The sequence below is a fragment of the Camelina sativa genome, chromosome 11, assembly GCF_030686135.1.
Source record: "Camelina sativa cultivar CO46 ecotype springtype chromosome 11, ASM3068613v1".
Lineage (NCBI taxonomy): Eukaryota > Viridiplantae > Streptophyta > Magnoliopsida > Brassicales > Brassicaceae > Camelina > Camelina sativa.
The window spans coordinates 18,542,078-18,596,664 of NC_141890.1; the positions used below are offsets into that span (position 1 = coordinate 18,542,078).

Genomic DNA, 54,587 nt, shown 5'->3' on the forward strand with positions numbered 1-54,587 from the left:
CAAATCTCATCATCATCACCACCATCTGGTTTATTGGATTTCGAAGGAAGAAGATCGGAGCATATTCGTCGTCGTTGGATGTCGAAGCGTCTTCAATGGAAGGTGAAAAAGCAAACAGTCGTAAAAAAAAAATGAAAATAATTGTAATTGCTCTGCAGTATTAGAGGGTTGGTGATGTAATTTGACAAAGACAAGAAATACCTATATCTAGAAGCACAAATAGAAATACCTAAATAGACAATACTCTTAGAAAAAAATACTTATCTCGTAGATAACTCTTGGATATTATTTTTTGGTTTATATTGTGTTAGTTAATTTTCTTTTTTTGGTTTGTTGTGTTGTTTCTATAAAATGTTGATTTTTAGTTTTTGGTGTTTTGTTGTTTTCGTTGCAATTTTGGTCCATGGAGCAATCTGATCGGGAAAAAGGTCATTTCATACCCGTACACCCTCCCCCCCCCCCCCCCCAAAGTGCGAATTTCTTCTTGTACAAACAAGGAGTGCTAATTTAGACATGTACCCCAACACATTTCAAATTTCATACCTGTACTCGCAAAATTGAGTCAATTGCTAAGTCCACGTTAACGGATTTAAGTCAACCGTTAGAGATGCTGACTCAAAATCCACGTGTGTATTGACGTGCCATCGAAATCGCAAAACGGCGTCGTTTTGTTACGTTTTCTTTCCAAAAAATTGTTGAAAATCCACACACATCCGTGGTTCGAACCTGCTATCTCCCATGGACGTAACCAATTGATCCCACAACATTACTCGATATTATGATACAAATTTATGGTTATAAACCTATCGTGGCATCAAAATCGAAAAAAATGTGGGAAATCCACACTCCCGTGGGTCGAACCCGCGATCTTAGACAAATTCAGCGTAGGACATCACCAGTTGATCCCACAACAATATTCGTTAGGATCACACAAATTTATGCTTATAATCCTAAAAAAGTTCTTAATCCCAATTAATTCAAACGTCGTCGTTTTGAATTGGGGAAAATTTTGAAACCCTTGGGTTCTTCTTCTTCTCTCAAATCCCGATTGTAGTACATCTTTTTAAAAAAGTTATAAAGTTCTATTCGATGTAATCAGTCATTTATATTCTACACTTCATTCGAAATGTTATAGTTGGTATGTTAACAATGTTTTATAGTGTGGTTAACTTTCCTCTATAATAACGTCACATGTGATAAGTGTAAAGGTGAGAGAATCAAAAGCAACACATGCGATAAATTTTCTAGCTCAAGTCCAATGTTATTATTGTCATACAAGTCCCCTGTTTTATAAATCTCACTAACGCTTAGTTAAAAAAACTAAAAACAAACATTGCAACAAACCAAAAGAGAAGAAAATGAAAATGCAGAGTGCTTGGAACGTTTTCAAGGGCTTAGGTGCTCATTGCCTCTCCATCTTTTGATGATTCCTTCTGCAAATTCCCACCAATACAAGATTTGGTTATCATAATAACAATCCCACAATCTACTTTCATCTTTATATAATCATATGATCAAACCATTTGGATTAATTAGAGATACTTATAGTTAACTCTACAAACATGTTTCCATAAAACTTGGCTTCTTTTTTGTTGAACTCCTTCATTTTTTCCTTCAACCTTCTCTATTTCGGCTTCACTTAGCTTCCATGTCATTTGAAAATAAAATAGAAAATACAATGTTGACTTTAGTGTATGAGAAGACATTACAAAAAACTATCCACCTACTCAAAGCTAAATCGGATATAGATAAAAAAGAGTATAAGACTAAGAGAGAGAACCTGTTGTTGGGATCGATTTCAAGGGCCTTCTTGACATCAAACTCAGCCAAGTCTAAATCAGCCAACTCCATGTATGCTTGCGCTCTCCTATAAAACTCACATATCAACGGGCAGTTCATATTATTATATACCTTCTCGTATCTCTTGGACGCCAGGGCATATTTGCCTGCTTTAAACTTGGAGCTTCCTTCTTCCTTTTTAGTTTCAGCTTCTATCTTTTCTTCAGTGTTCATGTCCCATGATTCCCTTTCCTACAAACCCAATAACAACCAAGTGTTGGACTCTTATACTTCCTTACTGGCTGAATTGTGAACAACATAAGCATCTAAAACTACACTAACGTTGTCGTAAGTCACAGATCAACCTCAAAGTACATAGTTGAGATTGGCGGCACCACAGCCAATTCCTGTTTTGACTCATTAGAACCAAAGGCATACTCAAGTTCTACTGTCACCAATGCCACTTCACCCTTTTTCATCTTCATGACAGCTCTATCAAGTCCATCGACCACTTGCTCTGTTTAGGCATCCAACGAATGAGTTACAATGACTAAGTAAACCAGGGAATTCCAGGGCATCCAAGTGGACATTTTTAAGAACATTTGGAAGAGAGTAGTTACCTTCATCTGTTTTGAACTCAAACAGTTCCTCATTCTCACCATGACCTTTCTTCAGAAATACAGTTTCATCTTGAAGTTTCCCAATCAATTTCACTACAAGAAAGAAACAAATAAAAGCCTTGTAAGAAACCATTATGTCAGGTTAAAACATCAGTCTAATAAAGTCTGAAATGCAAACCTTTCACAACTGCCCCATCGTTAGGACGCTCATATCCTTCCCATTCCTTTAAGATTTTCTTCGAATCAACCCACCACCCGTTGGTGAAGGCGGCCAGGTTTGAGCTCCGCAAAAGAAACGTATGGAGTTCTCATGGTCGTCACAATGTTTTTTTGGTCAGATTTGGAAGTAGAGAATTGCGTTAGTGAGATGGTAACTTATATAGGGATGTCTGAATTTATACAATAAGAATATGTAGTAGTGCGAAAATATCTAAATAAGAGGGAATCGAAACGAAATCATACCGTTCAGAATCCACGCCGTTACATTTACGATTGGAATCATTGAGAACTCTTACAAAGCTGAAGATGGAGAAGTGTAGCGATTGGAATAACACTTAATGCATCAAAAGGTGAGATGAAAAAACACCATGAAAATGAATATGAAATGGTAGGGAAAAGGAGAGGGAATCGAGCCATCATATGATACGGCATAGAAGTCTAGACTTCGTCAATGATTTTATTAGGGTAGAAAAACATAAACTATATTTAACTCTTCTATAGTCTGTTGGGCCGATAATATTTTTTTTTTGTAATGTTATGGACTTTTTCATTTGAAAATATAATAACAAAATACAGTTCAAAATATAAGGGTTCATGTAATCTCAAATTTTTGAAGCCCATTAGTATATGATTAATTAGAAACTGCTTAGTGGATAAGTGTTAAAGAATAGGCATGGAAAATTAAATAAGGAGCTGCTAACGTGGCAGCACCAGGAGTGAGTAAAGGTAACTTTATATATGTAGATACTAAACGGAAAAAATGTCATTAAAATCTCCAAGTCTACATTTTCGTTGATTTAAAGCCTGAACTCTACTTTTAGAAAGAAAAAACACCAATTATTTGTTGACTTTCAAATAAATCGCAAACTCTCGTTGACTTAGCTTTTTGAGGCACAACGTTAAGTGGTCAAACGGAGAAATTAAACAGGGTTAATTATCCGTTAACGAGATCCGTTAATAGCAAACGACACTGTTTTTAACACCCTAAAATCCCCAAATTGAGAAATCGATTCTCAATTTCCCCAATTCACAAACCCTAATCGATCTAACCCTAATCGAACATGATATCTTTGATGACGAGAAGATTCCAAATCTCTTTTTTTTATACACCGGAAGAAAGGTCGACCATGATTCTCTTCAGTTCTCGATGTAAAGATTGTTACACCGGCTCCACAAACACACTTCAATGGCACTCCACGGTCGAACGAAGCTACCACCGATGTCTTTGAGCTAGAACTCATCTCGTCAACTCGAAGAAGAAGAGAGAAATCGAAAAAGAAAGGAGAAATTAAAGAAGAATAGATAAATTGAGATCGATTAGGGTTTGTGAATTGGGGAAATTGAGAATCGATTTCTTAATTTGGGGGTTTTAGGGTGTTATAAACAGCATCGTTTTGCTATTAACGGATCTCGTTAACGGATAATTAACCTCGTTTAATTTCTCCATTTGACCACTTAATATTATGCCTCAAAAGGCTAGGTCAACGAGAGTTTGCGATTTATTTGGAAGTCAACAAATAATTGGTGTTTTTTTTCTCCAAAAGCAGAGTTCGGGCTTTAAATCAACAAAAATGTAGTCTTGGAGATTTTAATGACATTTTTCCCGATACTAAACCCAATTTATATGAATTAAGTAACGTTGAGGAGAAAGAAAAAAAACATACTTTCTCCGCTTTTTTATTATTTATCGTTCAAGGTTGTTTCACACAAATTAAAAAAAATCATTAAATATACTATTTTCTTTTTAATATATTTTCTAAATTTTTTACTGGTCCATTAGAACAATTGGATAAAAGTAGAATTTTTACCAAATATTTGCATTGGAAATCTAAAACGACGACTATGATGAAACAAAAATTTAACTCTAAGTAATAAAAAAATTGAGGGAGTAATAAATAAGAGGAGCACACAATATATAATTAATCTTGATTAAGAAATGTGTATATATAATGCTTACAAAGAAAAGAATCATGTTTTCACAAAGTATGTAGTCTTCTCATAATTAATTTTATAAATTATTAAGTTCATGGGTAGGTAAGGTTGCTTCAAAGTAAATGACTGTCTTGGTTATTTTTTGGAATCATTAATGTGTGTGGGATCTCATCCTGTTGTATATCATATGAGGACATTTATTATTCACCGAAGTGTATATACTCTCCCACTTTTTTTCAGTTGAACTATGTACATGAAACAAAACAAAAACAAAAAACAAAAAACAAACAAAAAAAAATAATAATAATCAATGAACAAGTTTTTTGTTAGTGTGAATGTCATAGTTGAATTGTTTTCACATTAATCATTGGAACATAACATTGCAAGCTTTTTCTAAGCAAGATACAATGAATTTATATTGATTCGAAAAAAAAGAAAAAGTCAAGTCGACAAAGAAAAATCGATTTCGTGAAAGTCTTACGGTTTTGTTTCTAGTTGTACGGTAACGTATAGCTATTAAATATTAGCCACTAATATTGACTATGTATTTTATTTTCTTTTATTATATAAATATTGTTTTGCCTAATTTTTTGTTTCAGCTCCAAATCTGAAGCAACAATATAGGAATTATGAATATATTATAACAGTTGGAGTGAGTCTCTCTGAATATTATGTTTTTGGTGTTATGTTCTTTACACTAAGAGAATTTGAACATGAGGAGAGGAGCATTGTTGCATCTAGATGCGTTAGGTATTGTTGTTGCTAAATGAAGAGATGCAAAAGTCCAAAGACTTGCACTTTACAGCGTCAAAAACTTGGAAAAATCTCTTCTCGCTAACTTGTATGAAACACCTAAATTAACCCTAACTGTGTCGTGTATGTACGGAGTTGCCATTTATGATACAGACAACGAGATCACGGACTCCAAAGTAAATTGTGATCTCTTTTACGAATCATGTGGTGTGGCAGCAAGGTACGTATCTCCAAAGTTGTTTGTTCGGTTACCTAAATAATGTTGAAATATTAAAAAAGAAAACATTGCATGAGTAGTGAGTAGTGACAATAATAAGATTCCTGATCGGTTGTTCAAAAGTTTATAAAACGCCAAATTCTATTGCAACTTGCCAGGATAAAAAAAAAAGTCCAATAGAATGTGATGTAAGACATAGAATTATTTCTTGAAATGATTTATAATGTGTGTTGGACATGTAAGGGGAAAGAGGAGAAAGAGGGTCGTTGAGGCTCACACATGCATCCTTTATTCCTTTGTCATCTTTGATTATTCTTCAAATATAATAATTTATGAAATAAAAATAATCCTATCAAAAATTGCCAGCTATTTAGAGGAAGTTGATTTTATTTTTGCAGTGCAAAATAAGTAGTTTATTATTATTTTGTTTTACTTTTATTTATTATTAAACAAATAAAACATATTAAACAGTGTGTTTAATACGAAGCGAACCAACTTTTACGAAAAAGTAAGATGAAGAGATTCAAAATTTAGAAACTAATTATCCAAATGAAAAAAAAATCAAAAATAAAATTCCACTGAAAAAATATCCAAATTCAACACGATCAAAGATATTCTTCAAAATGTTGAAATGTATGTACCTACTAATAATGTGAAATCACCGTGCAATTTGTCATCTGGTCAACTTTTTGCATTTTAGTGTGTGTGTCCAACAAAGTGCTGGGCCATCTATTAGTTCCTTAAAACTTGTAAAAAGAGTTTATAATATAAAAAAAATAAAAAATTGAGTGGCTTCTCTTCACCTTTTCATCATTTTAGAGCAAAGACAAAAACTTTGAATGGAGAAAGGATATCGTAAGTAGATCAAGTGGTTTAAACAAATCAACCATAATAAAAGTAAATCAAATATTTAGTTGTTTATATGCAGATCAAAGGTGACCAGATCTGCATATATTTCTCCTGTATTTACTAAAACAAAAAAGTACTATATTTAATTGTGATCTGTTATTTACCATTCAAAACATCTTCGTTTCCAACTTGTAAGAGATCCGGCCTCATCTCATGCTTACATCTTTATTAAATGACCTAATTAACCTTATCATTTCCACTTATGTACGGGGTTTACCATTTAACTGTATCGACAACATGATCACGAGTTCCGACTTCCGAGTAATTTGTGTGGATCTCAACTCCGAATCTTTTAGTTGGCGGTAACAAGAAGTACTACTAAACTCCGAATCTTTTAGTTCTTTATTTTCTTGTAAAAGTTACTATGAAAATAAGAATTTTTACTACTAAACTCTCACCAAATATTTCATTAACTAAGTATATATCTGATCGAAGTGACAGTGGTGAGAGTAACGTTGTGAAAAAAAAAATGGCTTACTACAACAAAAAAAAGTCATGTTTTCACAATGTCTCTTTAGATTTGTAGTATTACCGTGATTAGTTTTATAGGAGTAAATTATTAAGTTCATGGGTAGGTTTGCTTCAAAGTAAATGATGTCTGTTGGTTATTTTTTGTTTGGAGATAATTAATTTTATGTGGGATTATCATGTTGTACCATTAGCTAGTATCATATGAGGACATTTATGATTCACCGAAGAAGTTTAAATACATAGTCCCATTTTTTTTTTTCACCACTACATGAAACAATATTTAGAAAAAAGGGCCAGATATTTTTGCTAATCTAAATACTGGTACTTTGATTCAGTCTTTGTCTATAAAATAAGCCTGAATAGTTAGAATGAATATTTACAATATCTGACGAAGTCGGATTCTATAGGTACGCCAAGTTTTATTTTAGTGTGAAGGTCACAGTTGAATTGTTTTCAAATTAATCATTGGAATATTGCAAGCTATTCAGAGCAAGATTCAATGAATTTATATTGATTGGAAAAAGAAGATATAAAGTCAAATGAACAAAGAAATATCGATTTTGTGAAAGTCTCACGGTTTTGTTTTTAGTTGTACGGTAACGTATATTAATTATTACCGACTAATAATGACTATTTTATTTTATTATAAATATTGCTTTTCCAAATACAGTGAAACCTCTCTATATATATATATTTTTTTTGTCAATAAAAATATCAATTTATATAAATTAATTGGGAGGAAAAGAATCTACAAATAAAGCATGAGATGGATATGTACTCACTTGGCGTACTAGTGAATCTGTATTTACATTTTCATTTCTTGAAATTAGAAACAAAGAAAAAGAAGAAAACTCTTCCTTGTCTGTCATGATATTGTTAAGGTAGGTCTTGAAGGCCGGCCGGTTTTGAAGGCCGGCCGGTCTTGAGGAGAATACACCATCTTCACCAAATCTGAGCAATCTGTATAAAAAGCCACATCCCGATAGTCATGTCCAATCATGCACCGCATCGCCCAGACAAAGGCTTCGACTTCAGCATGTAATGGGGAAAGACTTCGTCGGAAATTGACGGCTCCCCTCGTCGTCACTGCATCCAAAGAGGACGAACACGTCCACCCTGCTTTCCACGAACCATCTACAAAACACCGATACCCAGCAAAGACACAAGGAAGGTGTCTTATGCCCCCCCCAACACCAGCGCTCCAAAGGCACTCGGAATTGTGAAAGATTCCTCATCCACATCCTCGGTCTGTGCCTGTAACCATGTAGACGCCTCTCCTAACGCTACCCTAACGAGATCGTCCGGTTTTTCCATTTGATTCTCAAAAACTCTAGCATTCCTCGCCTTCCATATATACCACATAATCCAAGGGAAAGCTGCTATCTGAGAACCCGGATTTGAAGAACCCAGAAAATGATCCACATTGGCATACAGAAAATCTGTGGGGAAGGATATCGATCCGATAGGCACCTGAGCTAGAGCCCAAGCCTGACGTGCTGGTGGACACCGAAAAATAGCATGATTGATTGTTTCCTCATCATCCCCACATCTTGCACAGCCAGAATCACAATCAATACCTCTCCGTCGCAAATTCGAGGTGACCGAAAGACACCCTGATAAAACTTGCCACATAAAATGCCGAATTTTTGGAGGACAGGACACCCTCCAGACCCCCGCTAGAAGAGGAGTAATATCAGGCCCATACCGAATGACCTGAGAAATCCGTTGTTTCGTTAAGTGTTCCGTATCATACCCTGATTTCACTGTATATTTCCCAGATTTCGTAAAATTCCAACCTAGTGAGTCTTCCGACTGAGAGCTACCCAGCGGTAAAGCCACTATCAATGTAACATCGTCCGGAACAAAATGCTCATGGAGCATATCCATACGCCAAAAATTTGTCTAGCGATCGATTAAATGAGAAATTTTTAAAGAAGGGTCCTTAAAAGGTCCCTTGCACAACGCTGGTCTTGGGGATTGAGCCGGTATCCATGGATCAGTCCATATAGAAATGGATTCTCTATAACCAACCTGTTTAATAAGCCCTTTGTGTACCAAAGATCTAGCTTAAACTATAATCTGCCACCCATAAGATGGAGAGTATGATCGTATCAGATCCATACCATTCGAATTCCGGTAATACCTGCCCTTGAAAACCCGAGCGAAAAGAGACTCTGGTGCATCTATCAGGCGCCACAATTGTTTAGCCAACAAGGCTGAATTAAAATCATCAATATTTCTAAAACCCAATCCACCCATCTGTTTACTACCACATAACTTCTCCCAGGCTAACCAATGTATCTCCCGAGATTGGCCTGAACTCCACCAAAACTTTGCCACTGCACTAGTGAGTTTTTGGCAACCGAAAACATGACATAACAAAAGTCGGTACCACAGTAGCAACGGACTTTAGCATCACTTCTTTTCCTCCTCGGGAAAGCTGTTTTGCTGTCCAACCATTTGTGCGGCTATGAAGTCTATCCCGAATAAAGGAGAAAACTTTAGTCTTTGACCCTCCTAAACTCTCAGGTAACCCTAGATAAGAACCCATCCCTCCCAGACTTGTTATTCCAAGGACCTGCTGCACCTCACTCTTCACCCCTTCATCGATTGTGTGCCCAAACTGAACCGAAGACTTGTAAAAATTTATTTGCTGTCCCAACACCGCCTCATAACGCTTTAAGATGTCCAAGATAACACCACATTGATCCTTATCTGCCTTGTAGAGAAATAAGCTATCATCCGCAAATAGCAAGTGCGTAATCGGCGGACATTTATTCGCGACCTTGATCCCTGCTATCCGCTTATCCCGCTCAGCCTTATGAATATTCGCAATTATCACCTCTGTGCAGAGGATAAACAAATAGGGAGATAGCGGATCCCCCTGCCGCAACCCTTTCTCCGGGACTATCAAACCATTAGGTTAACCATTCAACAAAACTTTATATTCAACTGAAGAAACACAAAACAAGATCCAAGATACCCATTTGTCCGCAAAACCCATCTTCTTGACTAATGCCTTAACAAAACCCCACTTGACCCTATCATACGCCTTGCTCATATCCGTTTTTATAGCCATAAAATTTCCTTTACATGACGGATTTTTCCTGAGGCCATGAAACATCTCTTGCGCAATCAGAATGTTATCAGAAATTAGGCGTCCTCTCACCACCATCCCTATCCCCTTCACTCTCTCTTTAATTATTTATACCCCCCTCCTCACTCTTTCCTCCTACCAACCAAAAATCGATTACTCCTTCATACACACCTCCACTCTCATCTCACTTCACCCTCTCATCTCTCTCTTGTTAAACATCGACGAAGCCACTGTCTCGCCATTCAAGCGGAGTACCATCTCACTATCTTGCTCTACCACTCGACTGACACCAGAACAAACGACTCGACCGGAGATCTCGTCTTTACAAAGTCTAACCAGAACCAACACCCGCTGACTCGATCCGCGTGTTATCATCCCGGAGCTGCCTCCCACTGGATCCGGAAAAGTTCAACACTGTTCACGCTGTGTTCCGTCGAGTTGACCAGTGTAGAAAAACCGACGTCCCTACAAACCGACACGGACCAGCAACGCAAGTTTCTCCACGAGGACGACGAAGTCGTCACGCTCGAGCCAGCAATCGTTGACTCGACCGTATACACCATCTCACTCTCTCTGCTCGAACACATCAACTCACTTCACCCTTCTCTCCTTGCCTTTTTTCACGAAGTCGTTCCCCTCGCGTCACACCGTCGCCACTCGATCGACCTCATCACAGACAACGTTTCTCCACCTGACTCGATCGACAACGAAGCTCACCACTTGAAAGATGCCTCTAGAAGCACTGCCGTGTCGATTTTCTCACGCGAACAAACAAGCTCCGACTCGATCGAAGGCGCTCTCACTTGAAGATAAGCTCAACGTCGTGCGACTCGACGCATCCGACTCGATCGACAACGACTTAGAGCTACTCCTGGAACCAACATTCTCTCTGACTCGATTGACCCCATCTAAGACAATGTTTCTCCACCCGACTCGATCGACAACGAAGAACGTCTCTCGACCTGCTCGACTCGATCTACGTTGCTGTTTCTCCACCACTCGATAGATGTTGCTTGCTTCTCCTCAACGACATAACTCGCCTTCTCCAACTCAACCAACGCTCGACTCGATCGACCGTCCCGGAGCTGCTACCCGAGACGCCTATCATCGATCTTTTGCGTTTGCTTATTCCCAACACCTTAGCTCTCTCATTGATCTTTGTGATTGGTATTATTGCCTGGTCACTAACCTACTAATCTTTGATTTTGAGTTTGAATTGTCTCAGCTTTACAATGTGTGATAATTTTTGGAATGAGATGTATGGGTGTGAGGTACCAGGTCGTATTGTTACTTCTAAGCCGTCTTCTTAGGGCGCTGAGTGAAGCAGAGCAGTAAAACGATCTAGTAAGGACAAGGATTGTGGCAAGAAGCCAGTGCAATAGAGGGATGAAGGTAGCGATTATGAGATTGATCTGGCTCGCGAGAGTGCAGCGTCAAGGAATCTGTTAAAAGAAGTCCGAGTCGAAGCTATCTCCCCAGGAGTATTACGATTTGTTTCAACAACATGAGTTTATGGGAACAAGATATCCCCACAGTTAAACCATAGAGGACCTTGGTATAGCATAGGATGTAGAATATCTTTTCGGCCAATGCAACCTTAGCATGCTTATGAACACGCCGAAGAACGCTTATAGAGAGGAAATCATCCAGCTTTTAAGCTCCTTGCAAGTTCACCTGTTCTCGGATGCGCCTGAGATGTAGTCGGATGGCAGTTTAGGCTATTTCACCTTTATGATACATGGTCAGACAGCCTTACTGTGAGACAACTTAAGGACGTGTTTGGATTCACTAGTGGGACAGGCACTGCACCAGAAATTGACAGGGAAGAAGCATCGTCATTATGGGCGTCGATTAGCACTGAGCAGCGCTTCAACGCATCAAGGTCGAAGGGGTTGCTAATAAGAAGCCCAGTCTTGAGATACTTCCACAGGGCTATTTCTAACGTCTTCTATGCGAAGGAGATCACTGAACTCGTCACCAAGGCAGAGCTCGACATGTTGGATTTGGTACTCAAGGACCTGTTGAAGAAGACTACAGAGGGTGTTATGCTTAGAGGTGACACATCATACACATCATTCGCCTTCTTCTTGTTGAACCATCTGCAGACTTACAAGACGTGGGTGGTGAGACTGAACAAAACTCATTCTCCGGGAGTTATGTGTATGGGAGGGGTTTTGACATGGATCTTAGAAGCAGCAGGCATTCCTCTCTCCTTCGAACTCGTTTCCACCGCGTTGGATAGATATGAACCACCTGAAATATATTCACACTCTGGAGTGGGAGCATAAGCATGGAAAGTTTGTCTATAGATTTGTTCACCCAGTGGTTGATGAAGTCAGGATTCTTCTTCCTTGTGCGAATCTAACAACGATCATGAATGATGAGAACATTGAGTTTATTCCTAATAGAAGCGTTTTGTATGTTGAGGGTGAGGATCAGAGAATGGAGATCTCTGCAGAAGAAGACACTCGGATGGAGGAGGATCAAGAAGACTACCATCTTAAAAGGTATCACTTTGACAAGTACACAACACCCAGACTAGGAAAGGGTGTTAAGGAGGCTCATGAGCGGCTCAACAAGCTCCAACGCTGGACAAGGCAAGGGACAAGGCATAAAAGTCTCTTAAGACAACTATTACACACTTCATGAGTAAGTTCAGTTGCACTTCTCACAACACTGCTATCCCAATGCCCTCCCAGGATGTCATGCCAATACAGGGACGTTTGTCCACACGTCTTAAGCCAACTCGCCAAGCACTTCAACCACCAGCACGCCGGTCTGCTTACACGCCACAGACGCAACAACCCTCTCCAGCTTGTCCACGACATTCTTCTCATGAGCCCCGGGAAAAAGCACGAAGGTCGTTAAAGAAAGCCAAAAAGGGAACTTAATCAAGTCACCCAGTCGAGCTTCAACAAGGAGGTCCTTCTGAGCACCTATTTGAAACAGTGGTTGAGCAGTAGCATGAGTCTCAGATTGAATATCAGACCATACCAGCGACAGAGGAGCAAAATGAGCATCAAGGAGACTATGAGGCTACTGAAGTTGTTGTGGTGGTATAGTACCATGGTGAGTCTAGAGTCGATGACATGCAGTGTGACGAGCAGCCGAACATGTATCAGAACACGCAAGCGGTTGAGCAGCAAGTCGACCAACCAGCTGAGGTCACTCTTGTAGATCCTGTAAATACCATCTCATCTTTGCATTGCATTGCTTTTGTTGTGATTCTCAAATCCTTCTTCAAGTTTTTCTTACACAAAGGACTGTGTAATTTGAGTTTGGGGGAGGGTTTGAGATGAAGTATGTGATGATGTTTTCTGTGATTTTTATTTCAAATTTTTGCATCATATCATGTTTGAGTCTGCATTCATCTATTTGAATAGAAAAACCATAGAAATTTGAAATTTTTTTTTGAAAATTTCTACAAAAACAGAGTGTTCATGTAGTTTGCATTTGGATATTAGGATTGAGTCTAGTGTTATTCAAATAGGGTTGTTGCATTTAGCATAGGGTTTGATGATGATTGTAACCTTGTTAGCATGCTGAATTCAATAGGATAGGATCAAGGCCCTTGTTATTAGTTCTTTGATACATGTTGATTGAACTTGAAATGTAAGACTAAACCAGGTTTTGAATTCTTGAAATTGCATTCTAGTCTTGATTGAAGCATGTTTTGAATTGACATCATTACCTATCTACCTGAACCTAATCCTGACTTGCAATTATCCTGTTATGCATTGAAGTTGAACTCATGGATACCATATAAATACTTGGATTATCTTTCTCCTTTTTACCACCCTTGTTAATCCAAGTAGTTGATTCCCAGATTTGGAACAGCTTCCCACACCCTTAACCAACCATTCTTTCAAGCCAATTGTATTCTTGAGTGTGAGGCCTTTTCCGAGTTGAGCTTGTTAGACAGTGTTAGGTTCTAGCCGACACCGACAAGAGTAGGATCCTGTGTAATTCTAGTTCACATTTTCCAGACTAGTAGGACTAGGGGAGAACCCCATTTTGGGGTTTGGGATTGGATTTGTACTGAAAAGGGTAAAGAGTATTTAGGAGGGGGAATGAGTTTTCAAGGTTTACAAGTCTAGTAAAATATGTGGGTTGTGCAATGTAAAAGAGTTATTGGTTCTGGACATAGAAAGAAAAGTTTAGACAAAGAAGAGAAAGCAAAATGCTTAAGAAGTCTAGAGTTCTAAGAAAGAAAAGAAAGAGAACCATAGTGATAAAAAAATTTCCCATTCGCTAGATTGATATGAAGTTAACTCCTCCTAAGGATAAGTGAAACGATTGAGAGAATGGGTTTAAAAAGAGTTATGGATGACCGGTAAAGATAGGACCAACTTCTGGGTTAGAAAGTTAGAGCTAAGTTTCCTTAGGACCTTTGGGTAGACGGGACACTGCTCTTGTATGTATTAATTGGTTTCAACCTTTAGCCTTCTCTTAAGCTCAACTCATCTTCGCGAGAGAACCCTGTTCTATATTGTTAAAACCACTTGCAAAGGAGACCATTTTTGTCTCTACCCCGGCACTCCAGCCAAATGAGTTTGATGACATTGCATAGTTTGATTCATGGTTCTTTGTTAATGAATGTTAAAGGGAATGATAGAAATGATGACATGTGTAGATAAGGTTCAGAATCGTTTCAGGTTGTGATGAGCTTGTCTAAAGTTTTTAAATAGAGTTCCTTCACCATGCATCATAGAACTAAAAACAAGGACCTTGATTCTAACTACTCTATTCAGCATGTTTTAGGTTCTGAGACCCCATCTTCAAACCTCTCTTCCATACTTTGTTCTTGATTGTTTGCTTGAGGACAAGCAAAGAATCAGTTTGGGGGTGTTGATATGTATATATTTTACACTCTTTCATCATGCATTTGTCATTCATTTTGTTCTCTTAACTCATTGATTTGCATTGTTTTTAGTCTCTTTTGCATAATATGCATGTCTAGGTAGTCTTTGCATTTGTATTGCATGCATCTTGCATTTTGGAGTTGTTTCAGGTGTTTTAGGAGATGTCCAAACCATCAAAAGCAAACAGGGAGCAGGAATGCAGTCCAGCGACTCGATCTACACTACTCAGCGACCCAACCTTACACGTCTTTGATCGAGTCGAGTGAAGATTTTATTTTGAGATTCAGCTTTCGACGTCTTCGTCAAAGTTGTAGAGAATTGAATCATCTTTCCAATATCTTTCCAATGTTGTTATTCAAATAGGGCTGTTGCATTTATCATGAGTTATTGCGGTTTTAGTGGATGCACGTACGTTCTGAATTCCGACTAGACCTGCACGCAAAGGAGAGCTCCCACTCGATCAGATGTTAGCAGCGGCTCGACCAAGACGTCCCATGAGGGCTCCTGAGCACCCTCAAGACGCGACTTGATCAGCAGCTCTCAGACGACACTTTTCAAGCTGCCACTCGATCGACGATTTCAAGCTGCCACTCGATCGACGTTCTCAAGGTGCCACTCGATCTACGATTTCAAGCTACCACTCAATCAACGATCTCAAGCCGCCATTTGATCAAACTTCCTAGACTCCGATTCGATCGGCACTCTCACGATGCGACTCAATCGACGCTCTTAAACCGACGTCCTGGTTTTTTTCTGAAGACGCGTCCGAGAAGAGTTCCCGAACCGACGCTCTATCTTGTCATTTTTTGTTTTAGGGATTTCCATGTTTTACTATAAATACGTTTTGTTAAGTTTTTACTCAGACATCTCATTTTTTGTTCTTTTCCTTAAGGTTTACCTAGCAACCTAAACGTTGTGAGACATTGTAATCTGATATCTTAGAGTTTATTCAGTTTTTGCATTTGATTTCTTTTATAAAGTTGTTCATCCCATTTTTATCTATCTAATAATGCTTGATTCAATATTTTCTGAGTTTGTATCGTTGATGATGATTTCTAGATCCGAGTAGTGTTAGAGTTCTTGAGGATGGGATAAATTAGGTGGAAGATCTTAGTATTTAGGGTGTTTAAGCTTAGATTTGTATAATTCCCTTCTGGACTAGAGTTAAAAATTCTAATTTCTCTCTGATCAATTGGAACTAGCTCTTAGACATTTCCACACCCAAAAGGTGTTTGATGAAATGTCTGACCAACTAGTGCCAGAGACTTATATTCCTAGCCTAAGAGATTAGTTGTCTAGGATGTTTGTTGACATAAATGAACTTGTTTGTCATGCCTGCTTGATCATGTTTCTCTAGTGAGAGATAGGTTTGGAAGTTATTAAGTCTGAGTAGCTTTTGTCAAGAGATTGGATTAGCTAAGTCGTTATGGTCATTGTCTGGGGATAGTTTGCCTGTGGCATGTTAAACACTCTATAGACTAGGAGACTCCACTGACATCAATTACTCTCATCCTTAGGACTCCTATCTTTCTGATTGTATTGCATTCCTGAGACCGTTTCTATTTTTGCTATCTAGTTCATGCTTAGAATCATTTTTGCTCTTACTTATTCATGTTCGCTTCTTGTCATGCATTTTCTTTTCTAGTTATGTAGTTCGTTTTCGTTTTACATTCTATTCATTCTAGGATTGTTAGATATAAACCCACTCTCTGAATTGGCTTGACTTGTGACACGTTGATTGCATCTTGATTGCTAGCAACATCCCATTTGGATTGACACCTTAAGTACTACAACTACATGAGGTTAATTGAACCTGCTAAGATAGACATACAAAAATCCTAGTATCAAGGTACACATGGTGCAATAAGAGGGAGGATGGGGTCATCTGAGATGTCACACTACAAGAAAAAAGGGATTTACGACTGCACTAATAGTCACTAAATAGTCGCTAATTCATTCATAACGACTAAGTTATGACTAATAACCGTTGTCGTAAATGATAGTCGGTAAGGAAATTCAGTCGTAACATAGTCGGTAAATAGCGACAATATTACGACTATGACACGTACTCGTAAAAGTAGTCGTAATTTAGTCTTTAATATTTACGACTATTTAATGACAATGTTACGATTAATAAAATGTGAACACTACTAGTTTGAGAATAGTTGTGATTTATATGTTAAATTATGCGACTCCCATGTTTGAGAATAGTTGTGATTTAGTCTTACCATGTTTTTCATCCGGCGTTGACATATCTCATAGAAAAAATGTTGCACTATCCCTGTTATCAATGGATCCCAAGTGTGTGTTTTCTAGGAAAAAAAAAAGAATTAAGTTAGTGAAAAACAACAATTAAAACCTATCTATGAATGATATATGACAGAAAACTATACCGCAAACTCAAGGAAGTATATTTCTCGTCTCTCCGGAGGCACACATGACCAATTATAGTATGGACCATCAATTTTATTTGTAAAAACCTTACTAATCTTCTGCACCAGTTCTGATTTGACATCACGAGTAAACCTCATAACATAAGAATCAAGTCAGAATCAAGCGTAATCGTAAACCATACCAAAGTCATTTAAAATCAAATAAAAAAACACATGTACTCTTCTACTTACTACTCTTCTAGTTACTACTAACTGATGAGAGACTTGGGAATGACAAAACAATAGTCAATAGTGATGTTTGTCTGCAACCGAGTTGTGTGTCATCTAAAAGGAACGAATCACGACTCTAATCTAGAAGAAAACATATGAAAACATGTACTTTTCTAGTTAGTAAGTATAACTGATGAAACACTTGAGAATGACAAAACATTTTTTTATATGAAATTTAAACGTGTTTACATACCAAGTCGTGTTAGGCTTCGGTTCCGGAGAGAGGACGGTGGTAAAAGTATGACGGTCCGACACCATAAGTATGGCGTTAAGAGCCCTCAACGTGTCCTTTTGGAGTTCCGGCAACAGTGGATCTGACAGGTCGAAGTTGTTACCTTGAGAAGAAGGATGAGTTTGAGCGTGAGAATTCTGAATTGGAGATCTTGCAGAATCATGCAAAGGATTCGATTGAACCGGAGGATTGTTTTGAACTTCTGGTAATGACCAAGTTGGTTGGTCTTCAACGCTTCGATTCCAGGAGTTCTGAAATAGGATCTGTGGTGGTGGATAGTTTCTGACCTGCGGTGCGGCTGACGTCGATAGTTGGGGGGAAACGCGTACTTGTTCTTGAGGCGTCTGAGGCGTAGGATTTTGAGCCGCTGGCGTGAACTTGTATTGAGGCGGTAGAGGGTTGACTTTTCTCACCTTGGACGAAAGGTTAGAGCCACCGGGTCTGAGAGAATCGTTGGGGACAACATTCCTATTTCGTCCAGGCTTCTTAAAAGGAGGCATCGTAAGTATCTTGTTGAGATGGCTTAGGTGAAGAGGAAGACGAAGAAAAGACAGATCGGAGATTGAGAGCCTCGGCGATTGAGAGAATCGGCGATTGAGAAAATCGGCAACGAAGAAGGATGGTGAGAAATGAAAGATTAGGGTTGTAAAATTAGGGTTAGGCCGTTTGTTATGGGCTGGACCGCGTAAATGGATTTCCAGGTTTAATTAACCCAAAATGTTTTAAACTTAGTCGCGGATGAGTTGGTGTGTAATTTTATTTTAGAAAGTTGGGCTTGTTTTGGAGTCCAAAATCTGGTCCAACACGTAATAACCATGTTTAAACCCAATATTTTGAAGTTAGTCACTTGTTTGTCGCCAATCAGTAGCCAAAATTAATTTTATAAAAAAACATATAATTTAATTTAGTTTAAAGTCAATCAAGAGGGAAAACTTATACTATGATTAGGTATTTGATTGGGCCTTCCTATGCTGACGAATGCATCCTTCCTCTTCTCAAGCTATAAGAAGTACGTACTTTAAGATGGAAAGGATTGAACTCTAACTCAGAAGTGGGTAAATTTAGTGAGTTTTGGGAGGTTAGCCTTAACACATCCAAATCTTCCAAAGTCAATGTGGTTAGCAGCCACTGTCCCGACCTTTTCTGTCACTCCTTCGTTTGAAAGGAGCTTCTCGCCGTTATAAACTCAGCTCTTTTTCCGGCTTTACTGATTATATCAGTTTAGACCTTACCTTGGGATTGGTTTTTTTCCTTTAAGGCTGACCCTTCTTATAGAAAATTGGCATCTAGAAAACAACATAAATGGACTTTCCCTGGGATTTATTTACTAAAGGGTAGTTCTTTGAGTTACAAACGCATCAATCAGATTCTGACCTGAAAAGAAATGTGATCGTATTGGAAACGTCTTCGGTTCTTTGATCCATTATGTGGTGCGAAATCTCACATAACATGTCTCATTCATATTCAAAGCAGACTGACTTCATGCTCAATCAGTAGCAAGTTTACTTCATCCCCGGGGACCGGTCCAGTAGAGGAGCGAAAACCAGGCGGCTACTCTACTGGTGCTGCTCTCTCCGTAGCCAAAATGCGCCTTTTTTTAGGGATTTTTCTAAAGATCTTGGCAAATTATTTCAAAAGAATGCAGCCATGGACGAACGAGGCTTTCATGTATCCGTTCTAGTGACAGCATTCCTACTTTTATTATCACTCCCGGTACTGGCAGGGGCAATTACCATGTTATTAACCGATCAAAACTTTAATACAACCTTTTTTGATCCCGCTGGAGGGGGAGACCCAATTTTATACCAGCATCTCTTTTGGCTCTTCGGTCATCCAAAGGTGTATATTCTCATTCTGCCTGGATTCGGTATCATAAGTCATATCGTTTCGACTTGCATGTGTTAAGCATATAGCTAGCGTTCCTTCTGAGCTAGGATCAAACTCTTCTTTTGACTATGATTGGGCCCTGCAGTGGTAGAACCTCGTGAACCGGGCGTACTGCTTCCCAACCTTCTCTTTAGATCCTGATCCTTTATTAGAGGAGATAGCTTTACTTTTTTATAAGAGCCATTTGGTCTTTGTACGTGTTATTTTGCGAGGCTGTCAGGTTGGCTTGTGAGGATGGGGAGAAAGCGGGCCGAGTTCTAAGATCACTGAGGGGAAGGTTGGTCATAAATTTGGTGAGACACGTAAACTCAGACTTTCGAGAACAAATATTGGACCGGAAAGAAACATAGTTATTAAAAGCATACTACTTAATTATATATACACTACATAATATATTGATCACTTAAAATTTACAAAACATTACTTACATATATACTTAATATAGTAAAAATTACATTTTTATTTTTAAATTAAAATTACATTTATGACTTAGCATAAATGAAGATACTAATTTTAAAAATTCAGATCTACTGATTCATATACATTTTCTTGAGCTTCACCTTCATAGGTAATTTTTCACTTTGCAACTAATTCACATATGCAGTTATAGAAAACAAAAGCTCAAGTCGAAACAATTTTCTAAGACAATAAGTATAGATATGGTAAAGCAAGCATTAAAAATTTGACATTATGGGTTAATTTTGTTTGTACCTTTGAAAATGAGAATAATATGAGAATGCCACAACATGATGCTTGTATTTATAGTTTATATGTGAAGAATGCCACAACATTAGTCGCTGTATAGTCGCCAACTTACCGACTCATAGACTGAGTCGCTACGTAGTCGCCAAATTAGCTACTTTGATGCAACTAAATTAAGTTCTTCCCATTTAGTCGTATAATGGTCGATAATCAACGACTACATTACCGACTATTGTATTTGGTCAGCATATAACGTCTGAGTTACGACTAAATTTACGCAGTGTTAACTTGGTAGCTACATCGTCGGCAAGTAGTTGGGAAAATAAGTGACTACGTATTTAGTCACCAATCGTAGTCGTAAATACCCCGTTTTCTTGTAGTGTCACTTTTACATTTCAGAGGAGGAGACGAAGCTTCACAGACCTTTTAAGTTTGTAAATGCAGTAGTGACGCACCCGGAGTACCAAAAAGAACTTGCAGACAAATGGCGAGAGTCTCCACCACTCTTTCATTCTACATCTATGATGCATAGATTCTCTATATCTTTAAAGGGACTTAAACCATTGCTGAGAAATATGGGGAAGTAAGTTGTGGGCACCATCACGAAAAGAACCAAAACGACTTATAATCTTCTCTGTGAACTGCAGCAGGCGACGATGACCAATCCCTTTTCACAAGCTGTGCGTGAGGAGGCATAAGCTTTTGCAAAATGGAGGAATTTATCAGATATTGAGGAACGTTATTTGCAACAAAAGGTCAAACTTCAGTGGCTGAAAGTTGGTGATCAAAATAATAAAGCTTTCTATGCTTCTGCAAGACTTAGAGGGTTGCAAAATAGTATTAAGGAGATCCAATGTGATGATGGGAGTGATGCCAGCTTGCAGGATCAAATCAAGCTTGAAGCAGTAAAATATTCCATATTTCCTTTCTTTTTCGCTAACAGACTATGTGGAATGGTCTCATGAGGAGCTGGAAGACATTCTAGAGTTTAAATGTGATGAGAATGACAAGACTCTACTTACTAGTGAGGTGACTAACGACGAGATTAAGAAGGTGTTATTTGCAATGCCGGTTAATATATCTCCTAGGCATGATGATTTTAATAAGGAGTTTTTTCAAAGAATCATGGTCTGTGGTGGGAGGCGATTGTGTGATTGTTGTCCAATCTTTTTTCCAGACAGTCTTTTTGCCTAAATGGGTCAACTCAACCATCTTAGCTCTAATTTCAAAGAATAAGACAGCACAAGTGATGAAAGATTATAGACTGATATCGTGTTGTAACATTCTCCACAATATCATCTCCAAGATCCTTGCAAATAGACTTAAGATACTTCTCCAAAGTTCATTTCTCCCAACCAATCTGCCTTTGTTAAGGATAGACTGTTTATGGAAAATCTCCTCTTGGCTACAGAAATCGTCAAAGATTATCACAAGGATACATCTCTCCAAGGTGTGTTATGCAAATAGACATTTCCAAAGCCTTTGACTCTGTGCACTGGAAATTCCTCCTCAACACATTGCAAGCTCGGGATTTCCGAGAGAAGTTTGTGCGTTGGATACAAATCTGTGTAACCACTGCCTCCTTCTCTATACAGGTTAATGGAGAGCTTGCCGACTATTTTGATAGCAAGAGAGGACTTCGCCTAGGCTGTTCGCTTAGTCCCTGTCTCTTTGTCATCTGTATGAATGTCCTCCCCCACAAGTTAGACAAGGCTGCAAAGGACAAAAAATTTGGTTTCAACTTGAATTGTAAGTAAATGCAACTCATTCACCTATGTTTTGCAGATGACATGATGGTCTTTGTGGATGGATAACATCGGTCCATTGAGGGTGCATTGGAGGTTTTTGATGATTTTACAATACATTATGGGTTAAGAATCAGCATTGAGAAGTATATTATCTACATGGCGGGTATCCCTCCGTATAAACGAGCAGAGATACTCTAGCTGTCCCATTTACTCATGGTCTCTTATCAGTCTGATACCTTGGTTTTTTCCTCTTAACCAAAATAATATCATCTGAGGATTATCTTCCCCTTCTGGAAAAAATACGCTCGCAAATAAGCTCATGGACTGCAAGGAAACACTCCTTTGCAGGTAGACTGCAACTCATCAGCTTTGTAATCTTTAGTACCACAAATTTCATAAAGCATGAATCACCACAATTGACAAGTTATGCTCTGCTTTCTTGTGGTATGTTCTCTCCTTGAGTTCTAAAAACGCTAAGGTCACTTGGTCCGAGGTTTGTTTGCCCAAAAATGAGGGTGGACTAGGCCTCTGATCGATAGAGGAGGCAAACATAGTCACTGTTTTAAAGTTTATTTGGCGAATCCTCTCAGCTAAAGACTCCTTATGGGTGAAGTGGGTGAAGCGACATCTCATCCGCATTGGCTCCTTGTGGTATGAGAAAGGTGGCTCCTCTTCTGGTTCTTGGATTTGGAGGAAACTCCTCAAATATAGAGACAGAGCAAAACAGTTTTATCGGTTCTAGGTGAAAAATGGAAGTTCCACCACTTTTGGGTTTGATGATTGGAGTCCTTTGGGTTGCATTTATGACAAACTTGGCGATAGAGGTCCTATACATCTCGGAATCCCGCAATCAAGCTTTGTGGCTGATGCGATGAATATGACCAAGCGGAGGATGCATAGACAACATTTGCTTAATCAATTTGAAGAGGGGATACATAATTGTCAACTTTCACGTGTTCCGGGGGAACAAGATGTGGCACTTTGGAAAGGAAAGAATGATTGTTACCTTGGTAAGTTCATGACAAAGGATACCTGGTCTCTAATTCGCGAAGCCAAACCAGTCATGGAGAGTCACAAAGCCATCTAGTTTCCCTTTGTGACGCTGAAGTTTTCTTTCATCACCTGGTTAGTGGTAAAAAACAGAGTATCCACAGGGGAGAGAATGCAGGCCTCGAACCAAAATGTAAACACGAGTTGTATCTTATGTAGTCATCCGCTGAAAACAACAGAGCACTTGTTCTTCCAATGCCCATATTCACAAAAGGTGTGGGACGAGCTAGTTAAGGGGATTCTCACAGACAACAAATTGGCTAGAGGTAGTGACTTTACTCGCTGGCAACGAGTTGGATAAATCTAAAAAGTTCTCATGGGTTACATATTTCAGAATACGATCCACTCTTTGTGGAGGGAGAGAAATGATCGGCGACATGGAGAGAACCCATCTATGATGGATAAGTTTTTTAAACTAATTATAAAAACGTCCACAACCGACTAAGTACAATCGGAAGGGGGTCATAGTATTCAAGCCTGGTTTGGTGCAAGAGATCGGAAGAGGTGTTGCCTTATCAAGAGATCGTTTTCAGTTCATTTTCAAGTATGAAGAAGATACAAACGAGATCTTAAAGACTGGGGTGTGGACTCAAGATGATTGGGGAGTAGTTATGGAAAGATGGGTTGAAGATCCTCCTGCTAATTATCTAATGTTTCTACTGGTGTGGATTAGGCTTCGTAATTTACTATTGAATCATTATACAAAGGATACTATTAGAGAAATTTCTGGATGCGTAGGTGATGTAAGAACCGGAGCTGAATTACCGACTGTAGCAGTGGCTAAAGTACTACGTGACAGACTTCTTGATGTACAACCTAACGAACTTCCTGATAGACTGCCTGAAATACTTTTTGGAGAGAACCAGCGTGTACTAGTTCAGGAGAACTATGATATCCTTCCGATATGTGCAAGAGTCACAAACAAACATACTTTGGAGTTGACCACTGGAACTAGAAGTGATGCGGACCTTCAACGGACTGAAAGATCATATCGTTGGAATGAGACCGTTGCACTCTTTTTCCCTTGTCTAGGGTTTTTCCCACCGGGTTTACGTAGAAAGGTTTTTAATGAGGCAACATCCTTCCATATACCTTCCTACACATATTCTATGGAAGATGATCAAAGAAAGCCACCCTTGTTTCGAGCTAGTTCACGACATGGTTCATGGAGCCTTTCTGCAAGTCAATTATCACTCAAAATGGATCTTTCTATAAATGGCTCAAACCAAAGCATCCCTTGGCGTCCTAGAGAGCTTCTATATCACTTGGAGACTTCACCACACATCTTAGGATGCACCCCACCTCACTTGATTAGGCAGATCAAGTTAAAGTGCAACTTTCCTTATTTGGATATGTTTGTCTTTATGACACAACAGACTTTTCCTTATTCAATGTTGCGCCTTTGTGAGACTCTCAAGACCATCCAGAAGCTTCCTAGAATGTATCTAGATGTCCCAAGAAACCACAACTTCGGCTCCAAGTTATCAAGACTCAAGGTGCATCACAACTTTCCCAATTTGGCCGATCTCATTCAATTCCCAAAGACCATAATTATCATTAATTGTTGAGATTTCTTTCTTTATTTCAGCATATAGATGTTGTACTTGAGCCTCTATATAAGCTCTATCAGCTTTTACTTTTCAAGACATGTTTTTGAATAATAAGAAATTTCAGTTTGCTTCAACACTTTGTGTTCTGAATCAAATCATTGTTCTTGCGAGTTCTAGGTAGTTTGTGGAATCAAACAACTTAGGTTTCGTGTAGAGTCTCTGATCCTTGCGAGGAATAGCCCTTGGATCATATTCTCTAGCCCTCGGTGTTGTGGAATCAGCATCAAACCGGTTACTCTCCATCAGATCGCTTCCGCCAACCTTCTAAGTCTTTGAGTCTGTGAGTCTTGTCTTGGTGGATTTTGAAGCTTGTATCATTGGTATCAGAGCTTAAACGCTCCTATCTTACCAGGTTATTTCGTTCCTTCTTTTGTTTTTATTCTTTTTCAGTTCAGTTTCAAAATTTCTTACAAAAAAAAAAAACCATAAAAAAGTCTGTTTTCGTCTGTTTTATTGTTTGAATTTTATAAAATTGAAAAAAAACTCATAAAAATTATTTTCTTTCTGTTTTAGCTTATTTAAAGTCTTAAAAACCCATAAAAATTTTTGTTGCTATTTCTTATTTGAATTCTGTTCCGATCTGTCTCAGTTTTTGTTGTTTGGCTTGCTTAGTTCGGATATCTATTGATTTCTCTTGTTTATCTTTGAATTTTGCAAGGAACTATGGGTGACGAAAATCCTATCACACTAGAGACCATCATGACTACGCTCACCACCATGAACGTCAACATGATAACCATGTCAACACAGCTCACCCAACTGGGGCAAATGAATCAGAATGCACCACCACTCGGCCAAGGAAGGAACCTGCAGCCTGAAGTTCAAGGAGGCAACTATGATCCTCATCAAGAAGAGGAACCACCAGACTTACAACCTCAACATCACCACGTGGCCTTTGATCAACCCAATCGAAGAGCTCAAGGAGACCGAAACCGTGTTCGGGAAGATGAGAGAAACCTACCACCTGAAGTGAAGCTCACTGCACCTACCTTTGCGTGAAAAATTGATCCCTCAGCTTACTTGGAATGGGAAAAAAGGATGGAGCACCTCTTTGAGTATTATCACTACACGGAGCCAAAGAAGATAGCCCTAGCTGTTGCAATTCTCACGGATCATGCCCTAGCATGGTGGGACAGAGATGTAGCTGAGAAGAGGAGGCTTAGATACCAACAAATCACACGCTGGCCTGACATGAAGCTTGAGCTTCGCAAAAGGTATGTACCACCTCATTACCACCGTGATTTACTAAAACAATTTCGTGCTTTGTTTCAGGGATCTAGGAGTGTAGAAGAGTATTATGAGGAATTTGAACTCATAAGAAGCTGTCTCGAGCTTGAGGAGACCGAGGAGTCTCTCATGTCCCAGTTTGTAGATGGTCTCCAAGATCGTATACAGCGCAAAGTGGAGACGCAGCCCTACCACTCCTTACAAGAAGTTCTACACCTCGCTATGCAACGTGAGCAACAAATCAAAAAGAAGATAAACCCTCGGACTAAAGCCAAAGACACCTCGTGGAGCCAGCCACAACCCACAACGGTTCAAGCACCACCTCTGCAAACTATAGACAAGGGAAAATCCATTGTTGTTGATTCTCATTTCAAATCAAATGTTCACCGTGCTGAACAAGGTAAGTCCTCTAACCCTCAAAGATCACATGAAATAATTTGTTATAAATGCCAAGGCATGGGACATGTGGCAAAAGAGTACCCCAACAAGCGAGTCATGGTGATCATCACCGACGGTTATGAATCACAAGATGAAGTCGATCTAGTGCAAGCCGATGCAACCACCATCTACGCTGATGAAGGCGAGCTGCTAGTCATACAAAGAGTACTCTCAGCCCAACAAACAACAAATGAGCCCGAACAAAGAGAAAACTTGTTTCATTCTCGTTGCACCATCAAAGACAAGGTATGTCACTTAATTGTGGATAGTGGTTCCTGCACTAATATTGCTAGTGTTACTATTATTGAGAAGCTAGGAATCAACACCACTAATCACCTGAGGCCATATAAGGTCAAATGGCTTAATGACAAAGAGGAGATAAAAGTGTCAAAACAAGTCGAAGTGCCATTCTCTATCGGAAAATACCAAGATCAAGTCTTGTGTGATGTTGCACCCATGCAAGCTGGGCATGTTCTACTTGGTAGACCTTGGCAATATGATCGTGATGTCCAACCTAACAGGCGTACCAATCACTATTCCTTTTGCCTCAACAACCGCAAGTTTACTCTTGCTCCATTAGACCAAAAAGAAGTTTGTGCAATGCAAGCAAAATCAAAGGTATGCGCTAATACACGGTTCAGTTGCTATGTTGATAAGTCCTATTTTCATCCAATCACGGATATGACGTATTTGTCTTTGCCAAAAGACCCACTTTCAGATTTTGGAGCTAAAAAGGAGCAAATTAGAACACCCCATGGTGTATCTATCACGGTGAACCACATGCCTACACTAGAGCTGAATGCTACAAAAGGATTCTACCACTCAATTCTGCTCAAAGATGAACCACCTGATGCACCAATCCGCCATCAAACAAAGAAATACCAAGGTAAGACTTTAGAGTCCCAAAACCGCATGAAAGCTAACTTGCTTTCTCTTGGTGCAGATAAAATAGTTTCGAGGTTTAAACTCATTCAAGGGGGAGGGGATGATGTAAGAACAGGAGCTCAATTACCGGCTGTAGCAGTGGCTGAAGTACTACGTGACAGACTTCTTGATGTACAACCTTACGAACTTCCTGATAGACTGCCTGAAATACTTTTTGGAGGGAACCAGCTTGTACCAGTTCAAGAGAACTATGATATCCTTCCGATATGTGCAAGAGTAAAAAACAAACATACTTTGGAGCTGACCACTGGAACTAGAAGTGATGCGGACCTTCAACGGACTGAAAGATCATATCGTTGGAATGAGACCGTTGCACTCTTTTTCCCTTGTCTAGGGTTTTTCCCACCGGGTTTACGTAGAAAGGTTTTTAATGAGGCAACATCCTTCCATATACCTTCCTACACATATTCTATGGAAGATGATCAAAGAAAGCCACCCTTGTTTCGAGCTAGTTCACGACATGGTTCATGGAGCCTTTCTGCATGTCAATTATCACTCAAAATGGATCTTTCTATAAATGGCTCAAACCAAAGCATCCCTTGGCGTCCTGGAGAGCTTCTATATCACTTGGAGACTTCACCACACATCTTAGGATGCACCCCACCTCACTTGATTAGGCAGATCAAGTTAAAGTGCAACTTTCCTTATTTGGATCTGTTTGTCTTTATGACACAACAGACTTTTCCTTATTCAATGTTGCGCCTTTGTGAGACTCTCAAGACCATCCAGAAGCTTCCTAGAATGTATCTAGATGTCCCAAGAAACCACAACTTCGGCTCCAAGTTATCAAGACTCAAGGTGCATCACAACTTTCCCAATTTGGCCGATCTCATTCAATTCCCAAAGACCATAATTATCATTAATTGTTGAGATTTCTTTCTTTATTTCAGCATATAGATGTTGTACTTGAGCCTCTATATAAGCTCTATCAGCTTTTACTTTTCAAGACATGTTTTTGAATAATAAGAAATTTCAGTTTGCTTCAACACTTTGTGTTCTGAATCAAATCATTGTTCTTGCGAGTTCTAGGTAGTTTGTGGAATCAAACAACTTAGGTTTCGTGTAGAGTCTCTGATCCTTGCGAGGAATAGCCCTTGGATCATATTCTCTAGCCCTCGGTGTTGTGGAATCAGCATCAAACCGGTTACTCTCCATCAGATCGCTTCCGCCAAGCTTCTAAGTCTTTGAGTCCGAGAGTCTTGTCTTGGTGGATTCCGAGGCTTGTATCAGTAGGTAAAGTAATTGAGTTTCCTTTTGATGAGGAAGAGGCACAAAGCAAGGATTATATTCATGTTCAAATCTTACTTGATGATTCTAAAGGGTTAAAAAACTTCAAAGAACTTCAACTTCCTAATGGATCGCTAGTCAAGATTTGAATAGATTACAAGAGAATTCACAAACGATGCTTTCAGTGCCAAAGATTGACTCCTAATAAGAGTAGGTGTCCTTTTGTTCAGTTAGCAATTGAACCTCAACATGTGGTTGTTACTCCCGATTCTTGAAAGGTGCTAAATATAGGTAAGGAGTTGGATCTTCAGGGTAAAGATATCACAGTTGCAGATTGTAACCCACATAAACTTCTAACTGATGCAATCAAAGCCGACTTGATGATTCCGAAGAAATCGATTGCTGAAACTCCACTTCAAAGCTTGTCTCAAAGTAATTCCTTTTACTGCTCTCAATCAGCCTTTTTTTGGGTGATTTGGAGGCTTCCTCCTCAAAGAGTTTGCACCAGATGTTACCTTCTTCTAAAGACCTCGATCTTGGTTAAAAAATACCAAAGATCAAAAAGGGAAAAATCTGAAAACGCTTGATACGGTTCTGAATAAAAAAGGTGGAACACAATGCAAACAATTGAATTCAAGATCAAGGGAATGGATTGGCCAAAAGTCTAGAGAGACAAGAATTCGGTAGTTCCAGGTGAACTGCTGCAAGATCAATAGGGATTTTGAGTTGAAATTGTCAAGGGCTGGAGAATTCCTGGACAATTCTACATCTCAAGGAAATGAGAAAGGCTCATTTTCCTGATATTCTATTCCTCATGGAGACGAAGAACTCAAGTGTTCTTTTGAAAAAATTTCAAGGTTGGTTAAGCTATAGTAACCTTAAAACTGTTGAACAAATAGGAACTAGTGGTGGGTTAGCAATGTTCTGGAAAGATAGTATAGATATAGAGTTTCTGTTTGTTGATAAAAATGTTATAGATACGAAATTTTCTAATGGTGTTAAGGTTTGGTTTATTTCTTGGGTGTATGTTACTGGTCTCAGGTCCTTAGTTTGGGATAAAATTACAGGTTTTGGTATGTCTAGATCAGAAGCTTGGTGTATGATTGGAGATTTTAACGCTATATTATCTTGTAAGGATAAACTAGGAGGGCCATTGAGGGATCTCAGTTCTTTTCACCCTTTGCAAGAGTTTTTGGCAAACTGTGATTTAGCTGAACTCGGTAGTTCTGGAAATGGTTTCACTTGGGGTGGGGTTAGAAATAAACAGTGGATTCAGTGTAAACTTGACTGTTGCTTTGGGAACCCGGCCTGGTTTTCTATGTTTCCAAGTAGTCATCATTGGTTTCTTGAGAAGTTAAGATCTAGTCATAATCCGGTTTTGGTTAAATTTACATGTGATAAGGAGTTATTCAAGAGGCAATTTTGGTTTGACAAAATGTGGGCAGAGGATCCTTCTTTTATGGAAGTAATTCAGAAAGCTTGGAATGAGAAGAGATCTAGGGACATCAACAATTCTGTTATGATAAGATTTGATAACTGCAGAAAGGCTATTGGCAATTGGAAGAAAAGAGTGTGGTGTAGATCAGAGATTAGAATCAAAAGATTGCAAAAAGAGCTGGCAACACAAGATGCCTACTTCCTATATATTTCCTTCCAAGGTTTCCATATATTTCTATCACTTTTCTCTTTTTTTCCTTCCCTTTCCTTTTCTTCCGTTGTAGAATGACTTGCAATACATGGTTTTGGACAGAGATGACCTAGAACTGTTTATTCCTCATGAGAATTATGCTGGTATGTTAGCTCGGAACCGTGTTAGCTTGATTGGGAGACCCCTTAACCCCAGAGAGCAAGACCTTCGACATGTGATCTTTTCCTTACCTCACCTCTGGGGCATAGTATCGCGGGTTCATGGTCGGGTATTAGATGACAGTTATGTCCAATTCTTATTATGTTCAGAGGCTGATCTGTTTAACGTTCTACGAATGGGACCTTGGGTGATTGATAACTGGTTTGTCGCTTTGCAAAGGTGGGAAGACTTCCCTGAGCTAGATTTCTGACTAGTATTGATCTTTGGATCCAAATACGAGGTATACCTTTGCATTATGTTTCAGAAGCAACTGTTAGGTTTATTGCCAAAACTCTTGGGGAGGTTGTTCATCTGGATTTCAATGAAGAGACTACTTCGCAAATTTCTTTTATAAGAGTAAAGATAGGCATTGGAATCACTGACCGTCTGCGTTTTTTGAGAAAAGTCAGATTTGAATCAGGTGAAAAGGCCATGATAGGGTTTGAGTATGAAAAACTCAAGAGGATTTGTACTAACTGTTCTCGCAACAACAACCATCAATGGTATAAACTATGCTGGTGAGTCAAGGTTATTACAACAAACATAAAAACAGAGAAACTTTAGATTACAAAGACGTTAATAGAACTATTGGATGATGGGAGAGTAAGCTCAACTCCAAATCATGCACATCAAGACCAAGAAATCAATGAAGATCATTAGAATTGGTCTTAAAGCATACATCATAAGCTTAAAATGTGAAAGTTGCTTACTTATCACCTCATCATCATCAAAAAGATTGCAGTCAAAGGTCTTCATGAGTTTCCTCTATGACCTTACTTCTTCATCTATTAAGCAGCCCATACACCAAAAGGTGTAACAAAAGCATCCACTTTCTTGAACTGAAAAGTGAGAGTTATTGTCTAAGCCAAACAAAAAACCTAAATCAAAAGGAGAAACCTCAGAGACAACGAGACTGATCAATCTATGAGATTAAGAAACATTATTCGGTTTTCATAGAGATTATGCTCAGTCGGATAAAACCAAACTTCGGAACCCTTTCTACGTTGGCGAGTGTTTCTCTCTATCTCTAACTAAATTTGTTTCCCTTTCTTGCGTTTAGAACACACTCCACTTTCATAATTAACCTTTTCTTTCCTCCTGAGAACTTCCTTAGCTTTTGATGAGGTACCGAAACAGTCTGAGCTTGAAGAAAGTCTAGTTCTGTGAGGATAAGCAGCTAAGAATTCCTCCAGATTAATTCCAATGGTAGTAGGTCTTGGAGGTTGTGAGATAAGAGAGAAGGAGGAGAGCTCAGAACTAAGAGATGAAGGCTTCTCGTCCAGGAAGCTGTAAACGTTAGAGCCCTTTCCTTCTTCAAAAACATGGGCTACTGGAACATCAAGGGTGTCATCATGACAAACTGGTGTGGAACAAGATACGGACAGTGGGAGGAATCATGGTTGATGCGAGAACAGTTAGTACAAATCCTCTTGAGTTTTTCATACTCAAACCCTATCATGGCCTTTTCACCTAATTCAAATCTGATTTTTCTCAAAAAACGCAGAGGGTCAGTGATTCCAATACCTATCTTTACTCTTATAAAAGCAATTTGCGAAGTAGTCTCTTCATTGAAATCCAGATGAACAACCTCCCCAAGAGTTTTGGCAATAAACCTAACAATTGCTTCTGAAACATAAGGCAAAGGTATACTTCGTATTTGGATCCAAAGATCAATACTAGTCAGAAATCCAGCTTAGGGAAGTCTTCCCACCTTTGCAAAGCGACAAACCAGTTATCAATCACCCAAGGTCCCATTCGTAGAACGTTAAACAGACCAGCCTCTGAACATAATAAGAATTTGACATAACTGTCATCTAATACCCGACCATGAACCCGCGATGCTATGCCCTAGAGGTGAGGTAAGGAAAAGATCACACGTCGAAAGTCTTGTTCTCTGGGGTTAAGGGGTCTCCCAATCAAGTTAACACGGTTCCGAGCTAACATACCAGCATAATTCTCATGAGAAATAAACAGTTCTAGGTCATCTCTGTCCAAAATCATGTATTGCAAGTCATTCCACTAGGTTGTTGCGAGAACAGTTAGTACAACTCACACCACATGATTCCTCCGACTGCCCGTATGAAACATACTTTGGAGAAAAAAAAACATGAAAAAACATTTTTGCATCCAAATGCTTTAAGTGTTGTTGATAAATAAAGAGATACAAAAGTCCAAACTGCACTTTACAGACGTCAAAGACTTGGAAATATTTTTTCTCTTTGAAGTTTTTCTTGGTGGAATAACCTAAATTAACCCTAACTGTATCGTATATGTACGGAGTTGCCATTTATGATACAGACAACAAGATCACGGGCTCCAAGTAAATTGTGATCTCTGTGTATGAATCTTATCTTGATTATTATAAGTGAATCATGTGGTGTGGCAACAACGTACGTATCTCCAACTTTGTTTGTTCGGTTAACCAAAATAATGTTGGAATAACATAAAAACATTGCATGAGTAATGACACAATAAGATTCCTGATCGGTTGTACACATTTTGTAAGATACCAAGTTGACAACCTCTATTGCAACTTTCCAGGATTAAAAATGTCCTATAATATATGACGTTAGACATAGAATTATTTCTTGAAATGATTAATTATTTGTGTTGGACATGTTAAGGGAAAAGAGGAGAAAGAGGGTCGTTGAGGCTCACTGTGAGCCGCTCACACATGCATCAGCCTTTTGTCATCTTTGATTATTCTTCGAGTATAATGAATTTTAAATTCTGAAATGAAAATGATCCTTTCAAAATATTACAGCTGACTCGAAGTAGTTTGTTATTATTTTCCTGATTCATTGCAAAGATTATTTTATCTTTGTCATCACTCCATTTCACAAATATATATATTTTTCTTATAAAAAGTGGTAATTATTTTATACTTTTAAAAATTAAAATTTTGAAATAATTTATATAATTATTTTAAGTTATTAATTAGAAAAACTGATTTAATGTATTAATTAAGAGTGTAACAAATTATTTACAAACTTTTTAATATTTATTTAAAGTGGTGGAAGAATACTCTTTATGAAAGATATATATTATAAGCTGATCCAAATTACCCCGTAAATCATTTATAAATCATCTACCAATAAGTTTCTTATCCAAACCAGAGATAGAAACACTTACTAAAACAAATATGAAACCCAATGTAATATGTATTAGTATATTTTATAATAACAATTTCTCACCCAATTGTATGTATTCGTAGTTATCCGCATCATGTTTTGTTTTGTATGTAAACAATTTCCCACTCAATTGACTCTTTTGAACTAATTTTTTATTGGTAAAAAAAAAATTCAATGTCAAATTTGCCACGGTCGTCAATCTAGTATTCGTAACTATTACTCCAAAACGTATTAAAATTTAAAACACTCGGAAGGTTGTTTTTTTTTTGTCAACCATTGGGCCACAACTGACCTGCCCATTAGCTAAATTCCTACATTCGTAGGAACGGGGACTCGATCTCGGAAGATTGTTTCTTAATTAACTTTTTCAATTGGATTATTTAATCAGCTATTTTTAGTCTATTTATTAAAGAAAAGTAAGATAAAAATAGATTCAAAATTTAGTCACTCAATCACAAATAACCACTCCATTGGAATAATATCCAAATTCAAAACAGTCAAAGATATATTCTTCAAAATGTTGAAATGTATGTACCTACTAATAATGTGAAATGGCCATGCAATTTGTCATCTGGTCAATTTTTTCTTTATTTAGTGTGTGGTGTGTCCATCAAAGTGCTGGGCCATCTATTAGTTCCTTAAAACTTGTAAAAAGGGTTTATAATTTAAAGAAATACCAAAGAAAAATATAATTGAGTGGTACTGGTATCTCTTCATCTTTTCATAAATATTTAGAATTTATTTGATTTTGGGCAAAAGACAAAATATTTTCTTTCCAACTTGTAGGAGATCTGGCCTCATCTCATGCTTCCATCTTTTTGAAAATAATCTAAATTACCCTTACCTTTTCCACTTATGTACGGAGTTTATCATTCGATGCCTGATGGTATCGACAACACAATCACGATTTCCGACTTCCGAGTAATTTGTGCGAATCATGTTTGTTAATATAATAATAGAATCCTCCGAATCTTTAGTTGCGGTAACAAGAAGTACGTACGAACACCTCCATATTCGTTGAGTTGAAATAATCAAACATTATTTCATGTGGTGTACAAATGATAGTTGAGATTCGTGAACAAGTTGTTTAAAGTTTGTAAAACACAAACAAAAAAAAAAGTTTGTAACTTCCGCTGCAACTTGCAAGCATTTTAAAATTTTAAGTCTAAAATAAGTGATGTAAGACATATAATTTATTTACATAAATAATTAATTATTTGCGTCAGAGATTAGTTGAGGCTATCAGAGAAGTTAGCCAATAAGCTTCAACTTAGTTTTATCAAATTGTTAGTGTTTCTAGAAAAGTGATACTTGTATTACCCTATCGCGTTGGTTTTAGACTTTTTAGCTATTCAAAGCAATAAGCGTAAGCTAATATCAAAAGTCCAAACTAAAAAAATGGTCAGCTTTTTTACTTAGTCCATTCTTCACATTCCTAATTTCTATACTTAATAATGCAGCAAAGTAATGATCATACATTTTGAAAAAAGCGTTATCAAAACTCCAAAGAGAACACAAATGACCTTATAGATATTAAATTGTCACAACCCACGAAACTGTACATCTAAAAACATTACTGCAATGCAAAAAAAAAAAATATCCAAAACAATATTAAGTTTTTTAAAACACCGTTAATAATACTCTAGAAAATGATAATAAAAATCCAAAATCAAACCGGAGTAGGAGTAGTATTAGCACCAGAAGGGGAAGGAGATCGTGGCTCAACTCTCCTAAGTTGAATGGCTTTGTGAGACTCATCATCATCAAAGTACATATAAGCAAAACCACCATGCCTGGTCATATCCATACCGGCCATCTCATCCTCCGATGATATTCGCAACAGTTTCATTTTCTTGAGAATGAAGAAGAGTGTCCCCATGGTCGCACTCACCCAACCCGTGATCACAAGTATTTGAATCAGCTGAGCTGCAAGTAGCTTTCCTCCTCCGCCCATAAACAAACCGTGTGGCCTTCCAGGTTTGTTGCCATAAATCTGGTTCAAGTACTTTTCTTGAGCGAAAAGAGCCGTGAATATTAGCCCCCACGCGCCACAACCTCCGTGTAACTGAGCTGCCTCTAGCGGGTCATCGTACTTGAGCTTCTCCGCGAGCTTGTTGCATCCGAGGAGGACAAGGGCGGCCACGAACCCACAGATGATCGCTGCCCACGGCTCTACGACGGAACAGCCACCGGTTATTGCTGCAAACCCTCCAAGGAGGCCGTTGCATACGTCAGTGACGTTCCAATGACCCGAGAGTAGACGTTTTCCAAACAGGGTTGTAAGAGCTGCGGTGCAGCCGGCTAAGGTGGTCGTGACGGCCGTCCTTCCGACAGCGCTCCACTGGCCGTTATATGTCCCTGTTTCGTATGTGACGAGGATCTTGTTGAAGGAACCAGGGTTGAATCCGTACCATCCGAACCAGAGTAGGAATGTTCCAAGGACAACAAGTGACGCCGAGTGGCCACGAAGGGCTATGGCACGTCCACCGTTGTCGAACCTGCCGAGTCGTGGACCTTCTATAAAAGCACCCCAGAGTCCAGCGATACCTCCGACCATATGAACAACGCCAGAGCCAGCGAAATCGATTGCTCCGGTGCCGAAAAGCAAATCTCCATCGGTACGGAACGGGCTAGCCCATCCGTCAACTGACCAGAACCAGTGAGAGACGACCGGGTAAACAAACCCGGTTAAGAAAGATGAATAGATTAGGTAAGCCACGAACTGAGTCCTTTCAGCGATCGAGCCACTTGTGATTCCAGCAGCGGCTATAGCAAAGGCCCATTGGTAGAGGAAATTGGAGTAATCAGCAGAGGCCGTGGGGATGTCATTAAGACCAAAGAAGTGTTTACCGATGAATCCATTGGAGGGAGATCCAAAGGCAAAGGCGTAACCAAACAGATAGTAGAAGAGACCACCGGCTGCAGCATCAAGAACGTTGGTAAGCATGATGTTCATAGTATTCTTGGCTCTCACGGAACCAGCACAGAGCATAGCGAAACCAAGCTGCATAGAGAAGACAAGGTAGGCTGAGAAGAGGAGGTATGTGTTGTCTATGGCAAAAGCGGCGTCGATGAATTTGTTGTTCACGTCGCCTAGCTGGCTGCAGATGTAATTGGCCGCCGCCGTGGCATTAGGACCCAACAGGACGGCAAGTTCGGTCGCCGAGCAAGTTATAGCTTCCGACATGTTGTGAGATCAGAGAGAGAAGATGAAACAGAGAGGCTGTGAATGGAAGTGGTTTTAATTCTCTGTTTATATAAAAGGAGGAAGCTAAAGAGGTCTAGGGTTGACTTTTCAATTTACAGCCTGACGAAATTTTTTATTTGTACTAAAGTCTATAAGTTTTGTTTGCTAGTAGTAGTACATGTGAATCGAAAATAATGAAGGAAAAAAAAAATACATATAGGGGTGTAAAATACTAAAATGTATCATCTAATAAATCGGTGTAGATAAGATCTGTGTGTTCGGAAAAAAAATTCTATCACATCCAAATAATTAAATAAAAAGAAATTACATAGATATTGTCTATAAATAATTAAATATAGGTATTTTTCTTCGGATTTTATTATATATGGAGAGTGAAATTTCTTTTTTTTTTGTTTTTTTTTGTCAACATCATTTTTTTTTCTTGGTCAAGCGAAATTTATTACTATCTCTTATGAACATAAAAAAAAGTGTCAATTTGACCAGGTATTATTTGGTTTTTAAAAGTCTTTGCTTTAAGTAATAACAGTATATTAAAATGGGTATTTCTATTGTGAGTTACGAACTGATTATTTATTTTTTTGAGTATTTAGAATTCATTAATACGATATTAATTGCTAATTCTGGATATACCAATCTGGTTGTTGCTGTTGGTACAATATATTTACTTTACCATTTTGTGATATACCAATCTGTTGACAAAAAAAAACTAATTAATTTATTAAATATAAAGTTTTCATTCAGGTAAGGTATTTATCCTAAAACATGTTTGGAATCTTTAAAGTATCAACAATTGATTCAGTTGATCAACGTGTATTTGGATTCAGAGGTCGGGAGTATAAATTACGGTTGGGAAGAAATTATTTATATGTTCTAGTTTTGGATTTGAAAAGATTTACGACTCAAAGATCCTTCATACAAAAAAAAAAAAAAAATCGTAAAGAAATTTCTTCCCAACCGTAATTATGAAAAGAAATTGTGTTTTAGTTTTTTAGATTATATTTTTTTTTGTTTTTTAAAAAATTATATAATTTTAAGTTTTTAGTGTTTACTTTATTATAATTTTGAATTTTAATATTTATTTATTTTTTAAAAATATATTAAAATGACCTCCAACGTAAGTTTGCCTTAAACCCTGATATATCTGGGCACGGCACAGAGTAGGTTTATATATGCTATAATAGATAAGTAAGTTTATATATTCTATAATCCCATCTGTTTTATATATCATTTGGATGTGATTCTAAGTTGTTAACTTAGAAAAAATTTGGAAAAAAATCCATAAAATTAATAAAATTTAAACCGTTTGACCAAAAACATTTCCCCATATTAACTATAATTTGTACACATGTTTTACTATCTTTAAATCGCGAGTAGATTATATTGTAGAATATATAAATTACAAATTTTTGAATCTATGCAATAGATTTGAATATTTTTCTTTCAAATCTGATTAGACTAAAATTTAGAAGAAGCGGATTCATACACGTTATTTTGCTCTTTCATACTCTCTCTATATATACTATTAGAAAGTTACTTTGAAGCGATTAATAAACATAGACAATAAGATCAAAATGTTAAAATAGTAGTGAAATAAAGTTGATTCTAACATGTCTAGAGTTAGTAAGCAAATATTGACCAGGGAATCTGCATCATCGGGTTTGGACTTTTCCAACTGTGAAAAAGATACCCACTGTCCACTGGTATATTCTTTTCAATAAAACTTTTGAGTGAAGTTCACACGAAAACTTATTAGCAATTGTTGATGGGCCTTTAGCTAGAAAAGCTTGAAAAGCATCTACACACTTTATATTTTTCCTTTGTATCAATATTATCTTTTGAATTTCCAAATACATTTCTAGAATAAATAAATTAATATTGGGAAGAAACGAAAACCATGTGTGATTTATATAAGTTGGTGGTTAAGAAATTAACGTTTGGGTCGGGTTAACCTCTGTTCAATTCACTCGAGTAGAGTTGGACATAAACATATACAGTATGTATATATTTCGTATTTGTCCCGTATCCGTTATTTACCCCTTACTTGTTTCGAACAATCATTTTATCTTTTTGGGTATTAAATGTTGTAACAAATATATTTATATTTTTCTTCCAACAAAAAAATTTCACTCATTGAAAGAGGATTTGGTGACTTTGATTAGAGAATTTTTTAATACGGGATGCCGATAAAAGATTGAATTAAAGACCCAGTGTATGGTGGAGTTTAGGCCGATTAGTCTTTGTAACATGAGTTATAAAATTATTTCAAAAATCATGTGTTTCCGATTAAAGCGGTATCTACCTTCTATTATTTCAGAGACTTAATCGGTTTTTGTTTCTGGTCGTCTCATAACAGATAATATTCTTGTTGCTCAAGAAATGTTTCATGGGTTAAATACTAATAATCGATGTAAATTGAATTTTCTGGATTTTAAGACGGATATAAGTAAGGCGTATGATCGGATTGAATGAGATTTTTTGGAAGCAGTTATGGTTAGGTTAGGGTTTGATCGGAAGTAGATTTCCTGGATTATGTGGTGTGTCACCTCAGTTTCGTAACAAGTCCTTCTTAATGGTCAGCCCCGTGGTTCTGTTATACCTCAGAGAGGCTTACGCCAGGGTGATCCTCTCTCACCGTATTTGTTTATCCTTTGCACGGAGGTGTTGATAGCTAATATCAAAAAAGCTGAACGAGAGGATAAACTTACTGGTATTACGCTAGCTCGGGATTGCCCTACCATCTCGCATTTGCTTTTTGCAGATGATAGTTTGTTTTTCTGTAAGGTAGAAGCGACATAATGTAGTACGGTCATGGAAATCATAGGAAATTATGGAAAAGCGTCCAGACAGGAGGTTACCTTGGAGAAGTCGTCTATCATGTTTGGTAAAAACGTCCCAGAGGACTTAAGAACCCAATTAAAGTCTGTCATTTGTATTTCAAAAGAAGGCGGTATGGGTTCTTATTTGGGTATCCCTGAAAGCCTTCAAGATTCGCGAACTAAGGTTTTTAGTTATGATAATGATCGGTTAGATGATCGTGTGAATGGTTGGTCGGCAAAATATTTATCGAAAGGCGGCAAGGAAATCATGATCAAGTCAGTTGCGTTGGCTCTCCCAACTCATGTTATGTCCTGCTTTAAATTGCCACAAGAATTGACGTCTAAATTAACAAGTGCTATTTCAAGATTTTGGTGGCGGTCTAACGACAAAGCTCGTGGTTTGCACTGGGTAGCTTGGGATAAAATGTGTGATGATAAATGCGAAGGCGGTTTGGGTTTTCGAGATTTGGAGCAATTCAATGACGCGATGTTGGCGAAGCAGTATTGGCGGTTAATTCATTATCCGACATCTCTAATGGCCCATGTGATGCGAGGTCGATATTTTAGAAATAAACATCCTCTAATGGCCAAAAAGCCATACTCTCCCTCATTTGCTTGGAGGAGTATTTTTTCAATGAAACGCTTAGTGGAAGAAGGAGCAAGATGGGCATTAGGATCTGGTTGTGATATTTTGGTATGGAAAGATCTTTGGATACCGAATAGTCAAGCAAGACCAGCTAATGGTCGTGGGAGACTGCTCCATCCTAACTTAATGGTTAATCATTTGATCAACCCGCACACTATGGAATGGCATCTGCCCATCCTTGAGGAGTTCATGGATCCAGAGGATATTCAGATTATTCAGGCTATGCCAATCAGTAAATCCTATAAACCGGATCGACTGATTTGGCATTACACTAAATCCAGGAAATATACGGTCAAATCGGGTTATCGGCTAGCCCGTGATTTAGTTAAAGTAGGTGAGTCCGGACCAACGTGTACGACCCTTCGGGCTCAAGTTTGGAAACTTGACGTTCCCTCCAAGGTTCAACATTTCTTTTGGCAGATAGCATCCGGCTCTCTTCCGGTGTTGGAACGGCTAGCTCATCGGGGTGTTCGGTGTGGAAATCTTTGTACACGGTGTGGGCTGGTGGCTGAGACGATAAACCATGCTCTCTTTGAGTGTTCTCGGTCTCGTAGGATCTGGGATTTATCTCCGGTTACGTTAACATCCGATGGTTTTCCCTATGGCTCAGTTTATTCTAACTTAGACTTCTTATTCTGGCAGGCGACATCTCAATCGAGTGTCTCGGATATTAGTTTTCGGCTACCTTGGATTTTATGGTCAATTTGGAAGGATAGGAATAAAAAAGTTTTTCAGAGTATGGAGGCGGCCCCAATAGATATTATAAATCAGGCGGCTAATGATAGGATTTTGTGGGAGGAGGCGAGGTCATTCACAGGCAGAGCCATGGATTATTCGACATCTATGGAAAATCTGGAACCTTCTCCGCCATGTCAGGTTGATGGATCCTGGAAGGGGTCTGACTCCTTTGTGGGCTTGGGTTGGTGCTTTTGCAATAGAGAGGACAAAGTATTACTTATGGGAGCACGATGCTATAGACGAACACCCTCACCTCTACATTCGGAGTTACAAGCCTTGATCTGGGCTATGGAGTCTCTATTGGCGGCTGGCGTGGATTGTTCCCTTTTCAAGACTGACTGTGCAGAGCTAGTGGCGATGGTGCAATCTCCAGATGAATGGCCCGCATTCTCCAACATGTTGGACGACTTCAATTTACTTAGAGCTTCCATCCCCGGCTTCATCCTAAGCAGGATTCCGCGTTCGACAAATATGAGGGAAGACTGTCTAGCCCGTTCATCGCGTTCTTTAGATTCCAAAACTACTTTTGAAAACTTCTTCCCTCCGGTTTGGGAGTACTGTTTTAATTTAATGTTCGGTTGACAAAAAAAAAAACTTCACTCGTATTAAATATTTAAATAAAAAAATAAATTATATATTTTTCTAGGTTTTTCTTTTTTAATAAACTTATAATAACTTATTTGTATTTATTGTATGTTTTGAATTTTTGATTTTTTAGACTTGTGGTGATATGAAATTATACTTTTTTATGAGTAAGAGTCATAAAATATTTTCTCCATGATTTTGATTCTATGTGACTAACTGGACTCTCTTCCATCCCCAGAGTTGCCTTTTGGCTCCCAATTCCACCTAGTTCACCAATCAATCGAGTCATTGATTCGTCTTCTCATGGTTTGTTATTACCTAATTTAATAATTCATCATCTATTGCAAATCGACGTTAAAACTTTGCTCACAAGAAATCTGATTCTTGTTACCTAAACCTTGCTTCGAACACATAAATTTTCTTTGGTATCTTTACGGCTGATGAAGCTGAGGAGGAAAACTATGGATCAAGTGGGATGGGGGAGGGGAGGAGATTGTGCATGTTCATCTTCATACTATGATCATGCACATATACGTTAGTTGCATTTTTAAACATAAGATATATGGAAAGAAAATATTACCTATAACGTTATAATGAAGCATAGACATATAAGGATAGAGAAAAATTATGCTTCAAGCAAACCCTATAAAATCTTAATAAAATCTGCACATCTGATGCATACTAGTAGAAAAGGAATTGTTTGCAACCATTAACGAACCCGAACCAACTAACACTTGGTGGAGTATGCACAAACTTCCAAACTCGTTCCCAAAAAAGAAGACTAGTGATGTGAAGCAGGCTAATATATAACATAACTAGATCAAATATAATGAGAACAAGGTTATCTTTCGGAATTATCTCCCAGAACATCTTACCGGTGGCGAGATAGTCAAAGAAATTACTTACAAGTACAAGTTAAGAATAAAATATAAGAAAAGTCGGTGAGTAGTTTATGAAAAGCAACTGATCTTAGCATTTGGATACATCTTTCAATAGTGAGATAGTTTCCAGCTATCTATTAGGAACCTCGTCCCTAGGTGGCCTCCCTGAAGAAGATTTTCAAAATATGACCTATAAGTAGATTTGAGGTGTAACAAGTGAGGCCAGTTTAGAAGTTCCAAGCGAGACATATTAGATGTTGATGGTGGTCACCATTGCCCTTAAATTGGGGAGCGGAGTTGGACTAACAATTATGTACTTAAGTAAAGTGTTGTTAGGATTAGATAATTATATTGCGATATAAAGTTCAGAAGGAGGATTAGGAGAAGAGTAATGGTTTTTAAAGTAGTCTATATTGAGTAATTTAGGTTTGCTGATGGAAATGATAGAGGAAAAAGAGATAAAAGTTGTTTCTTTATATAGATAGTAAGATAGGTGTTAAATGCAATAGAAAAGGAGTTAAATGAAATATTAATCCCTTAAATAGATTTATGTAAGGATCCGATTTACTACGTAAGTATTTTTTAACCTAAAAAGTCATCTGGTTTCTGACCATCATACACAGAGCCGGCCAAAGGTACAAGCAAGCCAAGTTGGTGCTTGCGGCTGCCAAAATTATATATATTTAATCGGCCCAATTTTCATGAAAGAGTCATTAGTTCTGCTGGAAACCTACTTCAAGTAAAAGGACCAGTTCACAGTTTTGAACCACACATGGTTCATTTTTTACATTTTTCCTTTTTTTAAAAAAATAGCCAATTTTTTTTTTTTGGCTTGCAGCCACCAAAATCTCAGTGCCGGCTCTGATCATACATACATTACATACATACGTAGATTCATCTTCTTTCAGAGGACTCCATCTTCTGTGAAGAATCATTCTTACCCTCATGTTTCACAAGCTGGTGGGAATACTACATCAATTTAATGGGTATGGCAAGGATCAGTGGTGATAATGAACCTTCGCCATGATTTTTCTCAACTAGAGTCATAAAGCTTTTCTCTGACTAACTTTTACTCGCGTGAGTGGACTCTCTTCCATCAGAAAAGTTGCCTCTCATCTTTTGTTTCCACGATAACCTTATTTCACCAGTCAAGCAAGTGGTTGATTTGTCTTCTTATCGACTGACTCATCATTCGTCATTACAAGAAAACAGCCCGATAGCAACTACACTTTTAGTCATCTGGTAGTCGTAAAAATAGGAGTTACGACTAAATAGCAACTATTTCAAACAGTCATAATCGAGAGTTGCTAATTGTTGTAGTCGTAAACTAGTCGCCATTTAGCGACTAATGTATGTAGTCGTAATGTAGTCGTACACTATAGTAACTACAATGTGATTAAGAAACCTGGACAAATGGTCTTCTTACTATAGTCGGGAGATAGCCGTATAATTTTGGTGACTTGTTGGCGACTAACAGCTGACTAATACTATATTTATATGTATTAATCACTATATAGTCAATTAAGTTAGTGAATTTATAGTTACTATTGTTAGGACTATTTTGCGACTAATGTTTTCAAAAATTGAATATAGCATGCCCTAATTCCTATTTGTTTCATTCCTGTCGACCACACCAAAAAGAATAATTCAAATTTGGAAATCTAAAGCAACACATAATATTGAAATTAAGAAATACATTGTACTTGCTCAAGTTACCGAAATTACAAAAAGTACAACACATTCTTAAAATGCCATTGAGTTCATCAGAAAAGAGTTAATCCAGACATAGAGAAACGTATGAAGCAGATGTTGATAGAGTTGAAGTTGGATCTTTTTAGTGAAGAGGGTTTGTGGTTGTCTCTTTAGATGAATGGGTTACCATGAAATTTTGGAACCATGGGTCACATTCCTGCAGAAACTTCTCCACCAAGGAGAAGTGGTAAATCTTGTCCTTCTGCTCAACAATAACTTCAGATTGCTCAGCAATTTCTGCATCACGCCTCAATGTATGAGCAACCTGCTCTTCTATCATGTGTTGCGCTTCTTTCAACTGTTCTTGCAGAGCCACAAAAGTAGAAGAGTCACCTGCTTGATTCTGCTTGCCATTCACAAGCCAGTCATGGAGGCTTCCAACTCCATAAGGTTTTCCTCTTGAGTCCTTCTCAGTGGACAGCAAAGTAAGAGAAAACCAGAGATTAGAGCATGAAAAATTAAACTCCAAGTCTATAAATGTGTATTGTTAAAATAAAATGTAACCTGAAGAAAGATTGTTGTATATTCTTCTGTTGTGAGCTCCCGTGGCTATGGATATCCATCTAACACAACAGAAGGATCTTCCTCGAGCTTAGAAAACCTCTCTTGCACATTCTTCTCATATGTTTGTACAATCTTCTTTGCCCTCCTATCAACATATATACCAACAGGCTTTGTATTTGCCTTGAAGAAAGCCTCACCAATACAAACTTCTCTTCCCAATTCCTCTTCCAGCAATGTTAGAAAACAAACTAGGATTAATTAAAAAAATAACAGCTACGTCAAAATTAAAAGTGGCAAAGGTGTAACAACAGAATTGACTCACCATTTTGCCTTGAATATGTCGATACGACTTTTGCTCTGAGAGGTGGACGTGAGGACCGAGGCCGTTATGGTCAGACATACATGCAAAGGAATAGCTTTTACTCCTTTGTTGTGCTTCTTCAGTGTCCTAGTAATCTGTCATTGTTTTCCAGACAATATTTCCAATCCATTTAGGTTGTCGTGTACTAGTTCTCACGGTGCTAACCATGTCTTTGAGCCGATTTTGACAGATGACCTCGAAATAAGCTTGAACAGTCTCAATTAGAAGAGGATTCTAGGTGTGAGTTTTCTACAAAAAAAAAGGAGCTAATGTGTCCAACCCCCACAGCCATTATTTTGTATTGTAGGTTTGCTATTTGCAAAAGACAAGAATTGGCCACTCCCACTTCAAATTCAGATAAAAAAATATCTGTCACTTCATCGAACCTCTCGTAAATCCACTCCCGATAAATACCGCCATTACCACCATAATTGTAATATCCTGCCATTATAATTTTTTTTTCCTTTTTATAGAGAAAATATAAGACTATATAATAAAAGAGAAAACATAAGACTATATAATAAATGCCAAACTCTTTTTTTGAATTAGATTTTATTTTTTCATGCTTGTTTTTTTTGAAGGGTTTGGTGTGTTAATTCGGAATGAAGAGAAGAAAGGGGTGAATTTTGTTTTTATAGACCAACCCCAGGTGACTAAAATGCAACTACTATGCAAAAGTTGGTACACCAACCCCCAAACGAAAACACGTTTAAACTGTAAATTACGTCTATTTTGTGACTACTTTACGACTATTTAACGACCGCCGTAAGAGTCGCATAGTAGTCGCCAAAATAACGACTATTTATTCGGGTCGTTAGCATAGTCGTCAAAATAGCTACTACGGTACGACTATTTTTAAAAATAGTCGTTAAAGAGTCGTTAACATACAACCACTTTACCGACTACGTCAATGGTCGCTGGTTAGTTAATAAATAGCGACTAATCATCACTAGTCTCAATGGAGTCGCATAGTAATCGCAATCTGGTCGTCAAATTTTAGTCGCTAAATGTAGTCGCTATTAAGCTGTTTTCTTGTAGTGCGTTGCAAAAAAGAATTTGATCTTTAAGCTCAGAAGAGATTTGATTCTCTTTATCTAACCTTTCTTCGAACACATAAAGTTCATTCAGTGTCTTTGCAGCTGGGGTTGAGTAGATATTTAGATCCTTGAACTAATGTAGGAGAGAGTGAAAATAAAGAATGAGAGATAGAAGATATCAAGGGTAGAGAGGAGATAAAGAGGTGTCACACTCCGGTTTTAGAGACTTGCGGAGAGATTTAAAAAAATTAATTTGGCCACCAGTGTCACCAAAGTGCACTTATCTTTTCGGTCAAAGGTCCTGAGAGAACTCTACAGTTAAGCATGCTTATGCTGGAGTAGTCTCAGGATGGGTGACCTTTCGGGAAGTGACTGTCAGAACTGTGCGAGTGAGGACAAAACTCAGGGAAAGATCATGTGCTGATTTGTAGGGACGGTAACAAGTCTTTAAAGCCTCCCGGAGGTAGCAAACCGGCTGTCGGATATGGATAGGCTCTAGGGCCTAGTGAGAGGACGTGAGACCCATTAAGGAAAGTGGGTCCATGGACTGGGATTGGACATGGACCCACTAAGAAGTGGTGGTCGAAGAGTTACAAGTCGTATCAGAGCCGAACCCAGACGAGTGTGGAGTCGAGCGGGCTCACACCGTCGGGGGTGACGGTCTTGGTGCGCAACGAGGACGTTGCGATCTGTTAGTGGGGGTGAATTGTGACACCACGGTTTCAAAGACTTGCGGAGAGGTTTAAAAGAATTGATTTGACCACCTATGTCACCAAAGTGCACTTATCTTTTCGGTCAAAGGTCCTGATAGAACTTGAGTAGTCTCAAGATGGATGACCTTCCGGGAAGTGACTGTCGGAACTGTGGGAGTGAGGACAAAACACAGGGAAAGATCATGTGGTGATTTGTAGGGACGGTAACAAGTCTTTAAAGCCTCCCGGACGTAGCAAATCGGCCGTCGGATATAGATTGGCTCACAGGCCTAGTGTGAGGACGTGAGACCCATTAAAAAAGTGGGTCCATGGACTGAGATTAGACATGGACCCAATAAAAAGTGGCGATCGGAGAGTTACAAGAGTGATATATTGTTCTCTGATTAGTTTCATTAAGAAGACAGTAAAATGGGATATTTGTTTAAATACTCAGGTTCACACAAGATACTCATATAATGACAATTTGGTACATAAGTGAGTCGGAACCTCTAGTTTAACTAATGTCTGCTAGATAATCCCTTTTATAGCTTCGTTTCCTCAAATATCTTTGTAATCATGATAGATGACTGTTAGGAAAATAATTGTTGGAATTGTGCGAGCGAGAATAAAACACCTAAAAAATTATATGATAATCATAGGATCAATAAAATAAATATTTCAAATTTTTAAGATGTAGCAAACCAGTCATCAATTAAGAATAAATCGACGAAATAAGAAAAGATGTGGGGCTTAATAAAAGATTGCAATCGGGCGTTACAATGGTATCGCGTGATTATTGAACTTGTTAGGGAGGAGTAATTAGTTTAATCCCAAAATTGCATTTTAGTGAGTAAGTGTCAATTTGAGGAATGTAGGGTAATACGTGTAACGTTCACTTTTCTTTCTTGAACACTTGTTACGGAATTTGGCCGCAATAGACCATAGTCGTAGAAATCAAAACCCTTTCAAACCACTTTTTTGTTGTTGTTTTTAGTATATTTTATAGTTTTGCTCTAGTCTTATATTAGAGTGACAAAATATAATAAAAATATCACAAAAATTATATCTGATTTCATCTATATATATATAATTAAAATAATTATATATAATTACTAAAAATCTGATTTCATCTTTACTGTGATGTAACTAACCCATCAATTTGCCTGGAACAACAATTGTATTTGGATTCTTAAGTTCTATATAATTCTACTTAGTCGAAAAAGTAATACCACATAATTATAAATCTTTATGTTTTTAAATTATTTGTTTATTAAACTAATGATGGAGGATTCTATGTAAATATTACACTCGGTTTGGTGTAATTGAATAGATTCAAGAATATATACGATCGACAGTCCTCAGTCCCTGTTTATTGATCGATCGATTTGCAAATTACTTGCTATTGCATTAATAAGCATGCATATTAGTTTTGAGGTAGTAAAGGTTAGAATGGTATATATTTTCTAACATTCTATTGTTAAGATCGTATGGAATTGATAAGCATGTTATTTATTATTTTTTTTGTCACGATGATAAGCATGTTAAGACTTTTAAATTTGTGTATGGTTGTAAAAGGATTTATAAAGTCCATGAAAAATGAAAAATATTCGTACACATATGGAGTTCATTCGTATGAAGTATAAGGGAAGTTAAAATGCAATTCATATAGCGGTTTAATCTTCGGCAGTGTGGCGGTTTAATGAGATTCTGAATCCTAGAATACAACCGTGTTAAAACTACACTCGATTATAGAATTTACGAACGATTCTACGATATACTCTCAAAACTTACTTTTTGCTAAGAGACAAGGCATACTTGCTGGAAGCTTTTGTGTTTAGCAAATTGGATCGGACGCGATCTGATTGGATGCTTTCAGAGAGAATGGGACACTTTATTTGTAGAGAAGAGTATCTTGATCCGCAAGTCATAGAGGGATTCTGCTAAAGATTCGAAAATATTCGGCCTTGTTCCAGAAAGAGAAAGATTCAAAAATAGCACGATATATTATACAAATTTTTGAATATGCACTCTAAGTTTACTGTATATTATATAAAAGTTATTCTATCTTATATAAAATTTACATTCGACATCTGTTACTTGCTTAGTTTTCTAAGTCCCAAGTTTTAATTAATATGTGTTAACAATAATTCCAAAATTTAGTAGTTCATATAGCTTCTACCTAGGTTTCGTATTTGATAAAAAAAAAAAATTTAACTGAGTTTATACTTGGAGAAAATAATTGATTAATGTAAAATACATATTCAAAACGTTTGACTTTATGTTCTGATTATTGAGTTACACGACCAAGTGTTGAAACATTAATTCTAGCGTTCGTGGCTTCTTCAACATAATTCTGGTTTGATGTAGAATTTTAGTTAAAAGTCAATTTCTACAGTAAGACTCACTTTATATTAAAACATTAAATAAAAACGCGGCTCTCTCATAGCTCTCTTGGATCCAAAATAGATGAACTCGTTTACTACTTTTTTGGTATTGGGGATTGTCTTGTATAGTTGTATTGTAATGTTCCAAACTTTGGCCTTTGCTCTTTCTTCGTATTTGCACTGGTTTTCCATTTTGAATGGATGAAGGCAAAGGTTTTGAAAAAAAAAAAGAGAGTCAATTTCTACAGTTTTATATTTCTTTATTTATTATAAAATCTATTTCATCAAAATTATCTACAGAAAGTATACATGCACAAATGAAGAAAAAAATATCCAATATTTCCAGTTTCCTCTATTATATATTTCTATCTTTCTTTTGTTTCCAATTAATTTAAATAGAAATAAATATCAGAAATAATAGTCATCTATAAAGGGGTCAAGGGGATGTAATATGCACTCCCATTAGAGGAAACTAATTTCTAAGATATAGTTTTCCATTTTCCAAGAAAATTATATAACATTATAAATATAATTTTGTATATTATTTGTTAGGTATAATATTTTTATTATTTGTTATTTATTTTTACTTTTCTAAATAAGTTAGATATTCATTATAAATAATCGGTGCAAAATACATAAAGTATTCTTTATTTATTGATACTTTTTACATATTAATTAAAAATAATTAACGAACAATAGTCGTTAGATAGTACATATAATTGGCGCGTACTATTTTAAATATTCGCTATACTTGTTCGGTATTTTAGTACAAAGTTATTAAAAATGTCATATTGTTTGGTAGTTTATGTAAAAACTTAAAAATATTGGGAAAAATAAGAAGATTGTGAATTTTATTGGAGAGTCAAAGCAGAAATCTTTAATTACTATCTTCCTAGAAATAAAATAAATATTCTAAAAGTTATTTGCCCTTCTATATAAATTAGGCTCTTCCTCTTTGTTCCCTTCAGTCATTTTGAGATTGGGTTTTACAAAAGATTAGACAATAGCTATGAGTTTAAGGAGTGGTGTTAAGGAAACCAAACCAGTCGTTGAACCAGTTGACGTTGACGTTGAGGAGTGTGGGGTTTGTCTCGAGTCATTGCCAAACAATGATGATGAACGGACTCTTGTTAAGCTTCGATGTCGCCACCAGTTTCATCTCGGTAAGTATTTTGTTATCTTTTGTTTGTCAAAGAGCACCCAATTATTTTTTTTTAATAGGATTAATCACGTTTCACGAAAAATAATCCATTTTCATTTGATTTGTTTCTGTTGATTTAGATACATATTAGACTACATATAACACTACTCCTCTTCGGTTTTTGTTTGTGAAGACCACCAAAAATTAATTTTCAATGGAATTTCGTGTTTCAAAAATAAATCCATTTTCATCAGATCTGTTTCTGCTGATTTCATTTTAATACATATAAGACTACTTCCTTTTCGATTTGTTTGCAGATTCTTAATATTTGTTTTGTTTTCTATGGTTTTGTTGTGAATATATTCTTGAAGGAATTATTGTATGCAGACTCTTAGTTCCACGGCTTGTATATTTGTTTTTCTGTCTCCCACCTTGTTTGATGCATTTATTAATTCATACCTAGCATTACAATACTGGTTATTCTGATTATATCAACACTAGATCTCTGAGACATCCTTGGTTGTCTATATATTTATGACGACCAAAATTTATGTCTATGTATTTATGTCGGCCAAAATTATCCCAACATATATATGAGATTATTTAGCAAATTAGTATGATATATTGTTGCCTGACAAAATTCATTAGGAACTTTTAAAATTATAACCCATCACTGCTAATAGTTTTGGTTTTTCTTGTAAGCTATGTTGTAACAATTATAACCAATTTATTTCTTGACATCTTTCCCTACAGATTGCATCGGCTCAGCGTTCAATTTTAAGAAGAGCATGGAATGTCCAAACTGTAGACAGATAGAGAAAGGTCAATGGATGTTGCCAAACCCTGAAGAGCCTTCGTTTCCCCAATTCACTTTGGATATTGTGCATGATGAAATTGGAGTTGATATACCTGACTCGGTAACAGATCTATACCTTAATTTTACCAAAAATGTCTCGTATTATATTAGGTTTGGAATTTCATATTATTCAGAGAGTACTTAACATATTCATTTGTTCTTTCAGCCAACCTTGGTGAGGTCTGACAGTGTGTCGTCTTCTGTTGAAAGTTATATCGATAGAATCTTCTCCTACACTCCACCTATGAGCGTTGCATATGATCCGGACCCTGTGCACCCTCCATTTGCTCCAAACCCTGTGCACCCTCCATTTGCTCCGAGCCATGTGTACCCTCCATTTGCTCCGAGCCATGTGTACCCTCCATATGCTCCGAATCCTATGCACCGTCCCTATGCTCCGGACCAATTAGTCCGTGACAGTGGCAATGCGGGGTTTGACATATGGAGGCATGACCCTTTCTCGGACACGAGGGTGCAGCGTCAGATAGAAGAACACTTACGCCTTATTGCTAATAGCGAAAATCGCTTACAAGCAATAATGTTTGAGAATTATGGCACCGGAGGAACTGGGGGAGGGGGTGAAAGCAGCGGTGGGGAAGGCGATGAAAGCAGCGGTGGGGGAGGCGATGAAAGCAGCGATGGTGATGCGGCAGGAGGGACAGAAATGACGGAAGAGTAGCAACTGAAAATGATAGTGACAAAAGCAAGAAGTTGTGGCTCGAACATAATATGGTTTATGTGATCTCTTTGCTTCATTTAGTTTTTTTTTTGTTTTGTTGCTTTTTCTTCATCAAACTATCAAATTTCATGGTTTTTGTTTGTTTTGTTCTTGTTACATTTGGTTTTTGTTATGGACAACTTGGCATTGAAGTTCTTGGTGCATCTTAACAGTATTTATGGCTTCTTTTTGTTTTATGTATAATATTAGACTAACCCAAATGTTTAAAGTTAAAAGAAAAAAAATTTATTGTTTTAATAAAACGTTGGCAACCAAATACAAAACATAGTAAACGATTTTCAATATGACTTTACCGATCTAGCAATAAAGACCATATCTTATATCATTCAAATTAACAAAAAAAAATGAATATAAAAAAATAGATTTTGTTTCCCTTCAAACATAACGCAAAGAAATTATCGTAGAATATTTTAAAATACATTGAGGTAAAAAATACGTTGATCGAAAAGTATTAATTATGAAGTGGAAAAAAGTTTTTTTTTTTAAATAGACAGAAAGATTTAAATTAATCTTAAATAGAAATAAAATGAAATATGTGGATTCCAAAATATTGATAAATAAAATATATAGAAACAAATTTTGAAAGGAACTAAATCTCTTTTCATTATTTAATTTGTAGTTTGAATATTGACTCAAAATTAAAGTCTTAATAAAAACTAAGTAATCAAAATTTATGACTAAGACTTATTAATTTTATTAATCCGCATAATTTTAATTTTATTTACTGATGTGAAAATTTTAACACATTTTCTCTTTTTGTCAACCACATATTAATTAGAAGGAAACTCCAAGATTGATAGTCTAAACTGGAGGAAAATAGTTCACAAAGGAAGTTTCTACAATTAAAATTCTAAATGACTGAGCGAGGTAATCTAAACACAAATTATTTTATTCAAAGGTTGAGTAATATATCACTGTTTTTTAATCACAATATATGCAGAAAAATATGATAATCATATGTTAATTAATATATATTATATTATAATTTAAAAATTAGATCAAAGAAAGATGAGAATCATCAAATTTAACAAATATTCCTAATATAATAATTTAAAACAAATCATACGGTCTAAATTGATATCTTAGTTTTTCAAATTTTAATCGGCTAACAATTATTAAAAAAAATAATCTAGCATAAATTAGAGATAGAAAGTGACTTTTTTTTGGAAACTAATAATAATTAAAAATATTTTATTAGTCAAATATTTAATTTAAAATTTTACCCTTTACCAATGACATTTGATGTAATTTTTTTTAATCAAAAAAGTGTAAAAACTATGGATACTTCTTCCTTAGAGTAGCACAACTGTCCAGATTTTTTTTTTAACATTGATTTGTTTTAGTTATTTTAAGATATAGTTGGGCCGAACTATTTTAAATATAAGCACGAACTATCTTAAAAATCTGTTATGTATTGATATTTTACCATATATGTTAGAAATCTGTTATAAATATAATTGGCGCGAATTACATTAAATAGTCGTTAAATACTTATAATTGGCGCATAATTTAAGATTGGGAACTAATTTACTATAAAATATTAAAATGATCATATTATTTGGTAGTTTATGTAAAACTATAGAAAGAACATAAGGATATTGTTAAGTTTGTAGGAGAGTCAAAGCAGAAGTCTTAACTATTTTACTAAAAAAAAATCAATATTTATGAGAAATTGCATCAACCAATATTTTCCCATCTATATAAATTAGACTCTTCCTCTCTGTTCCCTTCAGAGATTTTGAAATTAGGTTTGTTTACATAACGTTTGACTATAGCTATGAGACTATGAGTTTAGAGAGTGATGTTAATAAGGAAACCAAACGAGTTGTTGAACCAGTTGACGTTGACGATTGTGTGGTTTGTCTGGAGCCATTGGCAAACAATGATGATGCACGAGCTCTTGTTAAGCTTCGTTGTCGCCATCTCTTTAATTTGGGTGAACATTTTGTTCATTTTTCTTAAATAGGATTAATTAATCTCGTTTCAAGAAAAATAAATCCATTTTCAAGTCTATATTTCATTTAATTTGTTTCTGTTGATTTATATACATCATCTTACTCTACGTCCCTTATAGATTTGTTCCTAGATTCTTACTATTTGTTTTTTGTTTTTTTTAAATCGATTTGTTGTGAATCCATTAACTCAGATCTGCATTATAATATTAGTTCTAAAATTATACAATACTCTCTGAGAAATCCTTGATTATCTATAATATTTGTTGGCTATTTGTTTTTTTTTCTTATGATTTTTTAAAATTGTAAATCATCCGCCAATAGTTTTGGTTTTTCTTATAAGCTATTGGTTACATCTATCAATTTCTTGCTTGACATGTTTCCCTACAGATTGTATAGGTTCATATTTTAATTTTAAGACGAGCATGGAATGTCCATGCTGTAGACAAATAGAGAAAGGTCAATGGATGTTGCCAAAACCTGTTGAGCCTTCATTTCCATCGTTTCCGGTCTCGGTAACAGATATATACCTTAATTTTATTAGGTTTGGAATTGACATTATTTAATGAGTACTTAACATATTGACGATTCATTTTTGGTTCAGCCAACCATGGTATGGAATGACGATGTGATTTCTTCTGTTGAAAGTCATATCGCTACCAATCCACCTATGCACCGTCCATATGTTCCTATCCATCCTCCATTTGCTCCTATCCAGTCTCCACATGCT

The 54,587-nt window shown here is 37.1% G+C and overlaps 4 protein-coding genes and 2 pseudogenes across 6 annotated transcripts; 1 reads left to right on the forward strand and 5 right to left on the reverse strand.

Moving 5' to 3' along the window:
• Positions 1–1,215: 1,215 nt before the first annotated feature.
• Positions 1,216–3,045, reverse strand: LOC104723848 (peptidyl-prolyl cis-trans isomerase FKBP62-like). 3 transcript variants are annotated; one of them, XM_010442267.3, is made up of 6 exons: positions 2,578–3,045; positions 2,400–2,492; positions 2,145–2,296; positions 1,781–2,031; positions 1,563–1,638; positions 1,216–1,433 (listed from the first exon to the last, which is right to left on the reverse strand). In XM_010442267.3, exons 3-6 carry the CDS (start codon positions 2,262–2,264, stop codon positions 1,395–1,397), a joined length of 486 nt encoding a protein of 161 aa, XP_010440569.1. In that variant the 5' UTR covers positions 2,265–2,296; positions 2,400–2,492; positions 2,578–3,045; the 3' UTR covers positions 1,216–1,394. The 3 variants fall into 3 exon arrangements, 2 of the variants coding, with proteins under 2 accessions (XP_010440569.1, XP_010440570.1); XR_015571219.1 differs by having other exon boundaries at positions 1,399–1,433; positions 1,563–1,643; XM_010442268.3 differs by lacking the exon at positions 1,216–1,433 and having other exon boundaries at positions 1,512–1,643.
• Positions 3,046–7,765: 4,720 nt separating this feature from the next.
• LOC147934208 (uncharacterized) lies at positions 7,766–8,787 on the reverse strand. The gene is made up of 2 exons (XM_087472541.1): positions 8,112–8,787; positions 7,766–8,034 (listed from the first exon to the last, which is right to left on the reverse strand). The coding sequence occupies exons 1-2, from the start codon at positions 8,785–8,787 to the stop codon at positions 7,766–7,768; spliced, it is 945 nt and encodes a 314-aa protein (XP_087328667.1).
• Positions 8,788–17,222: 8,435 nt separating this feature from the next.
• Positions 17,223–18,254, reverse strand: LOC109127311 (uncharacterized; annotated as a pseudogene).
• A 12,968-nt stretch (positions 18,255–31,222) lies between these two features.
• LOC104728136 (uncharacterized protein At4g02000-like) lies at positions 31,223–32,721 on the reverse strand (annotated as a pseudogene).
• Positions 32,722–35,073: 2,352 nt separating this feature from the next.
• Positions 35,074–37,013, reverse strand: LOC104723849 (ammonium transporter 1 member 1). The gene has a single exon (XM_010442269.3). It carries the CDS (start codon positions 36,750–36,752, stop codon positions 35,235–35,237), a length of 1,518 nt encoding a protein of 505 aa, XP_010440571.2. The 5' UTR covers positions 36,753–37,013; the 3' UTR covers positions 35,074–35,234.
• A 13,089-nt stretch (positions 37,014–50,102) lies between these two features.
• LOC147934209 (uncharacterized) lies at positions 50,103–52,092 on the forward strand. The gene is made up of 3 exons (XM_087476332.1): positions 50,103–50,332; positions 51,064–51,227; positions 51,333–52,092. The coding sequence occupies exons 1-3, from the start codon at positions 50,179–50,181 to the stop codon at positions 51,843–51,845; spliced, it is 831 nt and encodes a 276-aa protein (XP_087332458.1). The 5' UTR covers positions 50,103–50,178; the 3' UTR covers positions 51,846–52,092.
• The last annotated feature ends 2,495 nt before the right edge of the window (positions 52,093–54,587 follow it).

Coding starts and splice junctions, on each gene's coding strand:
- LOC104723848 (XM_010442267.3), bottom strand. CDS start 2,264: ATGAAGATGAAAAAGGGTGAAGTGGCATTGGTGACAGTAGAACTTGAG. Junction 1,639..1,780: donor GAAATCGATCCCAACAACAG/GTTCTCTCTCTT, acceptor ATGGAAGCTAAG/TGAAGCCGAAATAGAGAAGG. Junction 1,434..1,562: donor GCCAAGTTTTATGGAAACAT/GTTTGTAGAGTT, acceptor GGGAATTTGCAG/AAGGAATCATCAAAAGATGG.
- LOC147934208 (XM_087472541.1), bottom strand. CDS start 8,787: ATGGATATGCTCCATGAGCATTTTGTTCCGGACGATGTTACATTGATA. Junction 8,035..8,111: donor GGAATCTTTCACAATTCCGA/GTGCCTTTGGAG, acceptor GGTGTTTTGTAG/ATGGTTCGTGGAAAGCAGGG.
- LOC104723849 (XM_010442269.3), bottom strand. CDS start 36,752: ATGTCGGAAGCTATAACTTGCTCGGCGACCGAACTTGCCGTCCTGTTG.
- LOC147934209 (XM_087476332.1), top strand. CDS start 50,179: ATGAGTTTAAGGAGTGGTGTTAAGGAAACCAAACCAGTCGTTGAACCA. Junction 50,333..51,063: donor TCGCCACCAGTTTCATCTCG/GTAAGTATTTTG, acceptor CTTTCCCTACAG/ATTGCATCGGCTCAGCGTTC. Junction 51,228..51,332: donor GAGTTGATATACCTGACTCG/GTAACAGATCTA, acceptor TTGTTCTTTCAG/CCAACCTTGGTGAGGTCTGA.